This window comes from Condylostylus longicornis, unplaced genomic scaffold, assembly GCF_029603195.1.
Source record: "Condylostylus longicornis isolate FDR11 unplaced genomic scaffold, ASM2960319v2 ptg000074l, whole genome shotgun sequence".
Classification (NCBI taxonomy): Eukaryota; Metazoa; Arthropoda; class Insecta; order Diptera; family Dolichopodidae; genus Condylostylus; species Condylostylus longicornis.
This window is the reverse complement of record NW_026578042.1, coordinates 1,438,064-1,510,152: the sequence shown is the minus strand read 5'-3', so window position 1 is coordinate 1,510,152 and position 72,089 is coordinate 1,438,064. Positions and strand designations below refer to the sequence as shown.

The 72,089-nt window shown below is 23.8% G+C and overlaps 5 protein-coding genes across 6 annotated transcripts; 2 read left to right on the top strand and 3 right to left on the bottom strand.

The window, feature by feature from the left end:
- Window positions 1-1,782: 1,782 nt before the first annotated feature.
- LOC129612504 (tyrosine-protein phosphatase non-receptor type 3) lies at window positions 1,783-8,260 on the top strand. 2 transcript variants are annotated; one of them, XM_055526147.1, is made up of 11 exons: window positions 1,783-2,388; window positions 3,819-3,926; window positions 4,012-4,107; window positions 4,506-4,647; window positions 4,742-5,103; window positions 5,176-5,327; window positions 5,406-5,717; window positions 5,786-6,414; window positions 6,476-7,100; window positions 7,171-7,348; window positions 7,419-8,260. In XM_055526147.1, exons 1-11 carry the CDS (start codon window positions 2,062-2,064, stop codon window positions 7,527-7,529), a joined length of 3,042 nt encoding a protein of 1,013 aa, XP_055382122.1. In that variant the 5' UTR covers window positions 1,783-2,061; the 3' UTR covers window positions 7,530-8,260. The 2 variants fall into 2 exon arrangements, with proteins under 2 accessions (XP_055382122.1, XP_055382121.1); XM_055526146.1 differs by having other exon boundaries at window positions 5,774-6,414; window positions 7,419-8,259.
- A 4,645-nt stretch (window positions 8,261-12,905) lies between these two features.
- Window positions 12,906-13,608, top strand: LOC129612538 (RING finger protein 11). Its single transcript, XM_055526189.1, has 2 exons — window positions 12,906-13,081; window positions 13,210-13,608. The coding sequence occupies exons 1-2, from the start codon at window positions 12,968-12,970 to the stop codon at window positions 13,543-13,545; spliced, it is 450 nt and encodes a 149-aa protein (XP_055382164.1). The 5' UTR covers window positions 12,906-12,967; the 3' UTR covers window positions 13,546-13,608.
- Window positions 13,609-14,695: 1,087 nt separating this feature from the next.
- Window positions 14,696-18,684, bottom strand: LOC129612533 (putative uncharacterized protein DDB_G0282133; the record flags this gene model as incomplete). The annotated part of the gene is made up of 6 exons (XM_055526186.1): window positions 18,554-18,684; window positions 17,678-18,469; window positions 16,487-17,612; window positions 15,681-16,425; window positions 15,017-15,626; window positions 14,696-14,944 (listed from the first exon to the last, which is right to left on the bottom strand). Coding segments are annotated over exons 1-6 (3,579 nt in total), but the record flags the coding sequence as incomplete, so codon positions are not given.
- A 3,470-nt stretch (window positions 18,685-22,154) lies between these two features.
- LOC129612528 (supervillin) lies at window positions 22,155-65,542 on the bottom strand. The gene is made up of 9 exons (XM_055526181.1): window positions 65,517-65,542; window positions 64,621-65,077; window positions 62,841-62,993; window positions 26,185-26,326; window positions 24,355-26,091; window positions 23,218-24,294; window positions 23,019-23,150; window positions 22,731-22,858; window positions 22,155-22,659 (listed from the first exon to the last, which is right to left on the bottom strand). The coding sequence occupies exons 1-9, from the start codon at window positions 65,540-65,542 to the stop codon at window positions 22,420-22,422; spliced, it is 4,092 nt and encodes a 1,363-aa protein (XP_055382156.1). The 3' UTR covers window positions 22,155-22,419.
- On the bottom strand, window positions 30,409-42,664 carry LOC129612508 (putative uncharacterized protein DDB_G0282133). Its single transcript, XM_055526150.1, has 2 exons — window positions 41,602-42,664; window positions 30,409-32,757 (listed from the first exon to the last, which is right to left on the bottom strand). The coding sequence occupies exons 1-2, from the start codon at window positions 42,438-42,440 to the stop codon at window positions 30,990-30,992; spliced, it is 2,607 nt and encodes an 868-aa protein (XP_055382125.1). The 5' UTR covers window positions 42,441-42,664; the 3' UTR covers window positions 30,409-30,989.
- Window positions 65,543-72,089: the final 6,547 nt, after the last annotated feature.

The following is a 72,089-nucleotide window of genomic DNA, read 5'->3' as shown; positions in this document are numbered from 1 at the left end:
AAGTTCTTTTGCAAAGTTCTCTTGTAAACAAAAGACTACTTAACCTAAAATATTTTATTTATATTTATTTTAATTACGAGTTTAATAAATAAAATGCAATTATTTTCATTCTTTCATTTAAAAGGAACAAAGAATGTTGTATAGTTAGTGTATAACAACTAACATCAGCACTAATTAAAATTCATAAAAAAAAATATTAAAAAAGTAAATAAAAAATGTGGTCACACTTAATTGTAAAATTATTTTATTGCATGAATTCTATTGTATAAATTTAAATACTAATACAAAATTACAATTATTACAGTTTATTTACTCACTTGTGTATATTATTAAAACAAGTGCTTACCTTTGTTATTATACACTAGTAAAATACTTAATCCAATACACTGCAAGTATAGTTTAGCAATAATTAACGCGTAAAGTACAAAGACATTTCTTGTACTGAAACTCTTATGATGTGCTTGTTTGATCATTACAATACAATGATTATTACTCATTCATATCGTAAGTATTTTTACCTTGAGCTTCAATTTTAAATTTTTGTTTTTTTATTGGGATTTACATACATGTACGTTACATGTACGATATATGTATGAAACAAACCTATTATCCAGTCAAGTATACAAAAAAAAAATTATTAAAATTATACAAAATACAAAATTTTTATTTATATGAAAATTTATATAAATAATGTGAGGCAAGAAAATAAAAGAAAATTATGGCACTTATGCTATTGAATTAAAAAGTAATAAAAAAGGACGTTAAATTTTAGTCCTTCTGAAATGTAATTGTTATTGATGAATCTTTGTTAATTACATGAACTTTTATTTAATTAAACAGTTAATTATACAATTACCATATTTTATAATTAAGTATTTATATACAATTATAATAGTTAATTATTTTGCCTAATTGTAATAGAAGAACCTGCTGTTAGAAATTAAGAATTAATTTAGAAATTTTTAAATATTTTTAAGATTTTAGTTCTATGTTCGCTATTTTGTTATATTATTTTTGGTCAATTTGCTATTTATATTGATTAGAAAATTAAATTGAAAATAAGGTTGAAAATTAGGTGATTAAATTGAATCTAAGCTAAAATTGAAATGGAAATATTTTAAAAATAAAATGACAATAAAGCATTAAGGGTTTTAATAAATTGAAAAGTTTAGTGACTTGATTTGTTTAAAATCGAATTTTTAAGTCATAAGTACACTTATTCATATCAGTGATAATAGCTGTGTTGCTTAGCAATTTATCTTTCGAATAAAATCTACTTACCCACCCACATGTTAAAATATTTCACATTTTAAGTGCATAATTTATTAAAATTAACAATAAATGGTATAGTTTTGAAGCGAGGTTATTTATTATGTACAACAAAGTATGTTCAAATAATGTGAAATTTAAAAAATAGCTACAATTATTTGTGTTAAGTTTAAATATATGAAACAAACCAAATAAAATATTATCCCTTTTGTATTATAATACAAAATATAACAGTCCCAGAGTTTCATATCGAAATAATACTGTCATTTAACCTGATTCAGCTTAGAAACGTAATTCAGCGTAACCATAAATTTCCGAACAGAATTAAAAAAAATGCCACATACCCATATAGCGCTAGTAGTTTTTTAAATGTGCAATATAAAAATAATTCAGTATTTAACATACTTTTAGGCTCTTGACTATGAAAATTATTATTTACTATTCTGAAATAATGTAAATGCAGAATAATTATTTAATTTTCTATTTTTCTTTTTCAGATACTTAATGTTATATAAAACGAGACGACCATAAAATTAAGAAAGCAACATTTAATCTTTTTTTTTTAATAATTTTTTTTTAACTTCATAACTTCAAGTACACACACACTTATATATTTATACACAAATTAAATACTTAAGGAGTTTTATTAAAAAATTTACACATCTTTTACACATCGATGTACAATATTAATATTTTAACAAAGATTACAAAAGAAAAACAAATAAAAGTAAAATAAAATATAATATAAATAAATGTAAATAAAAACAATGGATTAAAAAGAAGAAGAGGGCAATGTTTGAACGTTTACATTTAGGAAGATTTCGAAGTATTAAAAATAATACAAATAATAACAATAATAATAATCAACAAAATCAAAATCATCAATTAATTAATAATCAACAACGTCATTATATTCATCAACATCACCATCATCATCATCATTTTCAACAACAACAACAACAACAACAGCAGCTACAACAACAGCAACAACAACAATATCAAAATCAATATAATAGCAGCAGTGTACGAATTATAGAACTGGCGCGTGATAAAAAACAACGATCACAATGTGTCACGGTTATGTTTTTAGATGACACACAGCACACCTTTCGAATTGAGGTAAGAATTTTAATTGTTAAAACTAAAAATGAAAACAATACAAAAAATATGTAAATAAAAATAATCTTAAGCATAAATTTTTTTTTTTAAAACAAAAGAAAATTTTTTGTATTTTCAAACATAAAAAATGTCGTGTATTTAAATTGTGTGTTTGAACACACACAATTTAAATACAAATACTTATACTATGGTTTAAAATTTTTAACTAAAAGATACAAACTCATAAATACTTTTAAGTAAACGCAATGTACATGCTTACATAAATACATGCTTGTACGAATGCATGAAAGTATTTTACAAATTTTAGATATTCAAAGAAAAAAAAAGAACAGCACCTACGCTGACATGATTGGGTTCCTTTTTTTTTTTTTTTTTTTGTAATTTCATTTTCTTTTTCTTATTCTTATTTTCTTTACTCTTTTAGTGCTCGTGTGCTCTACCTTAAAGCAAAAACTAAGAGAAAATAGTTTTTTGAATGCCGGTTTCGTATACGATTTGTATTAGTAAACTATAAAAGAAAAAAAAACCAATAATAAAATAAGAAAAAAGAAAAATGACTAAATTGATAACACCATTTAAGGCTGGAATCAGTGTAATCAGCCGAAGTTATTGGTGCCGCCAACACCGTTGCTTTAGTCTTCTATTTAATGATTATTATAATATCAACAATGCTATTATTATTGTGAGTGTTGGTGTGGTCAATCTATATTTATATTTGTTTTCATATTACATACATAAATACATATACGTTTTTGCTTTATATATGTATTCTTATTAAAATTTTATGTAATATAATAAATACAGTCGAACTTCTGTAATTTAGATTTTTACCATAGAATCTCTCCTTTTCTCTCTGTCAGTTTTCTAAATTATTCCGTGAGTCACTTGAATTGCAAACATTTTAGTGTTTTGGTTCAATGTAAAGAGTTTTTATGTTTTATTTGTACTAATATAAAAATAGATGCTGACAAAATTAAAATATGTGCTGATAGTAAACAGCACATTTATTATTTTGTCTTTAATTTTGCCAACAATTTTAGATCGCATCCCAAGATAATTTTTTCCATTTTCACAAATTTGATTTTGAATACAGACATTTCGTTCACTTCACTAACAAAAATTTGTGATCAACTTCAATCTAATGTTTTTTAACCTATTTTGATTGTTCCTATATACTCGTAACAGTCAATGAAGTACAGGTACCGCCTAGTACAAAAAAACATTGAATAACAAAGTTTTTTATTAAGCACAAGTATAACGTTTACAAAAGTTCGACTGTATCAGGTTTCATTTTTCTGTTTTAAAAATTTGCTTCTTATCATTTAAAAATTGTGATGACAAAAAAAAAAAAGACTTTCTTTTCTAAAAATCGTTTTATTTATTGAAATTATTTCATTTTTCACTTTTCTTTATTTTTAATAATTTAATAGAAACGTGCTAAGGGATCCGAAATCTTAGATCAAGTTTTTCAGTTTCTTGAGTTATCAGAAAGAGATTATTTTGGTTTATTATTTCCACAGAAACCTGGTGAAGTTGTGGTAAGTAGTTTGTTTTCGTTTTTTTTTTTCTCAATTTTAAACAGATTTGTAATAAATTTCTTTATTTTATTTGTATATATTATAGCGATGGGTTGATCCAAATAAGAATTTTAAAAAACAATGGAATAACCATGTTGTTAGAGATACCGATTCAATACCATTATTAGAATTTAGAGTTAAGGTAAGAAAAATTAATTTATTATTTTGATTAAATATTAAATTTCAATATTATTAGTCATTTTATTAATAAATTGGGAACATTTTTCATATTATTCATATTATTGTTTATAGTTTTTCAATATTACTTAATAGTTAAGGTCTACTGGTTTGAAAATTACATACATATACTTATATAAAATAATTTTAACTATAAATTGTAGTGGTATTACGTAATTCCACTAAAAATAAATACCGCAATACTTATAAATTACTACGATAAAATATTTTCAATTAAAAAAATTTTAGATTTTTGTATTGTTACAAAAAACTTTCTTTTTGCGGCATTTATTTCACATGATTCTCAAATGAGCATCTATTTTTTTAATAAGCGTTTCTAACTCACTTTTAATATATTTTTAGTTCTTTGTTAGTGATCCAAGCCGATTACAGGAAGAATATACCAGATATCAATTTTATATGCAAATTAAACGTGATATTTATTTGGGAAAATTGCCATGTTCTTTGAACACCGCTTGTTTATTGGCCAGTTATACAGTTCAATGTAAGTTGTTAATGATTATTAATTTTTATATTTTTTTTTAAAAAAACTAGTTGTATTAAAAAATACAAAAATATATTTTCTTTTTTTATTTTAGCTGAATTAGGTGATTTTAATCCAATTGATCATCAACCTGGTTATTTAAAATCAATGCAATTATTACCAGATCAAACTGATGAATTTGAACGTCGAATTTCTGAATTACATAAATTACATCGTGGTCAATTACCAGCTGATGCTGAATATAATTATTTAGAACATGCAAAACGTTTAGATTATTATGGTATTGATTTTCATAAAGCAATCGATTCATGTAATCGTGATATACAATTAGGCGTAACATCAATTGGTTTATTAGTATTTCAACATAATATTCGTATTAATACATTTTCATGGTCAAAAATGGTTAAAGTTTCATTTAAGCGTAAGGATTTCTTTATACAATTAAGAAGTGAACCGGTAAATAAAATCTATAGAAATTTAATTTTCGATTATGGAACGTTAACTTTTAATTTTTATATTTTATTTTAGTCTGAGGACTATGATACATTATTAGGTTTTACTCTTGGATCTCATAAACATGCCAAAGCTTTATGGAAATCATGTGTTGAACATCATTCATTCTTTCGATTAAAACGTCCTCACCGTTTACCAAGATTTTTAAATATAACTCTTGGCTCTAAGTATGTATTCTATTATATTTTTTAATTAATTAGTTTTAAAACTTAAAAATTTCCATCACAATAAAATCTAATTTTTAGATTTTACTATTCTGGTAGAACGGAGCTTCAAGCTGTTCAAGAAAGTAAACAACGTGGTAAAATATCAAAATCATTTGCTAGGTCCCCTAGTAAACGTTTAATAAACGGAAGTGGAGGTGGAATTATGTCCTCACCAATTCCACTACATTTAAATGGTGGCACATCAGACAGTAATGGAACATCTTTAAATGGAAAAAGTCAACAAAATACATTATTAACATTAACGAAAACTTGCCGTCCCCACGATAATAAAGTTACTTCAAAAGAAAACGATTCCATCCCCAGAAAAGCATGGGAACAACAAAGTGACGAGTAAGTTAAAAAAATAAAATTACCATAATCAAAAAAAAATTTTATATATGATTTAGAACTTTATACAGGGATCAAGGATATATTGAACAATTAGCACGTAGTTATGAATCACCGATTCCTCCAGCCTATAGCTCTGGGAATCATAGTCCACAGCTTCCGTCCGAAGAAAACTTAGTTACAATACATTTGAAAGCTGATGAACATGGGCGTTTCGGATTTAATGTTAAAGGAGGTACTGATATTGGATTACCGGTACAAGTGTCAAAAGTTGTTCCAAATACCCCAGCCGATCGTAGTATTCCAAGAATATGTGAAGGAGATGAGGTTATAATGATAAATGGTCGTCTTGTTAATGATTTAGATCATGAGCACATAGTTAATTTAATAAGAGCTTCTCGAGAATACAGAAATGGTGACCTTATATTAACGGTCAAACAAAATTCGCTAATTGCGAAATCGGAAGAAGAAGAGCCTTTATATCAGTACGTTCCAGAGAATGATGAAATTGGATCCCAAAATCTTCTTGATGGCGATGCTCTGTTTCATCAATCCTTACTTTTGTTAAGAGACGGTTTAGGTTCTGGAGCACTTTTAACACAATACGAACAAATGTATAGAAAAAATCCAGATTTAGCAATTACAGAAGCTAGAAAACCTGAAAATATTCCCAAAAACCGTTATCGAGATATATCACCATGTAATTATATTTTTCCTTTTTACGTGTGCAATTAAAAAAAGTGTTTTTTTGATAATTTTAGATGATTGCACGCGTGTTGTTTTGATTAATAATAATTCTGGAGATTATATAAATGCAAATTATGTGAATATGGAAATACCTGGAGGTGTAATAAATCGTTATATTGCAAGTCAAGGGCCATTATCAACAACAACAACAGATTTTTGGCGTATGGTACAACAAGAAAGTAGTCATTTAGTTGTCATGCTTACAACCGTCATGGAAGCTGGACGTCAAAAATGTCATCAATATTGGCCGGGTAGTGGTGATGAATTAGATATGGGAGATGGATTCTCCGTTAAATGTTTAAGTGAACAACCAGATGAAACTGGTAGTTTTGTTTTTCGTGAATTTATTTTAAGTGATAAAAAAACAGGTGAAAAACGTTCCATCCAACATATGCAATACTTGGCATGGCCAGATCATTGTGTTCCGCCCGATCCGAATTTATTTTTAGAATTTACAGAACGTGTACGTTCAGCACGCAGTAAAACATTGTTAAAAGAAGTAGAAGAAAGTATGAAACAAGTTAAAATACAAGATGCTGATGCTGATTCTGATACTGGTTTAGAGGGTGAACGTAAAGGTATGGCGAGTAATGGTGAAACACCAGAAGATGAGACACCAGTTTCAACAAGCGTTCATCAGTAAGTTTTTTCAAGTTTTAGATTTTGTAAAATAAATGTTTAATATTTTAATTTAATTATTTTTAAATAGGGTAATCAGTGCTGCGAATCCTCCTGTTATAGTACATTGTTCGGCTGGTATTGGTCGTACAGGTGTTCTTATACTTATGGATACTGCCTTAGCTTTGATGGAAAGAAAAGAGCCAGTATATCCTTTGGATATTGTTCAAACTATGCGAGATCAAAGAGCGTGCATGGTTCAAAATGTTGTAAGTATATTAATTTTATTAATTTTTTAAATGTACTATGTTTTTTTTCAATTATTTTATAAATTTTTAGAGCCAATATCGATTTGTTTGTGAATGCATTTGCGCAGCTTATATAAAAATGTCAAAAGTTACTGTTACAGAAGGAGAAGATCAAGGTGAACAAGAAGAAGAAGAAGAATAGAAACGTAGTGATTTGATGAAATTATGAACATTTTGCTTCAATATTAAAGATAATAATTTTTGTAGAGAAAAAAAAAAGTAATGTATTTATAATTATATTATCAATATTATTATTATTAATAATAAATAATTGAAATTGTTTGAATTTATTAATACATACGAATAGAGAAAAATTGACTAAAGTAATGAAATATATATATTAAAATATATATAAAATTTATAATTAAGAGAAAATCAGGACATTTTGTTAGTTTTTAAGAATAGAAAAGTTTTTGTAAGAGTAATTACTTTTGCTTTTTATTAAAATTTTCATTAAATAAAAGTTTTTTTTTTTTCAAATCAAATATTTGCATAGAATTTATATATGCACCACGTCACAGAATCAATTTAACACTGCCGAATAAAATTTGTGGATTTACTTATTTATTAAAAATTATAAATACATTTTTTTTTTTCAAAATTTTACAATTTGAACTATTTTAAATAAAATTATAGTTTTTTTTTAATAATAGTATTTATCTATCTACTTGACTTGATGATTTAAAACAAAAATATGTAAGTTTGAAAATTTGTTTCAAAAACAGATAAAAATTAAAAGTTTTCATTATTACAAAAATAATAGTAACGGGCAACTTTTAAGCTCAATGTTTTATATATAAAAAATAAACGTTTATAGTTTTCACATTTAATTTTTTGATTTTGAATATTTTTTGTAATTATTATGTGTAATACAATATTACGACGACTCAATATCATTAAAAGTGTGTATTAAATTTATGTTGTAGTTGATCATTTTTAGAAATAAAAAAAAAAAAGAAAATTAAATAAATTTTTTTTGTAAAATGCAATAACATTATTTAAAAAATAATAACTATAAGAATTTTTCGTGTACACCATATTTTTCACATTAAATATTTTTTAAACACTTCTAACAACACCAGAATTTCTATTAAATGCAATTTATAGTAGTTAAAAACAATAGATGTTTTGAAATCTTTTACTCAACATGTGATACTACATTTTAAACATATTATTACTAACTTAAAGTTTTTAAAGAACATTATTTTTTATTTAGCTTTTTTTACTTACTTTTTCAAAAGAAAGGTAGTAAGTTATGTGTGTTCGTACAAAGCAAATTTAAAGTGCAAATTCATTCAAAGGAATATCACGCCACTCCGATATATTCGAAAAAAGTGAGAAGATTTTATTGGAAAAAGTTTAATTATTTAATTTGAAAAATTTCATACATAACTAACTAAAAAAAATCAGAGTTCTGATTTGTAAATTACCAAAAAAAGTGAATTTAAAGCGTAACTTACAAAATGAGGTTAAACAAATAGTTCATTAATTTCTAAAATAATTTTGTGTTATAATATTAATTACATTTTTAAAATTATAAATAAATTTCCAAATAATGAAAAATATGACGATGTAGTATCATATATAAATTTTTATCTTAATTCTCCGATTTAATCAAACATAATACAGAATAAAATTAATAATTCATTTTAAAATTAAATAAATAGTTAAAAGAATGATTTATTATAAAAAGAATGTTTATTGTGTGTCATTTAAGTGACTTCTAAAAATGATAAGAACGTTGAAAGTATTTATAAAAAAAAAAATAAAGTTATACAAAAATTTAGATATTGTAATAGAAGACAACTATAGGTATTAAATGTATGTTTTATTTAATAAAAATATATTTTGTAATTAAAAGTTATAGAAATAAACAACAAAACAAAAAAAAAGATAAGAAACTAATCGTACCAATCAAACTGAATATCTTCTCAGTTTTATTCAATTATTTCAATGTTTTTATATAAATGAAAGTTTAAAAGATACAATAAAAATTTGAAATTCAATAATTTTTGTTTTATTTGAAAAACTTAATTTATTTGTTGAATTATAATTATTTCAAAAGAAATTCAGCAAATCATTCCTTTTAATTTTTACAAATTAAAATGGAATCATATTCACCCATATCTGCTAGTTGTATCGCGTAGAAACGAAACGTAGCATGAATTGATAATTTTCTATTCTAATAGACGTAGACGCGATAGTTGAAATGATGCTGATTTTCTTGTGATGGTAAATGTCAAAATTATCACGTGAGGCTATTTTTGATAACCATTGCTCATCACATGATAATAATTTAGTTGTAGACATCTGATTTATTTGAAAAGCACCTAAAAAGGTGCTCAATTCTCCATAATATTAACATAACAGCATATATTAACATAAGAGGATCGTACTGTCATACTGACAGCTAGGCAGATATCTTTTAAAAGATTGTTTATTATTTAAATTATTATTTGATATGTTCTGTAATCTGGTCGGTAAAAAAAGTAACTTAATCATGTCAAAAGAAATGAAAAACGAAATATTTAATAATTGAAAAACTCGCCTAGTTTTCGTATTATTCGTTCATTTTGACGTCAGTACGAAAATTAGACTGCTGGTGGTTTTTTTGACAGAAAAAAACTGAATTCAGCTTAGAAGTTTAGACTTTCAAATTTTATGAAAAGAATGTGTAAATGTAACATACATATTATATTTTCTTACAAATTACTGAAAATTCTTGGTAAATTCAGATTATGTATGTACATATGTATATATTTCTGAAAATTTAATATTATCAATAAAAAACATGTAATTAAATGCAATTCACAATACCTGGCGTTCTCAACAAAAATTTCTTTTACAAAAATCGCTCACAAATCAACATACTGTATAAATATTTTTTTCATCTACTTTATTATAATTAAGTAAAATAAATCAATTTAATTTATTGATAAATAAATTTGTATAAAGTTTTTATATTTTTTATTTAAAATTAAATTTTTTCAATTTGCATACATTTTTTTCATATTTTTCTATTACATTTGTCAAATATATAAAATTTTTGACATTTTTCTTATTCATTTTGAATTCAATATTAATATTAAAATACATTAACTATGGCCACACCATTTTTTCATATATGAATACTTTAAAATTGTCATTTATTATGACATTTATGAACAGTTTCAGAAACTCTGTTACAAAATCTAAACTTGACACAATTCTATTGTGAAAATTTCACAAAGGAAAATCTTTTTGAAAATATAAATAAGAGTTTTTTTTTTAATATTGTGTTTTTAATTAGTTTTCAGATATATATATATATACATATTATATTTATATATATGGACAACATTTTGAATTAATTAAAAACTTTTTGATTTGAATTAGATTTTCTAATCAATTTTAAACATTTTTAAATGCTGTGAAATAGAAAAAAAAAATTTTTTTTCCTCATATTAATTTTCTGTAATAGTTTTTTTTTTTTCTCTTGTAATATAAACTTATAAAAAAAAATATGACGTAAAAAGATTTTTTGCAATAAAAAAATTTGTGCAAAAAGAAAATTAAAATTTTTTTTGTTTTTGATGTCGATTAAAGTATATTAGAAATTTAATATTTTCTATTTTAAATTTTATTGATTGGAAAACAAAAATTTTCAATACAAAGCAGGAAGAAAAAAAAGATAGAAACTAGTTAAGAACTTACAGCTGATGGATAAATATTTAATTAAAAATAATTTCAGATACAATAACCTTCAGCAGAGATTTTTAAATTACAAACAAAAAGATTTGTGAAAAAAATTTATTTTAATGCAAGTTTTTTTTGTAAGGGAAGAATTAATAATTTAAGGTATAATAAGTAACTATAAAAACTAATTTAAATAATTAATTATTAAAATGAAAAATTTGCAAAACACAGATGACAAATTTTAATTAATACAATTGAATTATATTTTGGTTTTTCTCTATATTGGTCTAAAGATCAATGATCCCTTCTTTTGTGTAAATTTTTTTTTTGTTTGTGAAATTCATTGATTTTATATTATTAATTTAATTAACGTTTGAAAAAATTAATTTGGTGCCTACCTACTATGAATAAATAAGTAATCAATAAAAATTTGGGAAATTTTATAGAGCACATACCTAGATATTTTAAATAGAAAACGTAGTAATATAGGCTAGTATCCTTTAGCAATTTTTTTTTTCCAAATTCCCTCATTAATTTGTATATTGAATTAATGAAAGAAAATTTATGTTAGGCACGAACATTATTATAAACTTCGGTGAAAATATTTATTTACTTATATTATTTCGATATATACATATGTATACCTACCTATAATATACATAGGTATATGTATGTATATTTATAATTACGTATCTAACTACGTTCAACTTTAATCTTACTGATTTTAAATTAAAAAAAATAATAATTTATTAGAGCAAATAGGATGGAGAAAGTTTTGAAAATTATTTTTCGATTCAATGAAGTTTTTAATATAACTACATACATACATGTATGTATATATACATGTAAAATTATGTAGATTATAAATATAGTTATTCTTCGAAATTTTATTTTATAAGACTAATTATTATAAAAATTAAAAAATTTCTTAAAATCTAATTAGGTAGAAAATAAAGAATATTGGGGCTATTATTCAAATACATAAGTATGTAGGTATGTAGGTAGGTACACACATATATTTGTTAGTTATTGAATAGATGAAAGAAACTAATAATTACCATAGAAATAGAAATGTTTTTCTACCATAGGTATAGAAAAACATTCAAATTGAATGCAATTATTTAATTATTTTGATTACAGTAGTAAGAAATGTAATTTCTGTTCTAGTAAAGCCAGTAGAACAACACAATATCTTTAATGCTTTCAGAAATCATTAAAGAACATTAAATATATCAGAAATAACTCATCTGAACGACTACCTACCTATCCACATACATATGTACATATATAGATTACAATGAAGCGTAACAAATAGTATTTTCAAAATAAGAATATATTCCAAGTTCTTATCAGAGATTTGAGTATTCTTAAGAAAAATTTAAAAACACAATAAATGTATACGTAGATATTTTATAATATTTTTGGAATTTCATAAAATTTTTATAAGTAATGAAAGAAATTTTCTTATTTGTTTTTATCAGTCCCATTTCTTTTTTTTTTTTGTTTTTAGATAATTTCAAACAAGGAAAATAAAATATTTTAACGGAGAAAATTTGTGGAAGTATTAAAGAAAAATTATGAGCTGATAATCATCCACATAATGTTATAGCAAAGATAAACAAAAGAATAAAGGCAAAACCTTTTAAGTGATTTCTTTCAAGATAAATTCCCAAATTTTATATTTTAAATTATTTGAAAGGGATTTTAAAGATTAATTGACGATTTAAATAAAATATTGAAAACTTTATAAAAACATATTGTAAGTATAAATTAATTTTCGAATTCAATTGAAATTTCAAAATTAATTTCTAAATTGTATTTCAATTTTTTTTTTCAGATACAATATTTATCTTAATTTATTTGTTTTGAATTAAAAAAAAAAAATTCGACTAATTTGTGATCAAAATGGGCAATTGTTTTAAAAGATCAACTAATGATGACGTTTCACTATTAAGAGATAGTAATAATGGTAGAGATTCATCATCAGATCAATTAGGATCTATACCACAGATTTATTCGGTATAATATTTAGTTTAAATATTTAGATAAATGTTGTCTCAATTATTTAATATTTGATTTATATCAATTCACAATTGAAATGTTGAAAAATAATAAAATATAAATATTAATTTTTAATTATATTTTAGGAGATTATGCAACCTGTATTTTATCCATCACCATCTGTTAGCCGTCCAGCATCACATTTAACTGAAGAGGAACAAGTTAAAATAGCAAAAAGAATTGGTTTAATTCAACATTTACCAGTTGGAACATATGATGGATGTAAAAAATCTAGGGAATGTGTGATATGCATGATTGAATTTTCTGTTGGTGAAGCTGTACGTTATTTACCTTGTCTTCATATATATCATGTTAGTTGTATTGATGATTGGTTAATGAGAAGTTTAACATGTCCAAGTTGTATGGAACCAGTTGATGCAGCACTTTTAACTAGCTATGATAGATATACTAGAGGATCATAGACCAAAATCAAATACAAAAAAAAAAAAAAAAAATTGATACCTACAATTTTTTTCTTTTAATTTTTTTTTTTTTTTTTTTTGAAGAAATTTATATAGCAATTAAAATATATTATATTTCTTCATTAATATTATAATATATACATTTTAGATTATTTTATGGATTTATAAAATATTTATATGTATATATATATATATATATATATATATATATATATATAATATACAATTTGCGCATATTTATATATATATATATATATATATAAAAATTTATCTGTATAAATATTAATGTTTTATATTAATAATTCTTTGTTTCACAATATTTGATTTTATTATTATTGTTAGGTCTTTATTATGAAAAAGTAAAACAGCAAAAAAAAAACAAAAAAAAAAAATAAAAAAAAAAATATTTTAATAAGAGGATTTTCCAATGTGAAAAAAGTTTTGTAGACCTTTTTCATAGTATTATTTTATAAGAAGACGAAATTCAGTGCTGAGCGCAGAAACTAGTTTTTTTTTTCTTTTGTGAATTTTGGAATTTTTTTGGTAATCTTTATTAAAATTTTAATAAAAAATATATTGCAAAAAAAAAAGTAATTATTAGGATTCACGTATATTACTACTAATTTTTAATTAAAAAAAATAATTAAATATTTTTTGGAAAAGGTCTCAACAAAAATGATGTGTTTTAATTTTATTTTACTTTTTTTGTCATTTAGAATCTCTTCTATGAAAAAGTGATAGTTAAATTATATAGTATATAATATCATAAATATGTATGTTTTAATTTTAAGTTAATTACATTTGATATAATAAAAACATATTAATATATTTAAAAATATATTCTTTTATTAAAAAAACAAACAAACAAAAAACCTAATCAGCATTAAAACTATTTTACAAATTAGTCTTATAATTAAACATGTTTTTTTTTTTGTATTGCATTCAATTAAGTTTCAGTCAGTACTAATACTTAATAATAAGAAAAATTTAATGAAAAATTTCTACATTTTGTTATTGGCTGGAACTTTTTTTAATTTAATTATCCAATTTTAACTACCTTCTATGTTACTGTTGAATCAACCATTTGAATTATAAGCTGATCATTTTTAACATCTAAATCAATTTTTTCATCACAGTTTTCATTATTATTTTTATTATTATTAATATTATTATTTTCTAATTTATCATCAGAAGAAATGCTAATATTTTGTGAATTTAAATTTTTTCCTTCTAATACTTTTTCATTTTCAATTTTTTTCTCAATATTTGATACATCAACATTATGAATTTTAGCTAAATGTACATAGTATTGTAATTTACGAATTGTTGAAAATTTACAAAATGTACATTGATGTATTATATTTGGTGCATATTCAGGATGCTTTTCAGATAAATGTTTCTAAAAATATAATATTTATTTATATGAAAAAAAAAATACATTTCTTTCCAGAGAAAGTAAATGCATACATACCTTATATAATGAAGCTTGAATTGATTGATAATCACAATATTGGCACTGATAATTTTTATTATTGTCATCAGAATGTCTAGCTTTATGTTTTTTAAAACTGCTTGGATTATTTGTTGAAAATTCACCGCAATCACATACATATTTTGGAAGTGTATCATGAATTGCCATATGAATTTTTAAATATGATTTTGATGAGCATACTTTTCCACAAATTGTACATTTTGCTTTTTCTACTATTATTTTATTATTTGGACATACATGTTGCTTTAAGCTTTTCTTATTTGAAAACATTGCTTTACATTCTTCACATTTAACTAATTCAATTTCATTTTTTGAAAATTTTCTATGAATTCTTCGATGATTTTTTAATTGTCTTGAATTTTTAAATGCCTTTTCACATATTTCACATTTAAAATTTCTTTCATTTGAATGAATTTTACTATGAGTGTTTAGAAGTCTTGATAAAATTGGAGTTTTGAAATTACATTTATCGCAACTATATAAATCCATATCAATTAAATGTGAACGCCATAAATGTGTATGAAGTGTATTCCATGATGTAAATTCTGTTGACTTACAATTTGGACACTGCATTAATTGAGGCTTATCGCTGAAAATAAATCAAACAATTAAAGAAAAAACATCATAATATTTAATAAAATACTTAGTGTGACATAATTTGTGATATTCTAAAGTTTTGAGTTCTTTAAACCTAAATCCACAATCAGTACGGTCACATCTAAATTCAGCAATTGAATTTTCAGTTGAATCAAGTCCTTTTTTTCTTTTTTGTGTTTTTGCACCAAATGGTCTTCCTTTGTGTCTCTTTTGAGAATTTTCATGATTATCGTTGAAATTTGATTCCGTCGTACCATCTTTCATTAAATTTCCGGAAACATAAATTCTACCTTTTTCATTTGGTTTAACGACTATATTTTCAGAGCAACCTTTATCTACTTTTTTTTCAAATTCTACTAAATTCAATTTCTGGGATCTACTAGTCAAACTTTCTTTAGTAAGTAAATTGGATTTTTCGACTTCGTTGTCGATAATTTGATCAATACTTTTATGTGATTGATTTATAATATCATTATCGTCACTTTCATTAATTTCTGTATCCACCATTAAATTTGAATCTAAATCTATACTTATTTGTTCTGGGTTAAAGGAACTATTGCTTACATCTCGGCATGGAATTAACTCTTGCGAGCACACAAATAAGTCATTGTCATTTTCATCACCAATTATATCGTCTTCTGCATTGGGAGTATCTATAATTTCTTCATCGAATGACAAGTCACATCTTTGTGGGGTGTTTAAATCATAATACTGTTGCGATTGAATATTTCTTCTCTCTAAAGTTGTATTCGAGTGCCCATCAATAAAGTTATCTAAGGAATCAAATCCACCTAAAAACATTTTAAATATGAGAAGAAATTTTTAAAATAATTATAAAATATTTGATTATACCGTTATTGTAGTCTTGGTTTTCCCAATTCGGAGCAGGGGGTATTGAGGGTACTTGTAGATTATTGTTGCATGAAAAATTATTTAAGGTCCCATTATAACTTGAATTCATAGCATCGTAAGTATTACTACTATTTTCTAAATCAGAGTTTTTAGAATTTTCGGCTGAAGGATTTAAAATATTTTCAGAGAGATCTTTACTATTAGAATTTTGACTTAAATTATTCATAATATTTAATTCTGTTTTATCTAACAGATTTAGTTCATCAACCGTTCTTAAGTGCAAAAAATTCGTTGACTTTTTACTTGTATTGTCTTGGAATTGAGGTTGTTTTAGTATATCAACGTTTTTTATATAAATTTTGCTCTTTTGTTGATGGTTTCCCGGTGATTCTGTGTTTGGATAAGGGAAAGCGTTTGTGTTTGAAAATTGCACTGGCAATTGTGTGTTATTAGTTAGCGGAAAATGTTGATTTTTGGAAGTCGAAGAACAATTGTTATTAGTCACATTCAAATGAGATTGGATTGAAATTGAATTCATTGGAATCCTTTGATGTGCAGAAACACTTGGCGCTGGTGGTGGTGTAAATAAATTATTAAAAGGTAAGGTTTCATTAACATGCAATATGTTTGATATATGAGTTGAAGGCAGATGTATTGGTTCTTTGAGAATGTCCACATTTTTTATATAAATTTTTGGTTGCTTTTTTGGTTTTTCAACTGGAGAAATTTTATTTACTTGATCCTTAGGGAATGTTTCAAAATTATAGAATTCATTTGTTGAATTTGAATTATTCGGTTGAATTGACGGTGTTGGGAAACCGGTGTCCATATTATAATAAACTTGAGTGTTTTGAACCGAATAATGATCTGGATTATGTGTATTGTTGGACGTGTAAAAAGCATGTTGATAAATAGGTTCACGTAAAGTTTCGACGCTTTTTATAGTAATTTTCTGCTTTGGTTGATTAATTGGTATTTCTACAGGAGATGATACTGAAATAGGTGGAGTTTGGTTGTCATCATTAATAAGATCTATAAAGTCATATTCACTATTCAGTCTTTCATTTAAATTATTGCTATTAATTTTTGGCAATGAATTCCCAATTGATGGTATCGCATTTTCAACCTAAAATTACAAATTTATAATTTTACAAAAATATTATAGAAAATATAAAGAAAAAAAAAAACTACCTCTGTGTTTTGATTAAATGATTTTTCTCTTAAGCACTCTACATTCTTTAAATAAATTGTACTTTTTTTCTTACAAGATTCTGAAGGTGGTTCTTCGTTTGGAATGCTTTCAAGAATTTTTTCTAAATCATCTGATAACATTAAATGATCATATTCTAAATGGTATTTCAAAGATTTTTTCGATACAAACACGTTATCACAGCCGGGACATGAAATTTTATTTGGAAAATTTTCAATTATATTTTCATCATGAGCTGACGAAATATGAATATCTAAATTAGTTTGAGAAATGCACAAAAATAAACATTTTGGGCATTTGAGTAACACTGTTTGACTTGGTTTAATTATTGGTTGTGGAAACGGTATTTCAGCTTCTACTGTTGCTGAAGATATAGTTGTTAGAGCATTTGTTATTTCTGTTGCAAAAGCTGGAGTAGTTGTTCCTGATCCGGAAGACGGAGGAGTTTGGGTTGGCTGGGTTACTTGACCAGTACACTGGGCATCATTTAATTCTGATTTAATTGGTTCCGCTTTTATGTCATTCTGATTTCGATTCAAATTATTTGATATATTTAAATTATTGTTACGAGATTCAAATGCATGAATTCTAACAAAAGGTATTGTTGTTGGCAAACTATTATTGCCAATAATATTATCATCTGTAAAATTAGAATTTTGAATCTCATTATGAAGATAAGGCATATTTGGTATCAATTGCTGTTGTGATTGGTGAGTACCAATTCCATAACTTTGTGAATTTGTTAAATGTAAATTTTGTAAATCATCAGAAAACTAGAATTTATAAAAATTTTTTTTTGGAATACATGTATTTGTTGAATTCATTGTTTATATTCTTTTAATAAAATTAAATTTTACCTGACAGGAATTAAATAGGTTCTCCTCAGTTGTTATAAAATTAGAAAACTCTCCCATATTGAACAGAAATATTAAAAAAATATTATTTACATAAAGCAGCCTTACAATACAACAAATTATTAATTTTACAGTTGTCCGGTTATTTTTGTTTATAAATTTCCATATGTTTTGAAAATGAACAGCTGAGCTGACAAAATTTCCCTATCAACAAATATTTTAGACAAAAAAAAAACAAAGAAACAGATTTAGTTTTAAAAGCTTTTCAATAGATGTCTCTCTTGTCTCTATGCCACTGATTGTTGTCTTAACTATAGTTTTGTAATTAAAATTTTAAATTTAGCATAAAAGCATAGTGAAGCGTTTTCTTCATTTAGAACTACATAGTAAGAAAAAACCTTCAGGTACCTGCGTTGCATTGGAAACTTGGCATTACAAAAAATCAAGGTCTAGACCTTAGATGAAAAGAATAGCTATATTTCAACTTTTAAATACAAGCTTTAAATTGTTATGGCACCACATAAAGTAAGTGAATTCGGCAAAATTTTTTTAGTTTTAGTTTTAATTTTAATATTAAAATAGAGCTGGCAAGTGGTTTGTTCGAATTTCAATATTGCTTTTGCTTTGCAAAAAATAAATTAATTCAAATATATGTACGTATGCTGTTAGGTACAGTCGAACACGTTTTTTTGCAACTCATTTAAGCACATTTGTATTTTTTGTTGACCTGTAATTTTACTAATCAAATGGTAAATAGATAATTATATAATAAGGATATGTACATATGTATGTGCATGAAAAATATTCGCCCCGAAAGGTTGCATGTATGGATGCTCATGTTAAATTTATCGCTAACAAATTTCGTCTATTACAAAATATGTAGACCTTATCTCCGATGTAATTATTTATGTAGTAAAACAATGTCGTTTAAACTTATCGATTCAATTAGTTTCTCTCTGAATCGTTAAGTGAATTTAAGGGGGGGATTGACTGAAAAAATATTTTGTTTACGTCAGTATAAAATAAAAGTGCCTGAAACTTATTATTACTAGCAATAAAAAATAAAACAATTTAAAAAATTTTTTTTTTGTGCAAACATTAAAAATGTTAAAAAAGTTTATTTCTCTTTTTATTTTTATTATTATTATTATTATATGTAGGTTGTAGATATTAAATCTTTTTTTTTTTATTTTTGTTATATAAACAGCATTATTAATTGATTCAATTAAATTAAAAACAAAAAATTATTTGATTAGATATTATTTAATTTATAACTAAAAAAAAAAAAATAATTATAAAAATACGAAAACACTATATACATATATGTATGTATATATTATGTAAATTTTATCATATTGTATAAAATTTGAGAAAATTATAAAACAAAAAAAAAAGAAAGAAAATCCTTTCAAATATGTGCCCTACTATTCCTAATTATACCCGGAGATATCCAGTAGGTACCACATGGTTTCACTTTAATAAATATTAATTTTAATGAAAATATTCACACTTAATATTTAATAACTAAAAAATTCACACTAAAGCAATAAATCTAATATTTTGATTCAAACCAAGTGCAATCAGTGAATTTATTATAAATTTTTTTTTTTGTGCAATAGATACCACATTAAAATAACCTAGTCACAATTCATAAATTATTTGTAAAGAATATTAATTTAATAATTATTCTTTGAAATACATATTTACATATTTATTTATTCTCTTTGTACATTTTTGTGACAAATATTTAAAATTTAACGCAAAACTTTGAAAGGATTATTTATAAAATAAAAAAATTTTTTTTGTAAAACCTATTCCTTTTTAAATTTTACTTAAAAAAAAAAAATCAGCAAAAACAAATTAATTTTTATAATAATATAGTTTTTTGTACAAACTTATTCCAAATATAATAAAAGTAATTTATTGAAAAAAAAAAAAAAATAAAACAAAAATAATAATAAATAGTTTTATAATATTATTTATAAATGCCTTAAAAATTATATAAAACTCCTTAATATATAAGTACATAATCAAGATAAAAAAATATTTAATTTTTATAATGAAAACCAAAAAGAAAAATTAATGATGACTTTGAAAAGAAATCTTTGATTAAAATATTAACTAAAAGAATTCTTAATTATATAATAATTGTGATATTTATATAATATATATATGTATATACACAGAATCTTTAATGAGTTAGGCACTAATTAATTTGTAATTGATTAAATTTTCAAACAATTTAATAAAAATTTTAAATAACTAATTCATATAAGCTTGATTATGTAAAACAGATTTTATACTCGTAAAATAATAGAATACATGTTCTCTTAAGACACTCTACTCTCTAAGTCACTTAAGTGAAGGAAACAATCATTCAAATTTTTGTTAGGACACTCTTTGAGTCACTTAAGAAAATATGAATGATTCTTTTTATTACTAGGGATATGATGACATAATATTGCTTATAATTTTAAGTGATATATTCTAATTAATTTAATGGGTGATTTTTATTATTATTTAAAGAAAGAAGAAGATTAACATGAAAATAAATTTTAAATATTTGTAAATTCTTAAACGTCAAATTTTACAAAATCTGAATTGTCTGAGTTTACGAATACTCTACTGCGTTTTTACTTTCAGTCAAAGTTTAAATTCTTAAACGTTTAAAAAAGTCAATTTAAAGCGTCAAAATTGTAGATTTTTTTTTTTTTACATGCAGACAGTCTGACGTACTAATTCAGTAAATAAATTTGATGTATTGAGTGACTATCAATACGTTAAAAATAATATAAAAAATATTTTTTTTGTTAATTTTTAATATGTAAGTATAAAATTATTTTAAATCTAAAAAAAAAATTTTGTTTGTTTTGACGTTTACGGATGATTAAAAAGTCAAAGTCAATTACGGGTAAAAAGTTTACTACATTTCTGTCCGTAAAAGTTTTATACGTCAGACAGTTTGCAGACTGAAAACAAAATTTTGACGTTAAAGAATTTGCGGATTGTATTGAAAAGGTTAAAATGCATAGTTAAATAAAATATAATAATCTTATTTGAAAATTTAATTGAAAATTGCAGTTTTATGGTAAATATTAAAGTAATCTTAATAATTTTTATGAAAATTTATAAAAAATCATTTAATACGTAATATTTTTTTTTTCAAAATACGTAATATTAATTAATTTTCAAAATTTCTAAAAATATTATTGCAAAAACCAATTACATACATAAGAAATTTTATTTATATCATAAAATATTTCAAGTATTTTCAATATTTTTTTAGCCCAATTAGTTTTTCAAGAAATTCTATGCAACATTAATAAAAGTTTTATATAAAATAATTTTTCAATTAAAATAGAATATATGAATTTATTAATATTATTACATAACTCATTAAAGATCAAAGTACATACATATATATAAATAAAATATAAAATATTTTATTGTAATTAATATAGAATGAAAATTAACTACAATAGTTATGATATGCACTCAGAGTTTTTTAAATTTTAAAAACAAATTTTATTTTTTAGCTTTTTTTTTTATATAATAAAATTTAAATATATAATTTTTTTCTTTTCTTTGTTTTCATATTAAATTGTAATTTTTTTTTTTTTTGAATTTGTGTAAATTTTGATGTATAATATTTAATTAATTAATATAATATTTTATGATGTATATATAATATGTATATTATATAAAATGTAATATGAATTATAAATTTTATTTTATTTAAATTTATAATTTAAAAAAGAAATGACAATATATATACGTTTATAAAAGGTATAAAATATGTTTTGGGAGAATAAAAATTATTTATTTTTTTTTATTTCGTTTTTAAATTTTTTTTTCCTTTTCATTTATTATTAAAAAAGTCCCCTTTCTTTTTTCAGATTTGTCTGTTTCCATAATGGTAATTGATCGAATTCATCTTTTTTAATTCCGAGTGCTTCAACAAATTCATTTGGATTTAAATATAATTCTAATTTAGTTGGATCAACACCTTCTGGTAGTGGTCTTACTTTTAAAACAGAAAGTGGATATTCTGTTTGTGTTAAATCGATAAGAATTTTAGTGATTGTTTCAGGTTGTATTGGTCGATTATCCTAAAATTTTAAAAAAATATATACATAATTAAAAAATTAGAAAAATAATTGCATAAAATATATAAAATTACTTGTAAATTAATATCTTTTATGTCATCATGATATATCCAATCAGGAAATAATGAAATAAATTCAATTGGTTCAAGTCCTGCCCAAACAACATTTCCTCGGATGCCATGGAATTTTTCTTCTGAATCTCCTAAAAATGTAAATATTAAAATAGACGGTGAATAAATATTTCGAAAAATTTAAAAAAATCTTAAATTTTCAAAAAAAAAAAAAATTTCATAAAAAATAATTTCCCTAATTATAATTTATATATTTATAATATTATATGTGTATTTATATTTATAATTTACCAAATTTAGCTCTCCAATATTTTACAGCAGTTTGTAAAGCAGCTCTTCTTTCAGCAATCCATCTTGTTACACCAGCTCTATTGTCATTACTTGTTGGACTATCACGATCATTAATTTCTTTTTCAGCTTTTACTAAAATTATAATATTCGTTCTTATATACATTTCCACCTTAATTTAATAAAAAATTATAAAATATACCTTTTACATCTTCAAGTGGCCACCAACCCATCCATATCCATAATAAATCACCATTATCAATCATAAATATAGTCGGTTGCCTTGCATTGTATAATTGATTTTGGGTAAATGGGAATGGACTGCATGTTTCTTTACTTCTAAAATTATATAACATTTCTGTTGCATTAAATACACCCTGGGTACTTGAAAAATGAAAAAGTCTTGGTGTATAATCGAAATTTTTATTTAATATTGCCATTAAACTTCCATATGATTCTCGTTTTATTGATAATGTAATATTTAAAGCATTTTTAAAATCAAAATTTTCAGTTCCTTCATTAAATTCTTCGATTTTAATTTTAGTAACTATAGATATACCTGAATTAATGAATATATCTTCATATTTCTTTTCTTTAATGTCATTTGCTGCCAATTTACATAGATTTTTTGTGTGCTCAGAACATTGACTTCCGAACCAACAATAAATTAAACCCAATCTACCATTAATTAATAATAAAGAGCCTCTTGATCTCAATTGTTTAGCATCACAGTTAACTTCTTTTAATATAATTTCTGAGTCTTCATTACCCAAAAGAATCCAAAGTCTCCATTTTGATCGCTTTTGTAAACATTCATCTCGTTTCCCTTTATGTTGGAACATAATTTTGAATAAACGAACAAAAGCTGGAAATTCATCACCTTGAGCTACACGCATTTGAGATCCTTTTTCATTATCTAATTCAACTGTAAGTAAAGCAGCAGCACCTTTTTCATTTGCAGATGCATCAATACCTTGCCAACAAAAGTATACGCAACGATCTCGGCCCACCGTACTACTATGACGCGATATTTTGCCACTTAATTCTCGTACATTCACTGATATTTGATATATCCAACGAATTATATAAGATTCAGCACTATAGAAATGATTATAACTTTCCTGATTTGATTTTTCAAAAGTAGATTCGTAAACTTCCCACATTGAGATCGATTTAGTTAGAATTTCAAAATGACGCATTGTATCGTAATCATAATAAAAATTACCGCGACCTAAATTAGCGTGTTCTAAAACTAAATTTGGTTCTGTGTAAGGTTCACCTAAAATAATTAAATGTACATATTTATTTAGTCACTCATGATTATGCTTAATTATTTTACCTTTGTATAAATCAGCACCATTTAAAGCACCAATAGCAAAAATACCATTTGCTAAATAATCTTTATCTAAATCTTCACCTTTAAATTCTGGCCAATCAGCGAATTTCTCTTTGAATAAAATTGTTTCGGTATGTTGTGTAATTTTTCCAATCAAACACCATTCACCACGGTTTTCAATTGTTTTTATATTTTTATATACAACTCTATCTCCAGCAATTTTAGAAAAATTAATCGGATTTAAATAACAATTTTCGTAGTCGATACCAGATGTTTGAAACTGTTCTTGTGCTAATCTTAAGGCAGCTTGTTTAGCATCACGATGAGCACTTTTACCACTCCATATATACATTTCACCACCGAAATCAAATACAATCACTTTTTTTGGTTCAAGCATTTCTATTTTTGGTATACAACCCCAATATTTATCCATTGGTACCAAAGAATCATCTGAAAATTCATAAATTTTATTTGTTTCAATTAAACTGGCCTCAAAAAGATCATCTTCATCTGCATGTCCACTATTTGGTAATTCATAATCATCAGGTTTATTAAGTAATTTCCAAAATTCTTTCCAATGTATTGAACTTTTACCATCATTTAATACTAATTCTGTATTGCCATTAAATCCCAAATCATGATTTTCAATTATTGAAGCACAAATCTTTTTACTTCGTGCAGTTTCAATTACATTAGAAAATGATCCAACAAAACGGAAAAGTTTGTTAGGTGTTATCAAAATGAAACAATCGCCACGATTTAATGATGTGTAAATTGGTTCAACTAATCTGGTTTGAACATGTGTACGACCTTTAACATGAAGTAACATTAAAGGTTTATATGGGAGCCACATTTGATTTAAAGGTAATGAACTTGATTTTAAATTAACAGATTTAAAATCTTCAACACTGGCTAAACCTGCAATCGCTTCTGCTGCCAAATTATTTGTGCGACCGAATGCCTCTAATTTCATACGTTTTAATTCTTTTTCTGCAGCACCTGTTTTAATTTCAGTATATTCAGTTTGAAGATCTTCACGTGCTGCTAAAGCTTTAAGTGGATTTTTTGCTGCTCTTCTACCTTTCGGTCCCTGAACAACTTTCTTATTAATTAAACGTGTTGTTGATTTAATACTATCAAAATCTGAAATTTCAACAGGTTCTTCTTCTTTAATCACAATTGAATTTATTGATTTTTCATTAGAATTTGTTGTAAATTTATTAGAATCATCGGATAAAAGTTGATTAACTGAAGCTGATGAAAAGAATTTTGAAAATGTTTCTTCATCATCTAATTTTGGTACTGTAACTTTGGATCCTTTTTTCATTGGTTGACCATTTAAATGATTTTTATGATTTTCTTTTGAACCACGACTATCTGAATCTGAATCACTATTACTTGAACTACTATCACTTCTACGACCATTACCATTCTCATTTTGGCTTACATTAATACTTATACTACGTGTTAAATGAAAACTATTATGTTTATTTTGTTGCTGATTTTGAGTATTTTGGGTTATTCCATTACTGTTATTAATATTTGTTGTCGCTGTTTTTGTATTGACTAGGGACGTTACCATCATTGATGGACTTTTAGCTAAACCTAATAGGGGTTGATTTGCACTTCGTAAAATTTTTTTGTGCGGTTTACGTGAATCAATTCGTTCAAATTGTAATTTTACTGGTGATTTTGTTTGCAGTCGTCCTGCAACTGTAAACTGTGATGCATCTGATTGTTCTATAATTAAATATTTAAAAAAGGACAATAATTGTAGGCATTTATACATATTCTTGAATAAAAATTCTTATAATTCTTATAAAAATTTCTTACCAATGCGATTTTTCCAATTTTCTGATGATGATTTTAATTTTCCGACGCGCTCTTGTACATTTCCACCTTCAATTGATCCCATAATTAAATTTGATGCTGGAGCAGATTTTTCTGATAATGAATGTGCCATCGTAAGGGCATCCTAGTTATTATAAATTTAGAACAAAATTTTTATTTTTTATGAGTAATTTTCTATTGTTTTGATCGTTAAAATGAAACCAATTTATAATTACGTGATTTGTGAAAATGAGTTTACCGTATTTAGCGGAATTGTTTCTACAACATTTTGTTAAACTTGTAGAGAATTTGTTTTTGAAAAGTTTTATTTAAGCTTACGTAGTTTTAAGCAGTCTCTAATAGATACTTAATTCCGGGAATACTCACACTAATCTTTCATAACATTTTTATGTACTTTTCTATTTCAGTACAGCATTAACCAGAATTAACCAGAAATTCTACCTTCTATTATGAGCAGACAGTGAAAAATTTGATTTTAAATTAATCACAAATTTGTAATAAATGTGGATTTGAAGCGTAGTAATTTAAATTTTATTTCAGGGATTTCACAAAAAAAAAATTCATATTAAAATTAAGTGTAAAATAAATCCTAATCAAACCACCCACCATTTGTTTTTGGACACATTGCGATATTCTTCTATATTTTAATTCAATTTCATCTGTTTTTAAATTCATTTTATTTAATTAAATGTAAAAATTGTACTAATTTTACATTTTTATTTATTTTCAATTAAAAATTTTTTTATTATGTTCAATATAAAAAATAAAAAGTGTTTTTATCAGAGAGATTGTTTGTTTACTCATATTATATACATAACCTACATATAAATCGATATATAAATACATACACCTATATATAAGTATATATAGGGTCTGTTCATGTACATAAATTCATAAAAAAGACAACAGTTTATTTCACTAATTATATTAGAAACAATCTGTATTTCGCGGCATTTTTAAAATAAACATCTTCATTAGCTTAAAGTAATCATGTCAAACTCTAGGAGTCATGGATTTTTAATTTGTAATTTGTGTGCAATAATTAATAGGAGTTAGAGTGAGAGTTCAAAATTTTAAGAATGCACAAACAATAGGATTCGGGGCCATAGTCGCAAATTTAAACAATTTACAAAAGAAACACAGGTTTTAATTTTATGTCTAGTTCTGCCATCTTTTGTAAATAAAATTATTCACTGAGATCATACATAACAGCCCCATACTTTAAAATTCAGACGTTCAGTTTTTTTTTTATTTATGCATACATTTAAATTGGCGAAAAAGTATGAACATACATAATATCGGGGAGAAAAAATATTTGTAATTACTTTATGACAAAACTGTTTCGGCATTTTAAACAAAAATATCCATACACATTGCCGTTAACATTTATTAGATCTTCTCTAGCCCTACACGTATTATATAGATTAAAAATTGATAAAAAAAAACACAATATATATGTGTTTAATAATAATTCTGATTAAAAAGTTCAGAGCCAAAAGTGTTCTGATAAAAAAAATATAAAGTGGTAATTAAAAAAAAAAAATTTTTTTATTGAATTTTATTCGTAAAAATATTTAATCAATAAATTTTCATAAGAAAATTTATTATTAATAATAAAAATAAATATGAAAGTAAATAAAATATTGAAAAATTTTCAATTTACTTGAATTTCATGAGAAAGTAAAAGTTTTAATAAAGTGGAATGAAATATGTGATTTATTCTTTAAATAATTTTTCGTATCACTTAAATGAAAAAGAAATGCATTAAAATCATTTAAATAAAAATTTAATTAATTTATTATTTAAAACGAAAACAGATATGGATTAAGTAAACCATTTTTAAATTATAATTTTGTAAATTACGAACGAATTTCAAAATTTTTGTAACTTACAAACGAATCGGCTAAATGCAATATCGTATACTCTTCTTTGGAGTCGTGATTACTTATCTTATATGAATATTAAATCTTTAAACTTGTTCATATACTTAAGATATAGAGTTCTATAAATTAAATATAAATTCAAAGTGTGTTTTAAAAACATCTTCCATGAGCAGAATTCAAATCACACTTTGGAGGTCTACCAAAATGCAAATTTGACGAGAATTTTCACTTATTCAGCAATTTTAATTGTATTGATGAATTAATCAAATTAACATTAGATCTGAATTTTGAGCCACTGAGATTTAAAATTACTTATATGTTTAGCTTTAATTCTTCTTAAATTTGTTGTATCAAGGATTTTTTTCTTTAAACAATTCATTTGTTTTTTTTTTATAATTTTATTTGATAAAAATATTTTATATTTTTTATTACATTTTCTCATATGAATTTTATATAATTTTATAATAAATTGTCATTATTTATGACAATTTATGTATGAATTTTACATAATACAAAATTTTTAATAGTTAAAACAATTTTTTTATTATTATTATTTCTTTTTTTCAGTGTAGTTATCACAGTAATTTGTGTGCTTCGTTACATTTATTATTATTAACTGACTTTTTTTTTCTTCGTTTTTAATTTTAGTATGTTTTAAATCTACTTTTATATTTATTAATTACATATAAATACATGTACATATATATATGTATTTATTTCTCTTTTAATTGTATATATATGCATAAGTTAAGTATGGTTTTAGCTGCATATTTTGAATAAAAATTAAATTACTAAAATTTTCATTTAAGGAGTTATTTAATTTAAATACAAAAAAAAATGTGATTTTGATAATACAATTTAGTAATTATTGGTAATGAAAATTATTTTACAATTAATTTATTATTCAAAATAATAAAAAATTAACTATTTAGTTAATTGAAATAATCATAATACATATATTTATATATACATATAATTATGTAAATAAAAATAATACTATATAATTATAAAAAAAAAATATAAAAATTAAATAAAAATTAAATTTTCGTTATTCTCGTTTGATAATTTTATAATTTTTCGTTGTTTTTTACGTTGATCTAAAACGGAAGAGAATATTTTATATATATAAATTATAATGTTGTCTAAAAAAAAAAATAAAGTGACTATTAAATATTAAATATGGCCATTTCAATATATCACATTTATTTATTCATATATACGTATTATTTTATAATAGTAGACTTTAATTTTTCTTATTTTCTTTTAAATTAAATTTTTCAAATTTTTATTTAATTTATTTTATGAAAACAGTGATAGAGATAGAGAAATCAACTAAAAATTTTTATGACCAAAAACAGATAGTATTTTTTCTTTTATAATTTTATAATTTTTTTAATATATTAAAATTTGAATATAAAAATTGTTTACATGCAAAAATCATAAGTTTTATATTTTATTTTATATAGTTATCATAAGATATAAATAACTATTTTATAATAAACTGGCAATTAAATGAATATTTCTTTTTAAATAAACAGCAGCGGGTATGCTCTACGTAGCTGAGCTACTTATGTATGTACGTAAATTATTTTAAAAAAATTTTAATCTATTTATTTAGAGTGTACAAAAAAAAAATTAAAATTCTATTTTTAAGAGTATAGGTACATATATACTTATGATTTTGTTTTTTGCTTTTTATTTTATAATTACTAATAAATCGTTAAGGTCAAATGTATAAAGCAATTTATTTTTATTATTTAATAATTTTAAATACAAAATAAGTCATTATGAAAAGGTTTATTTTATCATGTTAATATTGAAGTCTTGGCTTTTACAAAATTTTTGGTTTTATTTGGATGAATAAAAACCATTTTATATTAATTTGGAAGTCTTAATTGTTAAGTTTTGTAAATTAATATATTTTTAATTTAAGCAAAATTAATATTAATTTAATAAACTAATACGATCTTATAATTGAAACCGTGTCATAATAGTTTATATAATAATAATAGTTTATATTATAAGAAATATAATATTAATCATATATTAATTAGATGTAAAATCATTTTTAAAATATATCAATTTTCATTTTCAAACAGTTTCTGTTTTAAATAGCCGGCTAATTTATTCAAAATAATTAAAATTTTTAAAATTAAAATTAAATTTATAAGATGGATTTGTTTAAGAAAAATTTATATAAATTTTTGTAAGAAAAATGTTTGGATACAAAGATAAGAGAAATGTGTAAAATGTTTAATTTTTAAATAAAAATTTTTTTAAAAATGAATGGGACTGCAAATGAATGGACTGCAAATTTCAAAAAACAAGCAGATCTAAATTTTCTACTGAGTATATTCAACATTTTACTATAAATTGAAAATTTAATTTATAATTCCTAATTACCTTTAACCACAATATGCTCTTTAAAACAAAAAAAAAAATAAATATTTTTTTTAAATGAAATACAATCCAAGATAAGAAAATTATTGTATTATTTTTGCCAGTTAGTTACGTAATTTAAAAATTATGATAACAATATAAAAAAGTTATACTTATTTGTTACTCTTATCGGAAATTTAAAAAATTTCTTTTGTTTTTTTGAATATTTTTCATGCATGCACTAATAGAATAATTTCAAATTTACAATTTTAATAATTTAAAAAATATAATTCATACTTTTAACTTAAGTTTTTATGTAGTTTAAATTTGTGACTTTTTATAAATTATAATTTCTTTTTTGAATAATATTAGATAAATCTAACTTAAACAGTATTTAAGTAAATATTCTCATAATTTTCTTTTTGTTCTTATGACTATGTCTAAGTAAGATTATGAATTTTTTCCGTATAGTTATAATACAAAAAAAAAATCTTTTAATCCTAGTTTTTTTTTTCTCATATAAATTTAACTAATATTTTCAAAATTAGCATTTATTAAATCATCATCTTTTAAATCACTATTTTGTAATAAATCTGATATTGAATATTGTGAAAATGGCCTAGAAAATCTACGTTGTGATAAAATTTCATCAAATGATTGAACTGGTGATGTACTTAATAATTCATTACTTATCGATAAATTACTATATAAATTATTGGTATTAAAATTAATGTTTTCATTAGAATTATTTAAATTATCATTACTGATTGTTTTAAATTTTTGATCTTTTAAGGTTTTCCCATCAGTTTTTGTTTTTGTTATTATTATTTCCGTTGTACTTTTCGTTAATAATGGTATAGCTGATATTATTGTATTTGTTTCGACTGTTGCAGTTGTTTTATATTCAATGGGTGTTACCGTTGGTTCTGATGTATTTTCTATAGCTGCTATTGTTGGTTCTGATGTATTTTCTGCTGCTGCTACTGTTATTTCTATTGCATTTTCTATAGCTGCTACTGTTGGTTCTGATGTATTCTCTGTTGCTGGTGTTATTGGTTTTATTATATTTCCTATAGCTGCCACTATTGATTCAAACATATTTTCAGTTGATTCTACTGTTGGTTTTATTGCATTTTCCATAGATGCTACTGTTGGTTCTGATGTATTTTCTGTTGCTAGTGGTGATGGTTCTAATATATTTTCTGTTGCTGCTGCTATTGGTTTAGTAGTATTTTCTACAGCTGCTACTGTTGGTTCCGATGTATTTTTTGCTGCTGCTTCTGTTGGTTTTATTGTATTTTCTATAGCAGCTACTGTTGGTTCTGATGTATTTTCTGTTCCTGCTACTGTTAGTTCTATTATATTTTCTATGGCTGCTGCTGTTGGTTTTGATGTATTCTCCGTTGCTGCTGCTGCTGGTTTTACTATATTTTCTATAGCTGCTGCTGTTGGTTTTAATGCATTTTCTGTTGCTGCTACTGTTAGTTTTATTATATTTTCTACGGCTGCTGCTGTTGGTTTTGATGTATTCTCCGTTGCTGCTGCTGTTGGTTTTATTGTATGTTCTATTTCTGCTGCTGTTGGTTTTATTATATTTTTTATGGCATCCGCTGTTGATTTTGATGCATTCTCCGTTGCTGCTGCTGTTGGTTTTATTGTATGTTCTATTTCTGCCGCTGTAGGTTTTATTATATTTTTTATGGCAGCCGCTGTTGATTTTGATGTATTTTCTGTTGCTGCTCCTGTTTCTTTTATTGTATTTTCTATGGCTGCTGCTGTTGATTTTATTGTATTTCCTATTACTGCTGGTGCTACTTTTGTTTTGCTATATAAATCATATTTTGGTTTAGAATTAATATTTCCATTACTGCCACCAAAATCGGATTCTTTTATCTTATTATTGTTACTGTGATTTCGTGATTCAACACTATTATTAACTGATGCTAAATTTTCAAATAAAGAACATTTTTGATTTTCAACATTAACATTTTCTTTATCTTTAAATTTCTCAAATTTTGATGTAAATTCGTTTTTATTGCGTTTAGCTACATTGTCTGGTACAATTTTTGTTGGAATTTTCTTCTTGTTATCATTCATATTACCATTAAATAGATTTGCAAAATTATTAATATTTTTATTTTGTTCATAATGACGATTATGACGTTGAGTTGGATTATTCTTCTCAAACATTTTTGCCATTTTTGTAACAACATTTTTTGTTCCTATTTTTGGTAGATCATTTTCAATTTGTTCGAGAGATTGCCGTCTTGATTTATATCCATTTGATTCAATGCTTAAAATTAATATTTAAAATTGTTTTTAAAATTTGCGTTTTAAATAATATGCGTAGAATTACTGAAAATTTTTGTGATTTCGAATTGTAATACGCAAAAAAAAAATGCTTTTGTTGCTTGTTTTTTATTTTATTGTTTTTCTGATTTTCCCAGGGTGTTGTCAATAGATTTTTTCTCGATCACTGATTTGCCCTCTACCGGAATAAATATTTAATATTTTCTTATCGCTTTCTTTTTACAACCTAAATTTAAATACGAGTGTTATGTTCAAAATTATACCATACGGTTAAAGTTAATGAAAATATTGCTTTTTGCATGAGCAGAAAATTTTAGTGAGTAATGTGTTTATAAATAAAAATTTACATTTTAATTCAAGGCAAAGTAAGTAACAATATTTTATTGTATTTGAATTTCCTATGAATTTGTGCAAAAAAATATTTTTCATTTCTTTGTTCTTAAATTTATTTTGTTTGGGTCTTACGCCGTAAGCCAACATTCATTAATTCCGTAACGCATTGATTATTTGATACCTGTCAGTTGTAACTATCAAAAAATCTGTTTTCCTTACAAATTTCTCCAATTTATCATTTTAAACATTTCTTCTTAAAAAAAAATCATTTAATTCATAATCAATATTAAATATTATTTGACACCCTTTTATAGGTAAATATTAAAAAAAAGCAAATAAGGACCAACAAGAACATAGAACAAAAAAATATTTTCTAACCAGAATTCCCAGAATCATATTGTATATTCGAAAATATATAATATATATTGACTTTTATGTATGTATGTATGTACATTTAAAAAAAAATTTTATCAACTAAATATACACGTCTCATATTTACATAAACTCATTAATAAAGTACTCTTACTTTTTTAATTAATTTACAATATAATAAAATTCACATGTGCTACTTAAGTCATCAATTCTCACAGATTTGTCTATGGAAAATCTCTGTTATCAACTCTACATAATAAAATAAGTAAATAAATTGAGTAATGAAATAAAAAAAAAATGAGGTTATTTAATTTTCAATATATAGATTATTAATAATTTATTTTTTTTTATTTTAATTCTTTTTACCCCATAAACAATAATGACAACCATTTAATGTCTACGTAAACAACAAGAACAAAAAAACGAATCTTAAATTACTATATTATTGTTGATTGCAATTAAAATTAATTTAAAATTGATTTAAATTTTTTTTATTTTATATAAGTACATAATAGTAATAAATATTTCAATTGAAATTTGTATTATAATATTTTTATTTATAAATTTCTAACTACTTATAACTTATGAATAAATGGAGCGTTTGTGTTGCGGAGAAAATTTTTTTAATACTTGAACGCAGGTTTATTTGAATAGAATATTTTAAGCCCGTATAATTACAGTTTCGTTCATTATTCTCCCTTTTTTGTGTATAATGGATTATTTAAGAATGTTTAAAATATTTAATTGTTAATCAAAATTGTTAAAGAAAATTTGATCCAAAATAATGCAATAAAAAAAAACCCAATAAAATATATTATTGAAACCCTTATACATAATTGATTTTAGACAATTCAAAGAAATTGTAATCCGTATGTTTTAGAAAAATGCTCTATGAACTTGTTTTGAAGTAGCAACACTTGTTGAACAATAAGAAAGTAATTCATAACCTAAGTTTTTTATTCGAAATATTAATGACTGAATGAAGTGTTTAACTGTTTAAACGTCATATATTTTGATTTACTGTTAAACTTAATTTGGGAATTGAAAATGCATAATACAAGACGTTTCTAAAATATAACAAATTTGCAGCTAAACCCTTTGAAATGATTAATTATAACTTAATAATTCCCTATGACAGAATTTTGTTGATTTATGGCAAAAACTTAAAAATTTCAATAATTTGGATAAAAATTAATTTTACTTAAGAACTTAAGATGTCTCTGCGTACATCGTTTTGAATAATTAAGAATTCAGTTGTTATTGACATAAAATATTTTACAGCCATCTTTATGTTATAAATTATAACATAAAATTATGTTATAATTTATAACATAATTAATATGTTATAATTAATTCAAATAATTTAAATTATTAATATTTCCCGATTTGCAAAATTATAAAATTAAACCCTATAAGCAAAAAAATTCCCGTTTTCAATAAATTCTTATATTTTTAATTATAACACATAAGAAATTCATGTTGTACAATTAAATTTCAAAAAAAATTTAATGCTTTCTGCTTTAAATTAATAGCTGATTGAGTGAAATTTGCAACAAAAAAAAATTATGACAAAAACTAAAAGAAGGTATTTTTTTTCTTTGCTTTTTACAACCAACCCCCTTTTTATTGGCATTCTAAAAGTTAAAGAAAATTATTTTAATTTTTTCTTTTTATTTTTTAGATTTTATTTCAAACTCGCAAAATTTTATGAAATTTCTTAATTACTGAAATTCTAAAAGAAAAAAAAAATTTACGGAGAGAATGCAAGAAATGCACATTTGAATAAAATGAAAATCACAAATCGAAGCAGTTTTTTTAAAGGTTGCACAAAATATTTTTAATTAACCAACTTGCTTTTGTGCATAACAATTCGAAGTGTTCACATATTAAAAACAGGTTAACAAATATTTTTTTAAAATAAAATTTTAAAAAGATAAATTTCATTTTAAGAATTTTAAATATTTTATAATTAAAAATTAAATTTCATTTTAGAATTTCTACATTAAATACAAATTCTAATTAAATACAAAGTATGAATTCAAAAACATTAGAAACTGATAATAAAATTGAAAAGAGTTTAAATGAAAATTTAGAATCAAAAATCTGGAATCGTGAACGTACAATTAAATTAATATTAAAAAGATTTGAATTACAAAATGAATTTAAAATTAAAAATAAACGTAAAGATATTTTATGGGATTGTGTTTTAAAAGAAATGAAAAATAATGATTTAGAATTTCCATTTGATAAAAATGAAATAATTAAAAAATTTTATAATTTATTAACAACATATAAAAGAATTAAAAATCGTTTTAAATCAAATGGTTCTGTTCGTATTAATTGGGAATATTATGAATATTTTGAAAAAGTTTTCGGATGTCAATATTTTAATAATGGCGGAACAACTGAAAATAATTTCGAAGTAAATGATTTTCTTATAATGGGAACAGAAATTAAAAATTCACCAACATGTTCTACAACCGACAATAGTATGAACAATAACATCGAAAATAGTGAAATTTCCAAAAATATTAAAAATTCTGATAGTGAAATTATAGAAAATTTTGAAATTCAATCAAAAATTGAAAAAGATTCTAAAAATATAGCAAATACATTAAATAAAAGAAATCATATTCAATTGGAGGAAGAAGGGCAAGAAGAAGATTGTAAAATTTCAAATAAGAAACTCAAAATTCTTGAAAAATTTAATGAAGAAAAAAAAGAAATTTTGAAACATAGAAATTGTGAAAAAAAGCATAAATCAAGAAATGATCGAAAAAATATTAAAAAATATCAACATGAAAATGAACAGAGTGAACTTTTAATTTTTAAAAAACTTTTAAAAGTTGAAAAGCAAAAAATTCAAGCAATTAATGATTTAACAGAAGTCTTAAAAAAATTGGTTTAATTAAAATTATTTTTTGTACCTTGTTGATTAAATAAAAATTAAAAATTTTATTTGATTTTTTTTCAAGTAAATTTTTTATATAAAAACTCCTTAATTAACCCATTTTTTCCTAGTTCAAATTTTATGATTGCATCACGTAATTGAGTTACCGCGCGCTTGTCAAAATTTATTGTACATTAACTAGTGGAATTCTTATTGAATATTTAAATTAATTACAGAATTTTGACCTAAATTAAATATAGGTACTCAAAATCATATTAATTTTCTGTGAAGGTTAAGAATTAGACAATAGAGGGACTGTCATGAAAATATTTTATGAAAATTATTGTATTTTTTATGTTACAAATTTTATGATTTTTAAACAGAAAAATTTCACAATTGACAAATATTTAAGAATAATAAATTTTTTTTTTTTTAAAAAGATACAAAATTATTAAAATAAATTACACTAAATGTCTTATTTTATGCTATGTCAACCTTGACATAAATAATAAAATTTTTAAGTATTTTATGTTAAAGGTAAAAATTTTATATTTAAATTTTAATGTTAGAATATTTAATTAATTATTTTAAATTTTAAGTACTTAAACAAAGTACTATTATAAAATTTTTACATTTAATGCAAATTAATCATAAAATGATATTAGATGCAATTGTCATGCACTGTGTACAGACTAGAATATAATAAAGTAATCAATTGAATATACAGACGACCGCAAATTTTTGACGTTTTAGTAAATACTAATTTCTGAGTATAGTCTTAATTACGAATCTGGATTATTTTTAAAATGCAAACTAAATTTCAATTTCAAGATTTACAAAATTAAAAATTAAAATTTAATTTAATCTAAAAATTAAAATTTGCCTAGCTTTTTTAATTTTAAAACTAACTTTAAATACATAAAATAAAATTATATCAAAAACAAATGTTGCCATATGCATAAAAAATGGTTGTCAATTTGTTTTTAATAATAATGCGGAAAATTTGACATTTTCTGTAATAAATGCTAATCAATTGATGTTCAGATAACAACACAGAAAGCATCTTTTTGGGATATAAAAATTCACGAATTCAATTTTTATGTACACACAGGTGAATTTCCAAAATTGTGTGTTTTTAACAAAAGGTGTAAAATATGAATAACACTTGTTTAATATTTATCACTCCGTTCTTTTGTATTGGAAAACATAAAAAATAAAATGTGTTAATTGCTACTTTTTTTTTTTCTTTAATATTTTTATCTTATTTAGATTTCATTTAATTTTAATAATTTTTTAGATTGTGATAAGCTAATAATTTGCCTCTTTTTAGTGAATGACGACAATGCTTTTAATAATATTAGCATTTCTATACTTTATTCATATTACACTTAACCTAAATACATACATACGTATACAAATTCGATAAATTTCGTTGAATTGATTAGAGATAAAAAATTTTTTTATTGATTTACTCATTCTATTGATTTTTATTCGGATAATTTTTATAAATTGAATAAAAATGACACATTTAGTTATGTTATGGCAAAATATGCTAAAATAATTTTTTTCGATATTCAAATATAATTTGAAATTTGCTTTAGATTGCTAAAATTTAAGACAAATTTTAAATTTATAAGAATTTGTAATGTGATCGCGCCCATTTCTTTTTTGTATTTAGAATTTTAATATTAAAAGAGGAAAAAAAAGTTGTAATCAAAACACTTTCCAATATTCCCCATGACATTCCGAAAAGGAAAGAGTGAAATTTTCGATTTTTATGATTGAATCAAAATTTAATTGCCATAAAAAATTTAAAAATTTTAAAAGAGCGTTAAAAAAATTATTTTTTTTGTTTTACTGTTTCCGCGTGAACCTTTCAACTCATCACCCCCCGTGTTGTTTGAATATTTTTTTTTACAAATAAATTTGAATAAACCATGTTTTGTTTTAAAAATTATTTTGTGATACAAATTAAATTTGAATTCTTTGAATATCTAAATGTTATTTTTCGATTATAACACGGGAATTTAGACATAAGTATTTATGGTTCCAAATTAAATTGAAATGTACCTACCTTTAAAATTTTAAGAAATTTCAAATTTAAACAGACTAGGCGCTCCTATATATATTTGATATTAGAACACTATAATGAGCATTCCACTCATTTGAAGGATTGAGTGGGTATACTAAGATCTAATACAGATCTGTCCGGATTTTTGATCGGAATTCTTATGGAATACATACTCGTAATGTTAGTCAAATTAAAATTCATCAACACTTTATATTATGAATAGACGATGAGGTACAAGTATGTTGTAAATATCAAGTAAGTTGTATGTAATAACTTTTACATTATACTTAGTAATTATTGCAACATTTACTGTTGTGACAGTGAAAATATAAACATAATAACAACAACCCTATCCTATAGTTGCCTAAGTAAAACCATCAAATTTTCAATGTTACAAAAAAACATGTACTTAATTTACAAGATCTCAAATTTCAAATCTCAAAATATAATCGAAATCATAATGGTAATTTATGTATGTAAAATGTTGTTCTCTAATTAACACGTAATTTTCGTTATCTTTAAAAAGTTTAAAAGATTAAGTAGACAAAAATAAAGAAGAAGAAATCAAAATTTTGTTTTTTTTTTCTTTTAATTTTTGATTAATTGATTAAATTTTGATCAATATGAGAAAAAAATTTTTAATAACATCAATATGACAACTAATTATAAACGGTTATGTTGTTTAGACAGTAAATATGTTTTTTTATTAAGTATGTAGAAGTATGTAGGTATACAGAATATTTTCCGAAATGTTACCATAATTTTCTTTTACCTAACTATAAGATATCTAAATGCTCTTATCAACAAAATAAAAATATTGCTGTCACGTCACATCATAATCACACGAACCAGCGTAAAAAATTAAAATAATTTTTAATTTCGAGAGAAAAATAACAATAAACTATAACAATAACAACAGTAAGAAAACAACTCGCATGATTCTCGTTATCAGAACATTTTTGTAAGTGTGTATGCAAGTAAGTCTATGAATATGTATGTATATATATATATGAATCATCAATAATTTTTTACTCAAAATTCACAGGTAAAATAATAAAACGGTATTCGTTTCAAACATGTTCAAAAATAATCTTAAAACAGAGACGTGGAATTTGTTTTACTAATGATAACAAAATATTTCTTTTTATTTAATAAATATATAAAGATTAACATAATAATAAAAAATATTTAACAACTTAATATATTAGATGACATTTTGACCTTTTAACAACATTAACAATATTGTAAATAAACTGTCATAACATAGAAATTTGTGTGTACACATTCACAACATTTTGAATCTCAATTACTATCGCTGTTCTTAGTAAGTTATACTTAATAATGCAAAGCACTGGTATACGTGAATGAAGTCATTTTAAATTAAAAATGACTAAAATAAAAAATTAAATTTATTTTAAATGCAAAATTTGATTCGTGGCTGCCTAAGCAGCGTGATTCAAATATTTTTGTTTTAATCAAAAATTTTACTTTGATAATGTAGAACAAATTTATTGCAATAAAATTTTTAAATTGAATAAAAAAAAATTTTTGGTTTATATGTAGGTATTTTGCTGACATAAACACATTTTAATATTTTATATTGTAAGTAAATTCAATAATATTTTTGAAGTTATGGAAAATTAAGGGTGACTAAAAGTGTAATTAAAAGAAATAGAATGGAAAACAAGGATATTTAAGACGAATTTCTATTGCAATTTAATTTCCAGTAGAGTTTTAGTTTTTATGCTATTAGCAAAAAGACTCTTTGTTTCTTGACACGTGAAATAGTTAAAATAAAATTTTTGCTCCGAATTTAATATTCTAAATAATTTAATGAGAAAAAAACATTTCCAACTTAAATAGAGATGACAAAAGCAGGACAATAAGATGAGAAAGAAACGTGACAACAAGCTGGAATATAAACCGTCTAAAAAAATAGGATGGTTGGTAACCTTAGAAAATAGTTTTTGCTTATTAATGCAATAAACTGTTTTCTGTAAAAGTTTAAATTTCGATTTTTTTTAAGTAATTAAAATATTTAGTTTTCAAAATTTGCTTGTGTTTGCTCAATTATAATATAGAGAAATACACACACCTGTGCATATAAGAATAAAAATATAACAACTTAGGTTATGCACTCTCACATTCTCCACTCGGTGATATTTTAAATTTTCATTTAAATATTTTTTATAAATTCACCAAATATTTTGCATTCTTATGTCTTAAATTGTTTCTTGCACACAAAAATAATAAAAAATAATTAAAAATAATAGAAAAACATAAAATAAAATTTATGATACACTTTAGGTATGTATGCAAAATAAATTTAGGTCAAATAGGTTGCGCTTATTATAAAAATAATCAAGGTGAAAGAAAAATAGTTTATAATTGAATGCTATATTAAACAGAAGCAAACGACATCTACAGAAGTAAATAATAAGTAGAAACAAAATAATTTAAAGTTCTTATTCTTAGGTCATTAAGAAATTTGTTATCCGAGTGATAATGTAAGTTAGGTACTTGCAATCCAACAACATTATCTAAAAGTTAATTATTTTTTTCTCGATAAATATTTAATTTATATAAATAATTTCAATTTATGGTGCATAAACTATACACACCTAAATTATATTTAGAATAAGTAATATTATTAATATGTTTGGGAAATTGAAATTAGAATTCTTAATTCTAATAAGTAAAAATATCAAGTAGTTATTTATAACGATTTTATATACCCTATCCGCATAATTAATAATGTCCTTTCTTATATATTTTTTTAATTCAAGCACAATAATTAATTGATAATAGAAATGTAATTAAAAAATTTTAGGTGCAACAATATAGTGCAACAATATTTACACCCTTACAGCACCATTTAAGGTAAGTTTGTGCAAGTAATACAATTTACACCATATATTATACCTAATATAATTAATAAATTATCATGTGTGATACAAGATTTCCTAATCCTGACAACAGCAAAAGTTCGAACCGTCAAACTTATTGCAAATCTACAATTTAACTATTTTTTACGTTTATTCCCAACTGTCATTGAATTTATTAATACAAAAGTATTTTTCTTTAATTCGAAATCACAAAAATTGTTTTTATTAAATTCAGTATTATTTTTAATTGAATGTATTAGAAAATTAAAATCTTACCACTGTAATTGATTATCTTGACAATTGCAATCATTAAAATATGATTTTTTATCACGATTTATGCAAATACCATTACATAAATTTTTATAATGATCATTATTATTATCATAATCACCACTACTACTATCATCATCATTATTATTGTTAATATTAAGACTATTATAATATTCTTGAAATTCTAATTCTACTTCATCTTTAATTTTTCTTTTTATTTCTTGCATTTCTTGTCGACTCGGTTTTACATAATAATAATTATTATGTAAATTTGATTTCTTATTATCCTTTTCTTGTTGTAATTTATTCAATTGTTCCTTATAATAATTTTGTTCTTTGTCCTGTTGCTGCTGTTGTTGTTGTTGTTGTTTTTCTATTTTATTTATATTATTACAATTATCAATATTATTACAATGTTTACAATGACAATAATCATGACAACATGATAATATAATTATTGAATTATTAAGATCATCATCATCTTCAATTCCATTCTTTATTTTTGAAGCAATTCTATTATAATTATTACTATTATAATAATTACTATTCTGTTTAAATATTAATGATGATGGTGATTTTTTTTTAATATCATTCAAATCTTGTTGTTCATTTTGTTTTTTATATTCGGTACAACAAGAATGATGATGTGTTTGAAATTTTAAAAAATATTTTACTTTATCATCAATGTACTCTTCAATATTAATTTTAGCTTGTTTTTTACAACGTTTAATAAATTTCGGTAGAAAATTAATTATTATAATAAAATATATAAAAAATTCAATATATGACCTTTTTTCATAAAGGTATGTCGTCCAGGTTTCGTCGCCAGTTAATTCTTTATCCATTTTTTAAAATTCCTTTTTTTTTTTTTCAATCCTTTTTCTTTTCTTGCTAAAATCTAAAAATAAATAAATCGTTGTTTTTGCAGAAAAAAATTATTTTTCTTTTTAATAAGCAAAATGAATTCCAGTTTGATTGCGTAACAAAAAAAAAAAAAAAATTTTTAATCCCAAAAATAATGTGGTGATCTTCTTCTTTAAATCCCGCAGGTAAATTTTTGTTCTCTTTTTTTTTTTAATTTGAATTTTCTTCTTAATAAAAAATTATTTTTAATTTTTATTATTAATTAAACAATTTTACTTTATTTTTTATTTTTATTTTTATTTTTTTTTGATTAAATCTATAATTTTTTTTTTTCAAAAAAATTCCCAAATAATCATAGATTACTGAGGTGTGTAATTATTTTAAATTTTATTTATTTTTTGTTTTATTTTTCCTTAATTTTAAATAAAACCGGTAAAAAAGAAAATCTTATAGCCGATAATTTTTAATAAGCCGCTTACAATACTAGTTTTATACAAGTGGAATTTAATAAAAAAAAAAAAACCCGATTTAATTTTCATTGATTTTTATCAGTAAGTAAATTTTTTTTTTCTATTCTTTTGGTATTTGTAAATTTAATTTATTTAAATTATAATAATATTTTCCTTTCCTATAATTTATTATTACTTATTATAACACATAATAATAATAATACTAATAAATTAAATTAAAAGCGACTAAAAAACGTTCTTATCAAAATTGAATCGCGACGCTGACTAAAAACTTTTGTACAAGTACAAAAAAAAAATCCACAGTTTTCATGTTTTTTTCTTTGTTTTTATTTTTATTTTTCTTTATAAAGAATTTATTTTTGTAAAATTTAAAAAAAAATAAAATAAAAGAAAAAGTTGAATAAAAATCTTTGTTTAAGCGCTTTATAAAATAAAAATCTCTTTTCCGTTTTTTTTTTTTTTTAGAGAGGCAGACACAATGAGAATTTGAGAAGAAAATATAAAACACTCACTAAATGAGACTAGTGTAGTGAATAAAACGAACAAAACAGTGAGTGAACTGGTAAAACTGAGTCAACCATTTACAGGAGAATTAAAAAATAAAGGAAACAGGGAACTAAAGAGAAAAGAATAAAAGTGAGCAAATGAACTGAAGATAAAAAAAAAACACATTTTAATTTCGGTTTTAATTTTAAATAAAGAAATGGACTTAAAAATAAAAAGAGTAAATTAAAAATTGTTTAAAGCAGTTTGATAAGCGCTTAATTTAAAAAGGATTAACAGCAGTTTGATAATAAGATTTAAATAAGACCGATTGAAGGTCTGATTTCGCTATTTTACTCGGCAAGTGAGAAGAAAGTGAGTAACTTATCGTATTTTATATTTTGGTAATATTATTTTCGAGAGAGAACAGTATTGTGTATCACCTTTTTTTTCTGAAATGTATACAAAATTTATTCACTTTGTTCTTGAAAGTGAGACGTTTAGTCGATAATTTGAGAAAAAATTCTTAAAATCCAATTGAAAAAATTAGTAATCTTATCGGAAAATGAAAAATCCATTAGAAAAAAGGAAAATTCTGATTTGAAATTGAATAAAAATTGAATAAGAAAGCGAGATAAGCGATTAGAGTGGGGATTTTTCCGTTTTAAGCAAATTCGATCAGTGTCATTCAAATTTGTAACTTTGGTGCAGCAGCAGTTGTTTATTTATTTTCTATGTTGATTTCCTTCAAGTTGACGTTTTCGGGTTTTTATAATTGACGCGTATTGTCAATTATTTTAAATGACAATAACATACATACTACTTTTTTTTACCGATAGCATTGTATACAATAAGGGAGGTTATGTTATCGCACTATTAATATCATATACCTAACTACATTAATACAATCTTAATTTGAGTTTTAGGTACTGTATAGGTATAAAGAGAGATATTATAACGTTAACGAAATGTAATGAATTATCAAACACATAATTGTCTAGGCAAGCAATGTTGTCTAAAATAAAATGTAAATTAATCAATTTTAAGATCAATATAAAACTGTAGTGTCCCTATATATTGGAATAAATTTAATTTTACCATAATAAAGAAGGAATAAACAGGCATTGCACACACTGGCATACCTACTATCATATTATATTAGGAAAATAAATAGACTACTTAATGTCACTGTCATAATACTAAAAATAATAATAATTTTTTTGAATTTTCGATTTTTTTTTTAACGTCAAAAATTAATGAAAAATTTCTTCACACATTTTACAAAAGAAAGTCTAAGAATACCTACATATAATTTTCCGAAAATTCAATTAGATAAAATTTTGCAAGTGTTCTTTATAATTTGGCAATTAAAAATTGTAATAAATAACATTAATTTATTTATAATGGTTGAATGAGATCTAGGCAAAATATTTTTATTATTTACGTATATAATTTTTTTATTAATTAATTTATAAAAAATAAGAAAAAATAAATGATAATAAAAATAGAAATTGAATCACATTTTTTTCACATTTACCTTGAAATTTTATTCATTTATGTTGGGGCGCGATCAGTTTATCAACTGAAAATTCAAGTACCTCTATACCTCCTACCTTGTCTTTATTAGACTTTATAGCGCAAATATGTGCAAATAAAATTTCTCTCAAAATTAAATGACTTTGTAGTCATGTACAATATACATAAGTATGTATATGAAAATATGTTGTAAATTTACTCTTAGTGTGTAGAGTAAAAATTTTGTACAAAGAATATTTTATTTTTCATTATTCGAAATGAAATTTTCTTCAAAATTTATTATCATTAAAAATCAAATTTAAAAACACACACAACCATTAAAATTCAAAATCGTAAAAATAAAATAATTTTTGTTTTTATTTTATTTAAAATATTTTTAGTTCTTAATACCAAACCCACTTACTATCTATCTATAAGTATGTATAAGAAAAGATCATATTTTTAGCAAGAGAATGCGGTCATTTTAGTATACAAAAGTAACAAAATAATATTCTGAACTCATTTTTTCAATTATAATATAAAATTTATAATAATTTAGCATTATTTACTTTCCTGGTTGATGGGGGGAACCAGAAAAAAAAAATTTTAATTATTCAAGACAAAAAATGATTTATTTTTTGAAATTTACTATTTTAAATACATAAATTATAATATAAAAATAAAAATAAAAAATATTTCTCCATTGTTTTCCATCCAAATTACAAATAAACAAGAAGATTTTAAATGAAAATTGTCAAGAGTTCAAGAGCTTTTGTGTTGAGCAAGACCAAAAATGTAATTTTCTAATATTTATAGTCTTTGTTTTTTTGGCGGAAGATTTTAAAAATTTTTCAAATTTTAAAAATATTTCAAAATTTTAATTCAAAATACACTATACGTTTGTGTAGTGTATTTATACAATTTATGTGTGTTTGATATTTTAGAAAATAAATCATGATTCAGGAACAATAATGTAAAATTGATGATTCAAAATATAAAATTTGTTTAGAAACAAAGAGACAGACTACATATTTTGTTTAAAATTTGAATGATTAATTTTTTTTTATTTCAACGAATAAATATAGCTCAGTTCAATCAGTTCATTGGCAGCGTTCACTTTCGGGAATATTGAGTAACCTGTTTATTTAATTGAATGGTAAAAATTTGATACGAGTTGACTGAACATTTTCATTTCAAATGTACTATTTAATTTAAATTCAAGACATGTCACACAGTTTTAGTAAAAAAATACAAGAATCAAATCAGAATCGGTTTAAAAATTCTCATCTGCATTTAACACTCATTTAGTGATATTTTAAGAGAGAATGAGTGAAATCTTTGAGTAAAAAAAGCATTCCTCCACATATTATACTTTCTCTAATGTTTATATCTCATTATCTGACGCTTCTGAAATGTCAAAATTTAAAATAAGGCTATAAATTAACACTAAAACGAAAAAAAAATTGCAATTATCTAAACGGTACCTATTTCAATTTAAAACTGAGAGAAAGAAAACTCAAAATGTAAATCAATTATTCTGTATCAAAACTTTTTACGAGAAAACTGTGATAAATTGTAATAATGTGTATGACAGTCGGTTAACAGATTTTTAGCGTATTTTAAAAGTGTTTATAAAATTGAGTATGTTGTGTACCTTGATATTTTTATTCGTATTATATACATGTGTATATACATATGAATATGCATAATTCATATAAGCACGAGTATAATATAGAGATAAAGACAAAATGTATGTTTTAGGTATCTACATACATACATACAAAACTAAACAAGCATTTTATTTAAACTCTTAAACAATTACACTATTTACAAACATACATAACATATAGCACAAAAGTACAATAAACAAGTTTAAAAATCTGAAATCGTTTATAATCGTAAAAAAGAGTAGAAAAAACAAAACTTGAGATAAAAATAATAAGAAACTAAAAAAAAATTTTTTTTTATTAATATCAAATTTGTTTTTGTTTTTTTATTATCTTACATATGCACAAACATATGCATTATAGTTGTTGTTGCTGGTGTTGTTATTCCTTTTTTATTCTTAATTGTATTTTTCAAAATCAAGCCTCTTCTGACTTTTGTTCAGTTCAGAGGCATAAAGACTAAACATTTTTAACTTGTCTCAATTTATTATGCTCATATTTGTATAAAGATGTATAAAATTTGTACCCATAAGGCCATACCACATGTTACTTAACATTCATACACACATACTAACATAACGTATGTATGCATATATTGTACGTATGTGTGTTTGTTTATCATGTTCATTAAAACAATCTTTTAGATCGGTTAAGATCTTGTTCAAGTTTTTTCTTTCTATTTTTTTTCTTCTTTTTGTTATTAATAAATTAATGTTAGGTTCATTATGGTAAAAAGGCGAATTAAAAGGAAACTACATATACATATATAAGTATGTGAATTGTGAACAATAATAATTCACAAAAATACAAAAAAAAAACAAACACAAAAATTGTGATTCACTCACTTTACTGTGAATTGTTTTTGATGAATATTTTTCGTTTTCTTTATTCTTTTTCTCTACTGATCACTTTATCAGCTACAACAATATTCGGGTTGAGTTAAGATCTACGATTTTGATCATTTTTATTAAATTTTATTGTGCAAGTAATTATTAATAATTTTTTTGTATTACTTTTTATACAATTATAACTAGCGTGTAATATTGAATAAGTGTTATACATACACATATAGTCAGGTATAATAGTTATACCATAGGCATAGAACATTTTTATAATTGGTTTGGTACTTGTTCGAAATGAACAAATTTCTACTTTATATTTTATTGTATTGTAACAACATTTCACTTATAATAATAAAATAATAATTTATAAATAAGTATGTATGTAAATATATAAGAGCAAAATAATAAATAATGAAAAAAAAATTAAATATTTATATAAGAGAAAGAATAAATGACAAGATTATTAATAAATTCGCGCTGCTAACAATTAATATCGTCCGCTTATCGTTAAGAAGTAGCGATTTTTTTTTTTTTTGATTCTTTATTTATTTATTTTCATATTTTATTTTTATTTTTTGTAAAAAAAAAATTCCACTATATTATAAAATGAACTTTAATTAAAATTATTGTCTGTCTGTTATTAATGCTTATTAATTAAAGTACTATTGCGAGGAATATGAAAATGAGGATTTTTTGACATACTATAAAGTGTCCACACAAAGAGCAATTTGCAAACGCATCTGAATGTACTAAAAATGAAGAAAGGTCATGAATTAAAAAGAAAACTATAAACAACTATCTCTTAAATTAATTATTATTTCAAACCGGTTTTTGCTCATTGTCAAAATAGTTTTTCTTTTCTAAAAACAATTTACTGATAAATCTTATATTTTGCTAGAAAAAATTTCTTTGTAGCTTCTAACCACATTTGTGGTACTAGCCCTGAAAGTATGCAAAATATCAATTTTTGATCCTTTATACTTTTCGATATTTAAAGTTCTGTCGGATTTCTACAAAAATAAAAATATAACAGTTTTTAGATAACAGTTTAATAAAAATATAACAGTTTTTTGTCGGAAAAAGAAATATTTGTACTTATGTGTTCTTTTCGAGAATCTCGATTACTGTCATAAAAATGAATACGAAATATTCTGGATTTTTTTTTTGCTACACATTCCTGTATGTGATATATGCGCCTCGCGTCTATGTAAGTATCTAATGAAATATTTATTTATTGCTTTCTTGAATTCTGTATAAAATGTTTAAAAAATAATTTTCTCTTACTAACGCATATTTTTTTCTTTATTTTTAAGATTAGATTATAGAAAACTAAAAAAAAGTTATTGTTTGTGGAATATGTACATACGGTATGTGTATATCTATATGATGAATTGCGAGAAAGTACGCAACTCAATTTTACACTTAATAAAGTCGATAAAAATTTTGATTTCGTTTTTCAATTTTTTTAAACCAAAACGTTTTTCTTGTGATTTTTTCCTTTTAACCTTAAGGCGTTGATTTTTCGAATTATTATGCGAATATTGCAAAATATGGAATTAATAAATTAAAAAAGAAAAGTATGATTTTGTGTACTCAATGTATGTGGTATGTCACGATTATATTTCAGATACATAATTATATATATGTATATACATGTATAAATGATAAAATTTAACATTTTATTAAATAATTTCAAATATCATTAATTATATTTTCAGAGAAAAAAGAAAGAATAACCTTAAACATTGAGAATAATAAATATATTATTTATTGACGACGGCAACAACGACACAATGTTTATACTGATGATGACAAATAAATGCGATTGCGAATCAGTAAAATTTGCTAATAAATATATTGTACTGTCATTGTCGTCAGTCACACACGATGTGTAAACGGGGAACATATGGATAATGATAATAATTTTTCTTTAAATAATGTACTAAAAGAAGATGCGAAATACAGAAGATATTCAATAAATATAAATAATTTTGTTTAAATAAAGAGTACATAATTATAAGTATATGCATATAATTCGCGAGTATATACTCTACATTTAAATAAGAAAAAATGTACAAATATACCATTGAAATGAATAAATTATATTATATGTATAAATAATAATATTATGCAGAAAGCAAAAGAAAGAGTAAAAAAATATAAGTAAGCAAGTTAATAAATATGTAAGTAGAAAAAGAAATAAATAAAAATATTGTATAATAATAAAGCAAACATGTTAAATTTAATTCTAGATTAGAAGTCATGAACCCTGAAGTTTACATTTTTATATTATCTTCTTCTTCTTCTTCTTCTGCTTGCTGTATTTAACTATGGAACATTATGGATTAATAAAAGAAGTGTAATGTGCTTAGCTATTGTGAATAAAAGAATGGGGTGAATATGCGCTACATTTAAATTAGTGATTTGTATATGGGAGCATTGTAATAGCAATAACATTTTATTTACATACATGTGTTACAAATATAATTAAATGCTATCTATAATGCAAGAATTAGAAATTATGCGGAAATTCTAATTTAAAAAAAGAAATTTATAATATCGTGCAAAAAATTTAACAAAATAAAAAAAGAGTAGAATTTTGCAATACAAAATTGTTATTAAAATTAAAATTTTTTTTATTAAAAATTTTTTGTGCATCTAAATTAAACAATTTGTTCAAGTAAATTAATTTTTTCTTGTATTTTTAATTTATGTGTACATTAAATGAGTTTCATATTTTAAAATTAAACTCCCAATTATAGTATTAAAATTTTGTTGAAAAAAAAAGCCAATTCGAATGTGTGTGTGTTTGTTTTTACATTATTGCATTTAAGAATTATTATGGTAATAATTTTGCATCGAGGTCATAGGGCTGCCGTTTCTAATTTTATAAATGTAACAAATTTTAAAACGGAGTTTTTTTAGTTTTAGAACCTGATTGTCTAATTCTAAAACATAATCTGGCTTTAATTTTCTAATATTGAGGTCTAATAAAAAAATTACAAAATATATTTCTTGAAAGTAGTCGTGCTATTTTTTGAATTACACAAGAAAATATTCAGAAACAAGAATAACATAAAATCTTTTTTTAAAAAAGGAGTTTTTAGTGTCCATGATTTTGAAATTATTCAACAATGGAGCACTAGAGTAGTCCTAAACTAAAAGGAGTAAAAAGTTTCGTTTGAAACAAACACGACAACCCTGACCACAACCTTTTATGTACGATATTATGTACTAGCATTAAAGTTGCAGAATAAATAGTATAACTCAGGTTTTAGAGAAAATTTTCCACTTGACAATTCAACAAAACATTAGCAATTTCCATTATAAAATTCATAGTGCATAAATAATAATTATTGGTGTATTGTGTTTATTAACAAATTTTAAATTAATTCTCCCATCCTCATCAATAATATAATTTTCCAGTATTTGATAATAATTATTATTGTTATTATGATGTAGAGATGAAAATATCTGTGATGAATTAAAATGGTGTGTACATTATAATTTTTGTTTTTGGTGTGTCTGCGATGGTGTCTACCCACATGTCAATTTTTATTCTTCATCTATAGAATTAATTTTTTTTTCTGGTTTTTCTATATTATTTTCGATGTCTTTAAGTTTTTTTAACCTCACCCAAAAAACACCGCATGTATTAAAGATAAGAAAATTCACAAATGGAAGACCAAAAAAAAAAAAGCAAAAAATTAAAACCAAAAATCAAATTATAAGAAATTTCAAAAAAAAAATAAAGAGGAAAAAGAATCAACAAACATTTTTCGGTTCCTAGCTGGCAAAAAACAAAAAAAAAAAAAATAAAAATGAGAACGAAAATTAAATTTTAGATAAATGAAATGTCGAAATTTTATTTGATGTTTTTTTTTTAATAAAATTAAAAAAAAAAAACATTAAATGAAAACAGTAAAAAATATTTTGTGCGGAAATCTTATGAAACTGAAATTTTTTTTTTTGTTTTTGTGAAAGAATTTTGCATAATGTAGTGTAAGTGACGAAAATTAACACATTGAATGACAACGTCAAGCAAATAACGGTTCGTTTCAATTTTCTTTGTATATTAAGCAAAAATTATAATTTTTCGCAAATTTGACATACGATTTTACTGTCAAACTGGCTGCAATTACTATTTAATTCTACCCTAATTCGTATAGCACCTTAAATATCTAAAAAAAATTCCATGAAAATAATTTCTTCAGTTGCACAAAATGATGTTACTCCAAGGAAAAAAAAGTTTTACTTACGCTTTTCTATAAAATTATGTATTTGACATTTTGAAATGTCAAATTTTTAAAATTTCAATTGACATCTTGTTACTGTCATATAATCATATCAATTGTCTTAAAATTATTGTTATTGATTCTACCAAATTAAAATTTTGAAAATCACTCAAAATTGAGCGCTATAAAATTAAATACCCGAAATTTCGTATTTTTTTCCCGAAATTTCGAAATTGATTACGAAAATTGCGCGCAAATTAATTGTCGTTTAATAAATACATAAATTATAAATAAATTTTAAACAATTTTAAAAATAATTTAATTTTAAAGCGTAATATAAAATTCAAATAATATAATTGAACAAAGATATAAAAACAAATAATTTTTAATAATAAAATCAAATAAGTCTTTGATTCCTGTTATATTCATTTCCTTATTAGATACTTGAAATATTGCATTACTCGTATTAAAATTAATGACTAATTTATAATTGAAATAGGAAATTCTTGTTAGAATAAAACTAATAAAATACAATATTTAACATGATAGCATTGTTTGGTGATTTTAAAACACTTGAAACTATATTGTAAATCAGTTTGTATACAAGGTTTGATAAAATTTTGAAATAAGTGTAATTGACACACCTTACGATTTTTATCGAATGCATTATATTTGTATTAAACTCCTATAATTTGATACAAATTTTATTGTTTTTAAAGTGATTTAAAACAATTGTGTATACAGACATTTTGATTACAGAATTATTACAGAATAATGGCAGTTAAAATTTTATTTACAAATTTTCTAATCCATTTTTAAGTCACAATTATTAAAGCCACAGAATAGCTCTATACCCATTATTTTAGTACTAACGTGTTAATTTGCTATTGTAAATGATTGTTTATATCGAAAATTTCTTAAACCTTTGGTATTTTGCAAAATGATGCGGCAGATGGAATTATATTACGAGTATTAAAAATAAGAAAAAAAAATTCTTTGTTCCTAATTTCAAATTAATTATTAAAATTAATGAATAATAAATTTTCGAAATCTATTTTCATAATAGCTGTCATATTTATTTTAGAAAATTTCGAAAAAATCCAAAAATAGTTTAATCTAATTAATTAACAAAAATATTTTTTTTTTTGTTAAATTAACAAAATTTTCAATATTTATTAATTCAATTTAAATTAATTTTTTGAGCTGTAAAAATTTAACTTGTATACAATTTAGGAATTAATCAAGCATCTTTAAATCAAAACTTGTAAACAAACACACATACAATTAAAAATTCAAAATAATTTGCTTCTAAGAGAATTAAGAATCTTCTTCCAATACGATTTTTAATAAAAAAAAAACTTGCTTTCAATGTATTTTTGTGAAATTAGCAAATTATAATTATAAAAATAAAATAATTACCAATTTTGTAAAAAAAAAAATAAAAATTGGCAACCTGAAAATTTGAGTGTAGGTGTTGACAAATCTCTCAAATAACCTAAAAAATCGAAATCATCTTTTGCTCAACTAAGTATTCAATTTTTTTTACGTTTTTAATTATTCAATTTTCATTTGAATATCCAAAATAAAAATTAATATTTATTTTTAAAAAATACGAGCTCAAAGGAGTGGAATCCAATCTTACTTAAATATTTAAAATCAGAAAATAAAGAAAATATACAAGTTAAGAATTAAAAATTATGACAAATGTTTACCGATTATGGCGCCCATTTTATTAGTCAACCGATGAAAGTTTATTAATTTTTCTATTTTTTTTTTTTCAAATCAACTTGTGTAAATTGAATTTTTAGTTTTGTTCAATTTAATATAGGATCGTGAAAACAAATGATATAGAAATGATGAAAATTATTGTTATTTAAATTTCTATAAATGTATTTTATGACCATAAATTAATTCAAATAAAGAAAAAAAAAAAACGAAATCACCGGCGTAATATTTGTAGAAATTTTCGATGAAACAACAAAAAATTTATTTAATAGAATTAATTAAATAGAAAGATATGAAAATTTTAAAATATGTAAATATAAGCACTACAGAGTACGCCATTTTTGTTTCACACTTCTTTTGTTTTGTCGAGTTGTCAAATGAAAATTTTATTTCAAATAATTGAAAAATATTTGTTATATTTTGATGGACACACATTCATTGTCTCTATATATCGTAAAAAAATATTTAAAATCAAAAAATTTAAATTACACACATTTATAATTTTCGAACTTCGAAATTCTTCAGAAATAAGAATATTGTTTACATATTTCTCTCTTATTTATTTTATGTCAAATATCTACAACGAAAAATTGTGTTAACTCAACAAATACAATTTTCTAAGTATCGACTGTTTAATGCATGTTAAAATAAAGTTGACATTCACACATTTTATCGTACAAATTGATTTCAATTTTACGATTAATTTTACAATTTATGATTAATGAAATTAATTCAACAATTTCTTAGTACTATGCGCAAAATAATTTAAGCACAATTTGTGTAAATTTTGGTACTATTTTCTTTAAATTAGAAGTTTGGATACATTTTCTGAAGTATGTATGTATACCAAAATAAAAATGTTTGATACATACATTTGAAAGTTGTGTTTCGGTACAATTCAACCGATTCTGGTGGAATTTTTGATATGCGTTGTTTGTCGTTTTTGAATAAGAAAAGAAACAAAAAACATGTATTTAGTACAATTTGAAATTTCTGAATTTTTCAATTATAATAATATTTTAACTGGTACAATCTGTAAATGACAATTTTTCTACTCTCATACACATAACTGAGCAAAATACATATACCTATGTATGTTTACATTCATATAATATATAAATTTACGTTCACATAATAGCCATACACTCCAATATTGTACAATATGGTCATTAGTTATTTGTCAAGGTGAAATGTATTACAGGTGCAAATATGTAAATAATTTTATTTTCTTTTTTACTTTTTCTGAAAAATGCAATTGAATTTTATAGTAGATTCCGGTTATTTGCGTATTATGTTTAAATTTACTAAAATATAGTTATTACGATAAAACTCCGTTCAAATATGATATGTATGTATGATTATTAACTGCTTGCTTTTTATTTGATTACAAGATCTAGATATATTCATAATAATAACAATGATAATTTTTAATACTTATAAACTTTAATTTTTGATAATAATAATATAAAAATTGAGGACAAATGATTCAAAGAAATTTCATTGAATTTCAAAAATAAATAAAAAATTAATAATTGGAAAGATTTATTCAGTTGTTTGTAAGAATGATAATGTAATGAAGTGGACAAAAGAGTTATAAAACAGTCATTTAGTCATAAAGTTATGCTTGTATATTTAACATATTCACAATACGAGTATGTTGGTATTTGATTTCACGAATTTTTCAAATATTTAAATTCATTTATGTGTAAATAATTATTAAATTCGCTGTAATTTAAAGTATGAATAATATCGTATAATATGTGAACTTATGTGTGTGATAAATTCTTAAAATTATTTGTAAATCCATGTTATCTCTTATTCATAATACATATGTGTATTTTTACATAAACAAAGAAAAACAAAACAAAAAAAATAAATAAATAAAAGCTTTAAATTAAATAAATATTACTATAAAAAAATTTACCTTGTTTAATAAACCGTTCAACTTCACATTCTTTTAACAACAAGGAATTTAATCAGATTTTGTATTTAGAATTTAAACATGCGATTATTACTCATTTTTTTTTTATGCGACTTAAATTTAATATTTTATTTATTTTATTTTTTAATATAGAAAGAAGAAATTATAAAACAATAATGCTAGTATGCATAAACAAAAAATATCGGGTATGTTTTAAGAAGGAATTTATGTTTTAAATTTGAATTTGACCCTTCCCCCGATGTCGACTGAAATTGATTTGCACCTATTGCATATTGGAATATGCTATTGTACAAGTCAATTGTAAATTAATTAGAATTGGCTGTATTAAATTACACCTGCGGGTATTTCTGAAAATGCAAATCTTTAAGTTAGAAGTGGAAAGCTTTAATTGGTTCACATTTAATTTGTTCATAAAGCTTTGTAAGTTTTGCAGCTCTAACTATAAGAAGTACATTTTCAGAAATACTCTGTATTTGAAAACATTGTTTACGAAAGCAGTCAGCCTTAATTGCATAAAAATTTCGGTTTTTTAAACTTATTCAGAAATTTATATTCTTATATTTATATTTATTTCTTACGCTTAGTTTTATTGGCTGTAATTACAATTAATTTGTTAATACAATCAAAATCCCCCATTGTGGGATTAATTATTTACGCAATGGGATACTTTGCAATTTTTTTATGTAGAACATTAATTGCAACACATTTAACACATTTAACAATTGAATTAAATTTGAAATATTTATACATAATTCATAAAAATAAACTTATTTCAATTGAATTCTTTCTTGAAATTAAAATTCATTTTCAGAAATTTTCTAAAAATTTCTCTTCCAACCTTTGTACTATATCGTTTAATCGTAAAGCTTTGCGTATTTCATACCTCGTTCACAAAAATTCCAACATAATTTTCATATCACTTACTTATATTGATCAAGTTGTTATTATACTTCCTACTATAGTACAAAGAGATTAATAAAGTACACCACTATTTACTCAATATGTAATATGCAATTAATAAATTCTGAATTGTTGACATGAAAAAATTTTCTAACTCATTCCAATACAAACACTCTTAATGTACTCTATACTTACATAATTATAGTACATACTTTGCATAAATTTGAATTTATTTTCTTATCTAAACAAATCAACAAAAAAATTTACGCTATATATATATGCAAATATGTATTTAATTAAGTAATGTAGATAAAATAGTAAAAAATCACAATAATAATATAGAAAACGACTACCGGCATTTTTTCAAATATTTTTTAGTATAAAAGCTTTTTTTCTATTTTTTATAGAAGAGCTGCAAAAATTCAAGTTAAATGAATAAATGTCTTCGCCTAAATGTAGGCAATTTATTTTCTTTATAAATATTAAATTTTCTATGTTTTGTTATCAGTGGCGAAGCAGAAATTATTGATGAAATTTCTTTGGTTAAAAGCTCTTTTTTTATAAAATAATAAAAAAAAAAATAAACAGAAAAGAAAAAATTTAAAAAATATTCAAGGAAATTTTTATTCATTCATGATTTAATTTGTGAATTGATACTCTTTATTTTAGAATAAGATTTGATCTTGATTTAATTTTAAATTAATCGTAATTTAAAAATTTTATTTAAAAAATTCAAATAAAATGAATAAATTCTAACAATTTTGATAATTCTAAGATTTAAATGAAAATGGAATGAATGGAAACACTATATTTAGTATGAAATCATTTGGTTTCCTACAATTTTTCCGCTGTATTTCGCTAATTCTGCGATACAGCAATTCAACGCAGGTGATACTCGTGCAAGCAGAAAAATATTTTAATTGTAGTATAATAGAATTTTCATTAACATGATAATGATTTGTTTTAATTATTCCTATAAATATCAACAATGGGAAGATTAGAAGAAAATTGAAGAACAAATTATTTTTTTTTTTCAAATTCAAAATTCATTATTATCATAGAATATTTCAAATTAACCCATTTTTTCTCAGTGCTCCATAGATTTCCACTTCTTTTCTGAAGGTTTTTCTTAATGTTCGATTAAATTTTAAAATTGTATTGAACAAATAAATTTTGAATTGCTTTTTAATGAAAAATCGGTCGATGCAACTAGAAAATGTATGTAAATGTTGGTACACTGAGAAATACAACCGCAAAAACTGATTAGCTATTATGAACAAGAGTATCTATTATATTAAGATAATTTTTAAAATTATTTTAATTAATGTTAAGAATATAAATTTAATTTTATCTCCATTTTAGTATGTTTAATTTACTAATTGATATACTAAAAACTGGTCTGTGATTCTAACTTGCAAAATTAATGGTTATTATAACAAGAATTTAGGAAATTTTTCAATTTTTGAATATTAATGAGAAACTACAAATAAATCTCTGAATAATTTTCTATTATAACAACTAAGTATAAGAAAATTAAATGAGATTCACCAGTGTAAATCATTTCTAATTTACTATTACTTTCTAAACCACAAATATGCATGTTAAATCTGTCCTAACTAATACACAATAATAAATAAATATGAATGAAATAGTTTCCTAATATTTATAATAAAATAGATTTTCATTTTATATCCAACATTCTCGTAAAATTACATAACAATTATACATTTATTTCTATTAATAAAAATTTAAAATAAAAACGAGTTTTAAAAAAATTATAATGAAAGTGAATTCTAGTTTTTAAAGTGTTAATTTTCATTTTATTGCATACAGTTTGCTTTGTTTTATTTTTGTTTTTCATTGCAATCTGGAATAACATTTCTCAGCTTCACTGATTTATGTATGTTATACATATTTTGTTTGTATATTGTGAATGTAGTATTGTGAATGCATGCATTTAATGCAATATTTTTTTTTCTCTTTCCCAATTTACTTTTGATTTTCTTTGTTTTATTTATATATGTATATGCAATGAATTCTCGATACATGCATTATGTATTATAGGAGTCATTGTTAAGAACAGCCCCGATTCGATTACATAAAAATGAATTTATTAGCATGAAATGCGTGACAGATTAAACAATGTTTCGTTTTTCGATTGCGTTTCAGTATGTCAATTTTCTTTTGGTTTTATTTTAAGCTATGAATAAATTTAATTAGTATCGATTTCATATGTTTTAACAAAGTACAAGAAAATACAAACTTGGTTTAAGTAAGCAACTACGAGTATATTATACTTAGTAGGCAATAATTTATTAATAATTTTTTGCGTGAAAAAATAAAAACAAAAAAAACTCTTTCTCTAGCTGAACGTTGTGGAATCAAAATATTTTTGACGTTGAAATTTTGCTTTTATATGGTTGGATAAATTTGACCTAAACCACAATTTTTTTTTTTTTTCAAATTTTCTATTTTGCGTTAGCCACTCACTATTTGTGCTCATAAACCTGTTTATAAAACTGTGTGCTGCAACTATGACTGTGTATGGTTAAGAAGTAATTAATAAAATCCCGGAAAAATAAATTTTATTTCACACTTAAAATGGAAATTTTTTTTGTTTTCGCAAAAAAAAAAAATTATTTCGAAAAATTTATTTGTTTTTTCTGTTATTTTTTTATTTGATTTTTATTTTTTTTCTTTTTATATTGAATTATTAGCAATTTAGAAACATGCACTATAATGTGAATAAAATAGAAGTTTATGTGTGTATGTGTGTTAAATGCACTCAGTTGTAAAAAATTCCACATTCTCTATGTTACACTGTTATTGTTATTGTGATCAACATAAAATTTTACTTTTACTATATTAAGTCGTTAAACTGTTCAGATTGATTGTTTGTATGGACGTTTGTTTGTTATGCAATATTGTTCTCTACATTTATTGTTTGTATAACAGTTATTGTACTTTATGCAAGTGCATATATATATATACATATATGATACTAAATGTCAAAAGAAAAAAAAATTGTAATAATGATGTATTATGTTTGCAATATGTCATTTATTATTATTTAAAAAGAGACTTAGAGGAAATAAACTTGGTTGAAGGCGGAATTTAATAACAATATCAAAACAGATAATATTCTATTGTGAATGAGTTGTGATTCTTAGTGCAGAAAAAGAGAAAGAAAGTAAAAAAATTAGAGTATTTTGCTATATTGTTGTAAAATGTTTTTATAGGTCAATGTGACATTTAAAAATATTTAAACGTCTGGTTGATATTGAAGCGTACTAAAATTAAAGTTAATAGTGTTGTGTTTTACGAGGAAAATTATACAGAAAATTAAATGACAGTAAAATATCTAGTAATTTCAATTTAAATAAACAAATAGCGTAGCAGTAGAAATAGTCAACAAAGCATTATCTATGCATAAGTGACAGAACTCGGAACTCTAAAAACATTCAATGTAAAAAATAATGCGTATTTTTATAAAGAGTAAATTAACACAATTGTTTGTATAGGTACATAAGGAATAAATCAAAGATAATGTTCAAAGCAATAACAAAGAAAAATTAATGAAGAATAGTGAAATGTTTAAATAAATATGTGTGTATATATTTAGAGACCCATATTGCAAGCAATTGCTATAACATTGTGACTTCTAACATTACATAATAGAAATTCCTTTAAAGTTATGACAACCAAGCTGTCAAAAATATATTAAATAATGCTTAATATTCGTATATGTCATTATGGTACGTACACATGTTTTTTTTTTACTGAAAATGACATAACACGTACTTAAACTATTACATTTTATATAAGCGAACGTTCTTAAACGTGATGGCATTCTGATATTTTGTTTTCTATTTTTTTGTTTTATTTTGCATTCAATTCACATTAATGAACGCAAAAATTATTTTAAATAAATGTTGTTCCTTCATTTATATTAACGCACATAGTAAATATATTTTCATCAAATAGAATACACAACATAGGTGTAACATGTACAATAAGGTAGGCATTATATTGAATTGTAAGAATTAGAAATTCAAAATAGAACTCCCCATCTTCATAATCATTCATTGTAATCGCATGGTATATGCATTTATATGGATAGGTATATGGGGAGTCTAGACATAATCTTCATATTGTTATTAAAATAAAATGTACATATGTATGTTGTATATTATTTTGATTTTAGTGAGTGGTATGGACCTGAACAAGCGTCAGAGGTACATATGTACATAAATTTACATATTATGTATGAAATAAATTTATTTATATTATGTTTTATTTTTTCAATTTCAATAGAACTCGAATATATCTATTCCTTCTTTAAAATTCCTTGTTTTTTATATTATTAAGTATATTTATATTCAAAGGGCCATTATATGTACATACATATATACCGTTATTTATTGTATATACTTTTCTAGAATAAATTCTAAAATATTTTGAAATGGGGAAAAAGCAATATAACAGAGAAGGTGATGAGATTGAAGAGTTAAATCAATTATGCCAAAGTTGATGTCAGAATTTTGATTGACAGAATGAATAAATAAATCTTTGGCTCATGGATACGCAGAGAGAGAGAGGTGAACCATATATAACTGAGTACAGAAACGGGAGTGTATAACTCTATATAGAAAATTTGGTTTTTATGGAAAGTACAAAGTTTGAGATTTAAATTTTTATTAGATTTAGATATTTTTGGGAAGTTTATTGGTTTTTTTTCTATTATTATTTTTATTTATAAATAAAATTTAATCAATATTTTGATAAAGGTTTTTCCTCTGATTGGATATTTAAAGAAGAGATTTTGTTCTTTATTTAATTATTGTGCGTTTTTTTATCAATATAAATAATTAAATTATATTTGAACACTGAAGAGAACAATATAATATAATGATTTTTGATATGGGGTCGGTCTATGCAAATATAAAATAAAATTGAGGTAAAATTAAGATAAAAATTAAATAAGTTCAGCAAGATTTTGTTGGGATTAATTTTTTTATACTTCATATAATTATAAATTAATATAATTTGTATACTGTTTTATTATAAATCACAAAATGTCTGTTCAAAAGATTCCATAGGCCTTTTCCCTCAAACTTAGTTGAAAATTTTTGTAAGTTTTCTTAAGAATTGTATAAACTTCAGATGGACGAATGGAATAACGAGTAGAACAACAAGGAAGTGTGACCAAAGCTAGATTTATGCGTCAGACAAGGAATCTAGTATCTCTTCGAGAATACGGGTGCTGTAATAGCGAATATCTCTGTGCGCAGAGCAGAAGAAAACGATAATCAGTTTCCTATACTCATGCCCGGCGCTTGCGAACTCCAGACAGAGATTACTTGGATCTTATTTTTTCGAAGAAGCTTTTAAATATTCAACTCTGATTTTTATTCGCACTACGTTTTACTAGAAAGATTTGTGCTTGTGTGATTTTAGCAAGCTACTTTATACGTAAATTATAAGCTAAATTATCATGTTAACTTTCATATTCAAATCAAATGATCAACATAACAAAAGTTTAATAAAGACGAAATTCACGAAGATTAAAGAATCAAAACAACGGAACTTGTAGTGTACATTAAGCATCTATGCATACAAATATATAAATATTATGCAAACATGTAATATTTTGTTATCTAATATGAAAAAAAAAAGGAAAATAAATAAAAATTTCAAATGGTTTTCATCACTTATGAGTTGTTGCATAATAAAACCATTGTTTGGACATTAAATCAAACGAAACAAAGCTACTTAAATAAAACAATTGCAGTAATGCCAAATATATCCCAAAAATAATGCCAAATTTTTTGTTGTTGTTGAATTTCTAATTTTTTTTTTATCAGAATTCTTTCCGCTTGAGATGACATTGTGTGTCGCTTTAAAATTTATAAGTGTAAATTATTCAATTTGGAAAATTTAAAACATTATTCTAAAATTTTCCAAAATCCCTGGAATATTAAAATTTCTCACGCGTCAAGGGGAGACGTGTGAGAAATTATTCCAATTTTAACAATATATTGAAATTAACTTTAATGGCATTTAAGCATTAAAAGTATGCAAAATGTGTCATTGATCTGCATATGCCATGAAAGTGGACCATCTCTCAAGCCAAAATTTTAAGAGGAGTTATGCCACGATTACTTTGAGTAATCTTCGTTTTCACAGTTATTTTGCCACACTTACAGTGAATAAATCGCTTTGTAGTGATAAAAAAATTATGATAAAAACAGAGTGTGATAAGATTGTAAACGTTTTTGTGAGTATGGCAACAATTTATTAATTTTAAGCTATAACATAACGCAAATTTCATATTATTTAGGTTTGAAAAATATGAGCATCATATCAGCTGTCAACTGAAATTTGAAAGAAAGGAAGTAAATTGCAAAAGATATTTTTTGTGCTTAGTTTTCTATTTTCCAATTTTAAATATGAAAAACTCATTTTCACGTGAATTATTATTGGTTTCTTTTTTAATTGATTTTGTTTTTTGTATTAATTTCAATATAAATCAATTAAATTTTTTTTTATATATAAAATAATTAAAAAATAATTGTATAAAATTTTTAATAAAAAAAACTTACATTAACAAAATTTTCTCTTCGTATTTCATCGACTTCATCACGTTGTTTTGAGATTCGTTTACGCCAATCATCTTCACCACTTTTTTGTAGAGCAGCCAATCGTTCCGCAATTGAACCAGTTTTAGCAATTTGACCTTGCTCTGGTCTCATGATCTTAAGAGTTTACGGAAAAAAAAATAATTAATTTCATTTATTTTAAAAAATTTTTTTGGAAATCATAAAATTTAATTTGATTTTATTTTTTTTTTATTATTGAAGAAATTGAGGTAGCACCTTTAAGACACAACCTCTAAGAAATGCGTGCTAAATTAATATTGAATTTGAATTTCATTGTAGTTATTATAGAGGAGCACTTTTGGTAGGAGGATGCGCGTATCTGTTTACAGTTAATTTCAATTTAATTGTATAGAAAAATAAAAACGAAACAACAAAGCATTTTTTTTTAAATTTTCAATCAATAAAATATGAAATGAAGTCATTTGATAGAAGATGATATTGCCAGACCGCAACAAAAAAAAACAAAAAAAAAATAAAATCAAACCAGTAACCAAGTATTTTATAAAAAAAAAAATTATTTATAGGGTAATAACTTTAAAACCGCATTAAATGGAAAGTGAAAATTGTAAATAAAAAAAAAAGAGTGAAATGAAAAATAAATATTGCTATTATGTATATTGCTATTTTTTCCATTTAGTAAAACAATTTTAATATTAGTTTGACATGCAACTTTTTTATTAAATTTTTTCTATTTTGAAAATTTATTTGGAATTTTTTTTTTCTAAGAGAGTGTTTTATTTATATTTTTCAAATATTCTAATTTTATTCCATAAATTTGAAAATGCTTTTTAATTTAGGAGTTTTCTTAATTTTCAAAATTGTTTTGTTACTTTGCAAAAGAGAGAAAGTTACTGTGAAACGAAAAGGTCTCGTATAGGATGTACTGTTGGGTGTCATCACCCGGTATTGTCTCTTAATGCAATATCTCAATGCAAAAGGACGAGAATGGAGGAGAACGAAACGGTGCAACACTTATTATGTGAATGCCAGGCGGTGGGTCGCATATGGCTGAGAGGCTTTGAGAGGCTAAGGTGGCTTTGTGACCGCGATGAAAATCTCGCCGCTTGTTGTGGCTGCTATACTGCAGTTTGTCAGAGCCTAGGTATGGGAATAATGTAAGTGGGGATAGGAATCGTAGAATAGGATCCGACGTGAAAAGGACTTAAGGACCTTTGTCCTCGACAGAGGCAAGCTATACTGCAGTTTGTCAGGGGCCTAGGTATGGAAATAATGTAAGTGGGGATAAGAATCGTAGAATAGGATCCGACGTGAAAAGAGCTTAAGTCGAGGACAGAGACAAAGAAATTCTACTACTTCTTTTGAAGAACTTTATTTAAAAATTGATCACATGAGAATTTAGTTTTCGAAAAAGCTGTTGAACTATTTATCTTACAAGTCTTTTATTTTGAGGAAATTATTTCAATAAACAAAATTCATTTAGAAGTGGCGGATATTTCAATTTTTGATCTAAAAGTAGCTTTTTGTCTAAAACTAGTATATTGTTCTTTTGCTAGTATAGGGCAATTAATGATTTACGCCAATTCTTATTTTCGTTAAACGTTTGTGCCTACGTTAAGGTATTGTAAAACCTAACTCAATTTAGCACTTCATTATTAATGAAAAAAATTCCATTCCACATGTACATATGCGCAAGTTATTACAAAAATATTAACAATAAATTTATTTTCTAAAATAATAATAATAAAAAATTTTTTTTAAATACCTGTGTATAACTTTTTCTTATTCCACCTCTTAAAAAACCAGGTAATACGGTATTATTACTACTATTATTATTATATTTATTATTATCGATACCACAACTTGATAAATCTTCTTCAGATGATGTATTTGTTGTTGTAGTTGTTGTTGTACCTGATCTTCTAAAATTTAAAAATCCACTACTACCACCGCAACTACTAATAGAACTAATACTGTCAATATTAATAGTATTAGCATTAGTAGTATTAGGATCACCACCTTCTTCTTCTCCTTTTTCTTTTAATAATTTTTGTTGTTTTTTAACAATTGCATTGCTACGAAATGCACTAAATCCACCCGGTTGAATATAACTAAAACCACCAGAAACTGGAGGTAATCCACTTAATAATGCGGATGATGATTCTTTATGAGTTGGTACTTGAATTGATGAATGACTTTTACTTTTCGTAATAAATTTTCTTCTGGAAAAAATATGACAAAAAAAAAAAATAAAAATTTAAAAAAATGTTGTACTATGTTGAGAAAAAATTTATTATATTGTAAAATATTGTGTTAGTTAACTACTATGTATGAATTATACTGGTTGATAGATAAATAATCTAGATATTATTTTCATTGATCTTTTTGCTTTATTTTCTAAAATAAAAGTGGTTTGGCTATTGTTAATTTTCCACTTAATGGAAGTTGTACAAAAAGTTGAAGTTATTTATATTTTAAATGTTAACGAGTTTGATAGATTCATTTCGGTTGAAAAGTTATTTTTCATTTTAAAATCTAGTTGTGCATAATACCAACTACGATTATAGAATTAAAGGATGGTAGAGAAAATTTTTTATTAAATTTATAAAGAGCACAAATATGACGAAATTCAATGGTTGAATTCTTTGTGTTATTTTTTACTGAATGACTATTTCCACACGTTTCATTTTCTTCCTTTTACTTTTGCTTTTGAATATACAAGTAGTTTCAATTTCACACTGTTCTTCAAAAAGTACATTCTTTGATTAAAATGAAACGTGTATTTGAAAAGAGTTTTTAAAATAGAAGAGTGCAAAGTAAAAATCACTTGTCCGCGTAAGTGTAGAAACAGAATCAAAGCGGAGAACGAAAACGGCGGACGATTTTCGTTGTTAGCACAGAACAACAACGGAACGGCAAAATCAGCAAATTTTCAACATTTTGCATATAGTATTACAAACACATGTTCCCATATGATCTTAAAAAAATAAAATTCGCTCGTCTTTTAAATTCTCGGGGAAAATTTCGCTTCATTGTGGCTCTCATGTGTACTTTGTATGAATTTTGGCACTTCGCCGCAGAAAAACGCTCTCGTTGTGTTTCCACCCTTGACGTTGGCGCATTCTAATATAACGTGAATACCTCAAAATTTAACAAATAAATGTGCGGAATGTATAATTGAGTTACAGCAATAAAACAATCAAATTCAAAAAAGAAGACAGAAATTTCATAACCACAAACTACAAAGTTAGTTTGCGGAAAAAAGCAAAGAAATGCTGTGAAAACACTAAAAAGCAGTAAGAAGAATATGACCAGTGTGGAAACACGAAATAACTCGTTTGTTTTTCCTATGTATAGAAACAAATTCATGTTTTATTTTTGTCTTTTACTATTTTGAAAAGTGATTCGAAATATAGAATTGAAATGGAATCGATGAAGTGATTAATAATAGTGTAGTTATTTTTGATTGATTAGAATTGAGAAACAAAGGAAAAACTTTTAGTTTTTTTTTGTGCAAAATTATTATTTTCTTGTTCTTCTGCTTCTTCTTTTGCAACAAAATTTTTATTTTAAAACCTCGTTTATTCAATAAGATGATTGAAGATTCTTTTAGTTCAATTTGACATTTAACGTGATTGATATTATCTTTTTTTTATACCTACTTATAAATTTTTTTCTCTCTATATCGAATTCAATGGGAAATTAATTTATTATTAAAAAAAAAAATAAAAAAACTTTCTCTAAAAAGTTATTTACTATGAAAGAATGCGCCATAATGGCAGGAAGAATAATTATACGACACTCTGTTTTTTTTTTTTTAATAATAGAGGAAAAACGTTTTAATTAGGTAGAAAACAAAGTGAGTAAAAATCATTTATTAATATGTGATGATCGTAAAAGTATTTGTTTGATTATTGCTCAAGTTTTACGAGTAAGTACGAACGAATGCAGGCAGGAGTGCAAAAAAATTTGAGCACAAACAGGAAATTTGTAAATTTACTCTGTAGTTTTTGTTGTGCTATTGTAGTTTCTTTGATAATTAGATTGAGAAATCTTTGGAAGGAAATTGTAGCAAACATGTGATTAAAAATGCACATGCATATTAAATGCATTTAAGAATTTTTTTAATTAATTACAGTACAGCAGATGTTTGCTGTGGTTACAGAATTGTAATCAATTGATATTGAAATTTCATAAGAATATAGTTCCGAAATTCAATAAAATTATACACTTATATACTAAAATAAAGCACAGAATGAATTGGTGCGATACGAGTATGAACGTAGGAGGATTGTTTTAAGTTTAGTAAGATTTTAATTAAAATTATTTTAGGAGTCACGAAATAGCAGGCTAACTGAAAATATTGGTGACTGTTTACCTTTTAAAAGACGCCTTTATTTGCTTACAACCCAGCCAATTATGTTCTAGTCAAAAGTTTCAGAAGTAGCGGTCTTGGTATTTGTTTTATTTAATTACTCCCCATTGAACAGATAATCTAACAAAGAAACCACAAGGATTTAGGCACAAATAAACAGAAAAAGAACCGAAAGCAAGAATACTGAATGGAGATATGAAAAAAATGTTGGAGAAATTATCACATACAGGTTACTGAATGACGAGGTTCATGCACAGATTTCACATTTTATTCGAACTTAATTCCTGATTTTAGGAAATTTTGCAATTAATGATAAAGAATTGCCACAATTATTCGATGACATGATATGTTTAGTTGATCTTTTTGGTATCCATCACTAAAATTTCCTTCTATTGTAACAATATTGTATTTTGCCTCGCAAAATCAATTTTCATTGTTAAATATTAAAATTATAGTCTTTTTTACATTATTTTGTTCTGTATTTTTGTTTTAATTAAGTGGTCATTTTTAAAATGACAAAGGCAAGACAATACAAAAAGATGGAAAAAAAATAAAACTATTTAAAATTTTCATAGCATTCAAAAGAATTCCATTGAATCGCATTCAAGTTTTGTTTTTATTTCAGTATTAGAATTAATTCGTTTCATAAGAAAATCTAGTTGGTTGAATGAATAGAAATTGAAATTGATTTAATTTGGTCACGTTTTGTTTCGCTAAAATCAATAGAATAAAAAATATTTTCTTTTATTTTTTTTTTAATTCGTTATTGTTACTATTATTGGTATTCAAAATATTAAAAGTAGCTTTAACTGGTTTAAAATTATGTAAGTTTAAGAATTTTACAAATGTAATTCAATTTATTGTTGCTCCACATTGAAAAATATTTGAGGTATTTGTGGTTGAGGGCAAATAATTAAACAGGAATTCCTGAATCAATTCTTTAAATTTTTTGTCTAATTCTGAAATCCAGATTAATTTGAACAGTTTTTTATTCGCAGGCTAAATTTTTAAATTAAAATTATTGACATTCTGGAACAAGTTTAATTTTATTTTCGTCAGCTTACAGTTCATCCATAGACCAGTTTACTCATCCAAAGAAGTGATTAGTAGGACAAGTAATAAATTGATGGAGTTAAAGCGATTTTCCAAAAGGTACACTCTAAATGTAAATGCTTTTAAAATATAAAGATTTTTTATATTCCAATGAAGAAATTCTAAAAAACTAATTGGCATGTCCATATTTCTGCCAAGTTTTCTCAGTAAATTAAATTTCTAATGCGAAATTTTCCAAATACTATTAAAATATTTATGCAAAATATTTTTCTTGAATTCAAATTTTTCCTGTCTGGTCTTATACATAGATCGTCTTCTATATTCGATTAACATTATTTTTAATTCATAGAAATCTAAAATGGAATTATTCCCTTCGTCTTCATCGCCTTCCCTTCTTTTCAAATATTGATGATCTATTTTAGGAAAGAATTACGTTTTTTTTCTCTTTTTCCAATTTTCTTTGTATTTTAATTTTATTTAAGCGTTCTTAATTTTTTATCCGGCCACATATCACCATACAATTACCATTTTTCTATACTTATGTATAGTTCCTGCAATAAAATGAACATATTTGTGAACCTTGTCGAATTTTCTTGAATTGGTGCTTCTTGATATTTTATACTTTTGATTATGGTTGCTTTGTAATGGAGATGATATCATTATTTTTTAACAACAAAAGTAAACAAAAAGCAAAAAGAAAAACATTATTAATAAAAATAAATGGCTTTCAAAATATCTTTCTTTTAAGAGTGGTACGTACAAATGTCTGGGTTTCTAATCGAATGCCTTATTGAACGCTTCTGTTAAAATGTTTAACATTATTGTTTTTATTGAAATTTCCCTTGCAATATTCTGCATTATAATGATGGGATGGAAATTGACTTAATGCTCTCATTTTCCCTTTATTTTTTTGTTATAATTTTAAAGTGTTTTTCTTATTTTTGTATAACAAAAATTGTCTGACCTTTTTGAATATGGTCGAATGGTGATGATGGTAATGATGGTGATGATGCTTCTGATGATGATAATGATGTTATTTGTGCATCTTATACACTTAAATTTGCATATTGTATCTTGAATGAGGTTACAATGTAGCTAAAATGTACACGATTTATTTATTTTGTTTGTTTAATTTTTTGTTGTCAAATTCAAAGTACATGTAAATGAATTAAATCGAGTATCGAATGAACAGGGGCGACAAGATAACTTTTAAGAAATGGATGGGAGTACTTTAAATTCGGAGCAATATTTTGAAGGATTACAACTTTTGTGAATAATTTTAAAATTGTGTTTGAACAAATTTTCATTAATATCTAAAAGAACAATGTAACTTTTGCGTACGCAAAAATAATATCTATGAAGGAATTTAATTGGTAAATTATACGTTATTCAACAAAATTATTTGATGTGCGTACGTTGGATTGATGCAGAAAAGTAGAAAACCTTTCGAAATGAGTTTCATAATTCGGACAATTTTAAAAAGTACACAAGAAGAAATCTAGGAGTCCAACAATAATAATAGTTATTACGTTTGCTTTTGAAATTCATATATAAAAAGAGAATATAATATTCAAATGAATGCATCCATGACATTTTTCCATATTCCTCCCCCTTCACTCTAGCCTGTTCCTGTTTTTTTTTTATATGATTTTTATCCAAAGACGATCTAGAAAATTGAAACTTTAAGTTTGTTTTTATTCGTACTTTTTTTTTTTTTTGAATTGATGCATTTGTTCAGGAAATAAAGAAGTCAAGTATTGTTGGTTGATTTTCAAAGATGAGGATGATGAGGATGATGATGATATTGATGATATTGATGATGCTGATGATATTGATAGTGATGATGTTCTGCGACTGTGAATTTTGATGTGCTCTTTTTAAAAGAAAATAAATTTGAGTATTTTTTCATATTCAATTCTAAAAGGCTTCGTCTTCCCATCAATTGAGGCTATTTAGTAAATAAAAAAAAAAAAAAAACAAAAATATTTAATTGAACTTCATGATTCGCTTGTCGTAGAATGTTTTTCTTTTTTCATATACTTTTTTTTTTTAACTTTTTCTTTTTGATTTCATTTAAGTATGTAGTTTTTAGGAGGTTATTGGAGAAAGTTAGTTAATTTCTGGTTTTTTCTTCAGTATTATTAAATTGTTATACATAGTAACTTTAGGTATAATATACAGTTATAATTTTTCTACGTTTTGTACTTAAAGATGATCGTGTTCAATGGAAATTTAGAGTACTTATGTAAAATCACGTGAAAGGATCGAAATTGAGATCTCTTGTTTCTGTTTACCTTTTTTTTTTGTGGAAATTATAATCGCATATTGGCAATATAATTGTTAGTAAAAGTTTATTTATTTATTATTTTTATTACTTTTTTTTATTAAATGAATGTTAAAATGTTAAAAACGTGAATTCCGTAATTAAATTACCTTCCTATTGATTCGATTCGACATAAATTAATGTTAGTTGTCTTCATAATTCGACGTTGTGTTAAAAATTTTAAAAAGAATAATTTAAAGTACTTATAATCTTTCATCAAAAGTTGAATAAAAGTTTTAAATAGAATTATAACAGTTTTTCTCGCCATTTTTTAAGTGCAAATACTCGTCGAGTTGTAAAATGTTTTTTGAGTAAACATTTCCCAAATGAGAAAGCTGATAAGCTAGCTCACAGGGAGGCGGCGATTCCATTTGTTGAGCCGAAGTCCTGCTTTAGGAACGGCTGTTCTGCGGACCCATGATTGCCGAATTGGCAGTGCTAAGAATTACCGGTGGAGTCGTTGCCCAGGAATGTAGCATTTCAAGACATATGTGAAGCATTCCCACGGAAGCCTGGTGGTTGGGATACATTGTCTCATTATGATATCACTGGTCATTGTCTCATTATGATATATCTGAAAGGAATGGACAAGGTGAAGAATGAATTGTGTCGTCTGTGCTTGGAAGAGGACAGAACCTGTATAGGTGCAATTGTAGTCTGTCACACTCAGGTTTTCTAAGATTCCATCTGGATCAATAATGTTATCAGTCAAATGATGCGTGAGAATCCTCTTTTGGTTGTTCCCCATCATAAAAATTATGCTTTATATAACAAATTACTTTTATAACGTTTTTAATAAAATTTTCCTAAATGTTCCATTTATTTGCCACAACCGTACCGCTATCTTCAGATTTTTTGCCGTCCGATTCTAACGATTTTAAGAAAATGATATTTTTGTATTACGTCGCAAAAAAATATAAAAGAATAGTCCCATTTCGTTTTGTAGATAAATAAAGTAAAAAAATAGGTCTCAAAGATACAAAATGGTTAAGTAATTTTATTAAACAGCTCCTTTCAAAATAATGTCAAAATTTAATATTAAATTATAAAAACTTAAAGTATAACCTGAAAAAATTTTTTCTTCAATCAAATTTCAACAATCTTCTAACATAAAAATATTTTCATATCTTAATCTCAGTGCTTATGCGAACATACAAACGTACATACACACATATTTATAGTTAATAATTCAATTTTTCATTTTTTTCTTGTTAATTTTATGGTTCAAATACGCTCTTTATCATCACTTTTATTCAATTTTTCTTTTCAATTTACTAAAAAAAATTTTTTTTTTTTAAATTAAATATTATAATTTTTTTCTTTAAATTGCGCCATTGTTGTTGTTGCTGCGTTTTTTATAGTTTTCAATTCTTCTGTTATAGGAAAAAATAATAATAGCCTATAAAAAAAACAAAAACGCTGTTGTATTTTTGATTATACGTTTTAGAATAGAAAAATTAAAAAATACAAAACAAATTTGTTC

What these genes read in the sequence shown, in the direction of transcription:
- LOC129612504 (XM_055526146.1), top strand. Translation starts at nt 2,062, where the DNA reads ATGTTTGAACGTTTACATTTAGGAAGATTTCGAAGTATTAAAAATAAT. An exon ending in TATTAGAATTTAGAGTTAAG is followed by an intron (nt 4,108 to 4,505) that starts GTAAGAAAAATT and finishes ATATATTTTTAG; the next exon opens with TTCTTTGTTAGTGATCCAAG. An exon ending in TACAATTAAGAAGTGAACCG is followed by an intron (nt 5,104 to 5,175) that starts GTAAATAAAATC and finishes ATTTTATTTTAG; the next exon opens with TCTGAGGACTATGATACATT.
- LOC129612538 (XM_055526189.1), top strand. Translation starts at nt 12,968, where the DNA reads ATGGGCAATTGTTTTAAAAGATCAACTAATGATGACGTTTCACTATTA. An exon ending in CTATACCACAGATTTATTCG is followed by an intron (nt 13,082 to 13,209) that starts GTATAATATTTA and finishes ATTATATTTTAG; the next exon opens with GAGATTATGCAACCTGTATT.
- LOC129612508 (XM_055526150.1), bottom strand. Translation starts at nt 42,440, where the DNA reads ATGGATAAAGAATTAACTGGCGACGAAACCTGGACGACATACCTTTAT. An exon ending in CAAGATAATCAATTACAGTG is followed by an intron (nt 32,758 to 41,601) that starts GTAAGATTTTAA and finishes ATTAATTTTAAG; the next exon opens with CATTGAATCAAATGGATATA.
- LOC129612528 (XM_055526181.1), bottom strand. Translation starts at nt 65,542, where the DNA reads ATGAAACGTGTGGAAATAGTCATTCA. An exon ending in TAAGAAAAAGTTATACACAG is followed by an intron (nt 62,994 to 64,620) that starts GTATTTAAAAAA and finishes TAAACTCTTAAG; the next exon opens with ATCATGAGACCAGAGCAAGG. An exon ending in TGGTGCTGATTTATACAAAG is followed by an intron (nt 24,295 to 24,354) that starts GTAAAATAATTA and finishes TAATTATTTTAG; the next exon opens with GTGAACCTTACACAGAACCA.